We start from the raw sequence: 72,089 nt of genomic DNA on the forward strand, positions 1-72,089 counted from the left end.
AGGAGTTCGACCAGCCTGGCTAGCAAGGTGAAACCCCATTTCTATTAAAACTCCAAAGACTAGCTGAGCTTGGAGGCAGGCACCTGCAGTCCCAGCTACTTGGGAGGCTAATCAGGAGAATTGCTTAAACCCAGGAAGTGGAGGTTGCAGTGAGCAGAGATTGCATCATTGCATTCCAGCCTGGAAGACAGAGCTAGACTCCATCTCAAAAATAAATAAATAAATAAAACATTATCTTTAAAAGGAGAAGTTGAAGACTTTCTTTCTCGAAGACTTTCTTTCATAACCCATAGCTATACTGCACAAAATTTATATATGAAGGATTTATCTGAATTATGAGAAACAATTATTTATCTGAATCCAAAAAAAGTAAGTGAAAATTAAAATAGGCAACAGAAATATAATGAAAACCAATAAATAACAGTAATCAATATTATTAATAAATAGTATTAATAAATATTTCTTTGAAATATTGATATTAATAATTTGCTTTATTTGTCTTATGTGAGAAAACAATTTAAATATTTTTAAGGTGACAACTGAATTGTAGCAACATTTTGAGACCAATCATTCAGATTTTTAAGAAATGAGCTAAATATACAATCATGTCATCTGCAAATGGAGACAATTTGAGTTCTTCCTTTCCTAACTGAATACCCTTTATTATTTTTTATTGCCTAATTGCTCTGGCTAGAAATTCCAATACTATATTGAATAGGAGTGGTGAGAGAGGGCATCCTTGTCTAGTGCTGGATTTCAAAGGGAATGCTTTCAGTTTTTGCCCATTCAGTATGATATTGGCTGTTGATTTGTCATAAATAGCTTTTACTATTTTGATATATGCTCCTTTGATACCTAGTTTATTGAGAGTTTTTAGCATAAAGTGCTGTTGAATTTTGTCAAAGGCCTTCTCTGCATCTGTTGAGACAATCATGTGGTTTTTGTCTTTAGTTCTGTTTATGTGGTGAATTACATTTATAGACTTGCATATATTGAATCAGCCCTGAATCCTTGGGATGAAGCCTACTTGATCATGATGGATAAGCTTTTTGATGTGCTGTTGCAATCTGTTTGCCAGTATTTTATTGAAGATTTTTGCATCAATGTTCATCATGGATATTACCCTGAAATTTTCTTTTATCATCTCAGCCCCAAATCTCCTTAAACTGATAAGCAACTTTAGCAAAGACTCAGGATACAAAATCAATGTGCAGAAATCACAAACATTTCTGTACACCAATAACAGACTAACAGAGAGTCAAATCAAGAGTGAATTCCAATTCACAATTGCTACAAAGAGAATAAAGTACCTAGGAATATAACTAACATAGGATGTAAAGGACCTCTTCAAGGAGAACTACAAACCACTGCTCAAGGGAATAAGAGAGTACACAAACAGACGGAGAAACATTTCGTGCTCATGGTTAGGAAGGATCAGTATCATAAAAATGGCCATACTGCCAAAAGTAATTTATAGATTCAACATTATCCCCATCAAGCTACCAATGACCTTCACGGAACTGGAAAAAACCACCTTAAACTTCATATGGAACCAAAAGAGAGCTCGCATGGCCAAGACAATCCTAAGTAAAAAGAACAAAGCCAGGGGCATCACACTACCTGATTTCAAATTATACTGCAAGGCTACAATAATCAAAACAGCATGGTACTTGTACCAAAACAGAGATATAGACCAATGGAACAGAACAGAGGCCTCGGAGGCAACACCACATATCTACAATCTTCTGATCTTTGATAAGCCTGACAAAAACAAGCAATGGGGAAAGGATTCCCTGTTTAATAAATGTTGTTGGAAAAACTGGCTAGCAGTGTGTAGAAAGCAGAAACTGGACCCCTTTCTGACACTTCACACTAAAATTAACTCCAGATGGATTAAGGACATAAATATAAGACCTAACACCATTAAAACCCTAGAAGAAAACCTAGGCAAAACCATTCAGGACATAGGCATAGGCAAGGACTTCATGACTAAAACACCAAAAGCATTGGCAACAAAAGCCAAAGTAGACAAATAGGACCTAATTAAACTCCAGAGCCTCTGTATAGCAAAAGAAACAATCATTAGAGTGAACTGGCAACCAATAGAACGGGAAAAAGTTTTTGCAATCTACCCATCTGACAAAGGGCTAATATCCAGAATCTGCAAAGAACTAAAACAGATTTACAAGAAAAAAACAAACAAATCCATCCAAAAGTGGGTGAAGGATATGAACAGACACTTTTCAAAAGAAGGCATCTATGAGGCTAACAAACATATGAAAAAATGCTCATCTTCACTGATTATTAAAGAAATGCAAATCAAAACCACATTGAGATCCCACCTCATGCCAGTTAGAATGGCGATCACTAAAAAATCTGGAGACAACTGATGCTGGAGAGGATGTGGAGAAAAAGGAACACTCTTACACTGTTGGTGGGATTGTAAACTAGTTCAACCATTGTGGAAGATAGTGTGGCGATTCCTCAAGGACCTAGAAAAAGAAATTCCTTTTGACCCAGGAGTCCTATTACTGGGTATATACCCAAAGGATTATAAATCATTCTACTAAAAAGACACATGCACATGTATGTTCATAGCAGCACTGTCAGCACTGTTTACAATAGCAAAGATCTGGAACCAACACAAATGTCCATCAATGATAGACTGGACAAGGAAAATGTGGCACATATACACCATAGAATACTATGCAGCCATAAAAAATGATGAGTTCATGTCCTTTGTAGGGACATGGATGAATCTGGAAACCATCATTCTCAGCAGACTGACACAAGAACAGAAAATCAAACACTGCATGCTCTCCCTCATAAGCAGGTGTTAAACAATGAGAACACAGGAGCACAGGGAAGGGAGCATCACACACTGGGTTCTGTTGGTGGGGGCAAGGGAGGGATAGCAGGGAGGTGGGGAGATCAGAGAGGGATAACATGGGGAGAAATGCAGATGTGGGTGACAGGGGGATGGAGGAAACAAACCACATTGCCATGTGTATACCTACACAACAGCCTTGTATGATCTGCACATGTACTGCAGAACCTAAAGTACAATAAAAAAAAAATGAGCTAAATAGTTAACTGTAGATGTAGTGGACCCTAAAAGCCAAAAAACATTTGCTATAGCTTTTCAAACTGGAAATCACAAAGCCACTGAGCCTTTTACTAGATGAAGTGTATTGCATGGTCTGAGAAGTACACACAAATGTTGACAACTACAATGTCACTGGCGATTGTCTGCTGGACAAAAGTCAGTGAAATAAATCACAATGAGCTACTTTCCAATGATATAGTAATCAAAATAAAGATTTACTCAAGACATGAAGAATGAATGAATAGCATATCGGTGGGATTGTATTTTTGCCATACAAATGGACAAATCTACAGCTGATTCTGGTTGGACTAGCCACTTTTTTTATGGAACCTATTTTTAATTAAAAGTGTGGTTTGTCAGATTAGAGTATTTATTAAATATACTGTCAACAAATAAAGTGTATTTTTCTTTTCAAGGAGAACAACTGACAGTAGTTGGCAAAGCTTAAACTTTAAAGCAAAAATTACAATTTTGAAAACAGTAGAAAATCTTCCTCAATGTAACTTTAAATACCACATTGCAACTACTCTTTAATAAACTACCACTTGTTGAGTTCTTATTGTTCTTCAAAATAAAGAGCACTTGAAAAAAAATCAAAATAGTATTGCAAAACAAGACTACAAAGATTACAAAATACGATTGATGCATATAAAGAAAAACACACACTACATAGATATTTAATTGAGAAAACAAGCATTATTGGTAGCCATTTTAGGTAATTTCAACTCGGTTTAATTCCATTTAAATTTCAACTCAATTTAATTATCTTAGAAGAAAAAAATTAATTTTATCAGAAGCCACATGATATGTGACAATGACATTGCTCTGATGGCCAGTAGGATATCTATTTGTGTGTTCTAGAATTTTCTATAGTCATAGAAAAGTTATATCATCAAATATATAAGGCAATTCAATTTTCTCACTGTTTTTTTTGAATATGTTAGTATTTTCATAAAAATGTCTTTCATATTAACATGGCATGGACTTGTTATTTTTTATCATAATAAATTACTTAAATACTTTAATTTTTAGTTTTAATTTTGAATATGACATATACTGGTAGATGGACTCCACATACATCTTTGGGGTCCTCAAAACATCAACAAATTTTAAGTATATAGAGTCCTGTGAGCAAAATCTTTGAGAGCTGCTGATTGTTCTCTGACTGAAGAAGCATTTCAGCCAGAGAACAGCTGGTAAAGGACCTGCAGTAGGAACAGACGTGTCAAATTTCAGGTCCTGGGTAAAGGCCCAAATGGCTAGAATGTAAGGCAGAAGGAGGAAAGAAAATGGCATCAGGAAGGTTAGCTGTGGTCAGATGCTTTAAGGTTTGATAAGCTTAAACGTAGGAAATAAAGAAGGGAGACGGGCACTACCAGGTATTATTTAGAAAATCAAACTTTAACAATGAGTTCACAGATATTTTAAACTTGCTCATACTCAAACTTTATGAATGACTATTAAAACTGTTTTCTTATATACCATTGATGGGAGTGATAAGCAGAGCAGCAGTTTGGAGGAAATTAGGTAATAATTACAAAATTTTAAAATATATGTACAAATTTGTGTTCTCCTGAAAGCTCACTTACTTTTGTGATTTTCCTTAAGCTATCTTGTACACAATTTGCTCAATACAGCATTGCTCATCATGAGAAGAGTTATTTCTCCCAAAATCAAATTTATGACTATGCACTTACTTAAGTGAGGAAGTTATCTGTGTTCTGAACTGCCTGAGTTATCTCATAGGCTGCCATAAAAGAGGAAGGAGAAATGAAATTATATTGTGTATAGAAGACATGTCTGAAACAGCTGAAGCAATAAAGGCTATACAATAACTACTTACAGAAAGTGAAATTGGAGAGTTAGTTAAACCATGTGTTACTTCACATTTAAGCTTATGTATTACTACACTGGTTAATGTTTTAGTATAGTCTACCATTTATATATAGTACTTTTATAATGCACACTTATTAATGTAAAACATATAATAAACCATATCACTGATAATTCCAAAACTATACTTGCCATGTAAGATACCAAGGAAAAATGAAAGCAATTGTAGAATAAGTCTAAAAATACATATACATATGAGCATAAGGACTATGGAAATAAAAGGTAGTTTCATGACTTATAAGAAATGCTAAAATTAAGAACTGTAATTAGATTGTTGTGAGAAGAGGAAAACATTCAAATTCACTCTATTGTATGATTTGAAAGCTTAAACAATTTACTCAAAATATGTTTTCATTAAAATGTAACTTTTGAGATAAGCAGAGTAGACAAAGCAGGTACAACCAATTTAAAGAATAAAATTCCATTTCATGTGACAGTGTTTTACAAATTGTAAGATAAATTAAGTATTCGATATTAAAAACTAACAACTAAATTATGGTACATCCATGTAACAGAATTTCATGTAGCAAATAAGAATGACAGTAGAGAATGATATTTAATGATATAGAAAAACATCCATGACTTACTGTTATATGAAAATGGGTCTGACACTGCAAGCATAATGTTATGACATACGTAAAAACCAAATTGTCTGTGTGTTTGTGTTTATACACACACATTAAGAAGACACACCAAAAGATAGTTATCTGTGGAATGGAATATTAAATTTATTATTTTCCCCTGTAAGTCCAGGGCTGGGTTCAGAACATAGTTGGTGAAATTGTCCTGAGATATTTTATCATCCTTGCTAGTCTTAGGTAACAGGAAATCCAGTTCCCAGGCTGAAGAGGGCAACTTCATCTTTTTTTTTTTTTTTTTTTTTTTTTTTTTAAATTTCACTTTATGTTCCAGGATACATGTGCAGAATATGCAGGTTTGTTGCATAGGTATACATTTGCCATGGTGGTTTGCTGCACCTACTGACCCATCACCTATGTTTTAAGCCCTGCATGCATTAGGTGTTTTTCCTACTGCTCTTTCTCCCCTTGACCCCAACCCCGACAGGTGTGTGTCATTCCCCATGTTCTCACTCATAAGCGTAAGTTGAACAATGAGAACACCATCATTTTAACATGTATTACGATGAAACACATTCAGCCACCAACACTCATTACCACCAGTAATGCGAATCACCCTTGGCCAGGATGAAATGTTTATACCTTACACAAAAGTTCTAAAGTGTGGATGTGGCTACACATCTGTGTCTTAGTGTGTAATGTAAAAGGAAAGAAAGTATTACTTAACATCTGGCTTTTTTAAAAAAACTATTAATTAATTAATATTTCTTTTTTTCTCAACTGTTAATAACATTATCTATAAAATATTTTGAACTGAATGAGTGAACTACATTGTCTCAGCTGCATTCTGTTCACCCTCTTCCCAATGAATGAAGATGTTCATGGTTTTATTCTTATATTTACTTGTTAGGTGACTTTTAACAAATGAATTAGACTTTCTGAGTCTCCATTTATACTCCTGAAAATATTTGTAGGCAATAGTTTTTTTTAAAGCCAAACGTTAGTTAAGTAATAGTTTCTTTCCTTTCACACTACACACTAACACGCACACATGTAGCCACATCCACACTTCTTCAAGATACAAATTTATTCAGTTGCTTTGTTGAAACTGATGTCTATCAATAATTTTCTTAAAATAATATTAGTAAAAATGCTATGAATCATCTTACAATTCCATTAGTTACTTTTGAGAATATTACCTTTTGTTCTTGAACAGTTCTATTACAAAAATAAGGCATTTATTCTAATATTCTTTTTTGAACAAATACAGTATTAGTCATGGAGTTAATTTTTCTCAAGTCTCATTGCTAAAGCGTCATATAGTTATTTTTAAAGACAAAAATAACAATGTGACAACTTATACTAAAATGTCTTGTTCTAAAAGTTCTTATAAACATGAGTAAATGAATATTTTGGAAAAAAACTCATAAATACATCTGATAAAATCACAAAGTAAAATAGACAAGGATTTAAGTACATCTCTCATTTGCTGAAACCATGCATCAGGAACCGATAATGAAAGATATATCAAGCCAGGCCTTTGGGAGATTATAACTTTGAATAACTTTTAACTTAGAAAAAAAATTCCTAGCATGCAATGAGAGAAAGAAAGATTATTGCTTTGTGATATTTTTAGCATATATATTTTTTCTCTGTTCTTTCATGTTTTTTGGCATTAAGCTATAGAATGCTATTCCCAAGTAAGGTTTTGGGTGAATTCCTAAATGAAATCCACAAAATAAGAAACAGGCAAAACTTTGCTGATTGGTTCCAGACCTGAATAAATAAAACGAGTCTCCTTAGCATTAGAAGTAAACTCAAAATGTTGATATTTATCACTTGTATCCAAGTATATATGAAGCACATTTCATACTTTCAAAACTAATAAAAGTTACCCTCATGGCCAAAAAATTTAGTCCAAGTAAATCAATATTGATTTCAAAAGTGATGGGCGAAGGGATTCAATTCCTCTGAGTCTGTTCATTTGCGTTTTCCTGAAATTATTTGTCCGGCTTATGATTTATGAGCTCTTTAGATGAACATTATAGTTGGCTGAGCACATTGCACTTAACTGTTGCCACAGCCACAGACATAAAGAGGCTTGTAAGAGAAATGTTCTCACAGTGAGCTTCCTCAGTTGAAGCAGGACTCAATTCTTGGTTAAAAGCTACGGTGTTTGAGCCGGTTTAAGACGTTATCTCTCTCCCCCATTCCATAGGGAGTGAGCTGGGCTGTCCTTCCTCCCCACGTTCACCTGCACTTCGTTAGAGAGCAGTGTTCACATGCCACACCACAAGATCCCCACAATGACATAACTCCATTCAGAGACTGGCGTGACTGGGCTGGGTCTCCCCACCCCCCTTCAGCTCTTGTATCACTCAGAATCTGGCAGCCAGTTCCGTCCTGACAGAGTTTACAGCATATATTGGTGGATTCTTGTCCATAGTGCATCTGCTTTAAGAATTAACAAAAGCAGTGTCAAGACAGCAAGGTAAGTGCTGTTTTAACTATCGCACCGGGGATGCTAACTGTTTGGGACAGCGTTTTTTTTTTTTTTTTTTTTTTTTTGTAATAGGAACAGGAAAAATTCCAGAGCAATTTTGCCAATTGCTATTCAACAGCAAATGCACAGTTTTGAGCATTTACTTTCACATTTTGTTTAATATGTTTTCCATGATTTATAGACTTGAGATTTTATACAATATATGTTGTTTTCCCTGGCAAGGGAGTTATAAAAAGTTTCAAGGTTAGGATGAGAAAATAGTTAAGTAAACACAGTGAAAAAATATATAGAAATTAAAATGTTTGTTATGTATCCTAATTAGTATACATGTTAGTATTGGACCCTAATATTGGGGCAAAGAATAGTCATTTTAATTGGCATTCAAAATACATTTCAATAAATATATTGTGACAATTTGTTATAATTTACAATAAACATTCCATGTTATAAAACGTGAGTCAAAAGATTTAGACACTCCATGGATTATTTCTGTTTTGTTAATTTAAAATATTTGTTTCTTGGATATATGCCTTAAGGAATGAGTTTTAAAAGAAATTCTAGAAAATGATTTAGTTTTTGAAAACAGCATTTTTTCTATAGCCACAGGTATTTGAAAAAACAGAGGGAAGTGCAGTCTGATTTTGCCTCATAGTGGAGTCATTATATGGTTATAAACTCTCGTTGAATTCAGCATCTTTGTTTTCACTTTGCCAAAAAAAATGGAAGCATTTTTTCATTACTATTTATACTCACATTATAGCTACCATGAATATTTTGGTGTATAGTAAATTGAAAATAGCTTATTAATGAAGCAAGACATATCCTTATAATATTAACATTCTATAACTTATAAATAACTCTGGAAATATGTCATCACATTCTTTTTAGTGCTATGCAGTTGTTATTATGGCCAAGTTCTGTCAACAAAATTAAATGCCCCCCATTACAATCTTAGAGAGTAATTTACTGAGAATCTGGCTGCATGTTACATTATGTCAGCAATCAAAGTATTTCTAACAACTGTTTTATAATGTTCTATCTGATCTGAAATAAGTGCCTTATAATTTCAAATTAAAGCAAATAGAAGACATTTTCAGTTTCTAACCCCAAAGATCCTACTTGATTCAAAAGCTTGTAATCATACTTTCATAGGAAGATACAATATTCTAAGTTATCTGTTAGAATGTAGATATTTCTTCACATTAATGATTTCTCTCCCAGGCCTACCAAGTGTGACTCAGCTACAACTCTTCACTCTATAAAAGTCTAACTCTTGTATCATAATTTCTCCTTATCTAAATTGCTAACCCTGTACTTTCTTAAGACATTGAACAGTACTTTTTTGAATCTCACCTTAGAAACATGTTCCCATGGCAAGATAACTGTTACACATTATTTTAAATTCATATTCTCAAATGAATAATTTCCTAGATAGCTCCTGATGCCAATGTTAAATCCAAACTTTAAATGCATCCCACCTCTCTCCCATCTCCATGGCAAGGGGAGTTATAAAAAGTTTCAAGGTTAGAATGAGAAAATAGTTAAGCAAACACAGTGAAAAAAATATATAGAAATTAAAATGTTTGTTATGTATCTAATTAGTATACATGTTAGTATTGGACCCTAATATTGGGGCAAAGAAAATGGCCTCCTGTGATGCCACTAAAAGTCATATAAGCAAACCATGGCATCTTCACTTTTGGCATGAAGAAGGTAGAGAACTTGTGAGTAATTGAGAGATACTATAAACCCGAACTTAAAACTTGGAAAATACTATCTTTCTATACTTGTTGAGTCTCTTTCCAGATTGAGAAAGTCTTAGAATGTGTGACATTTTCCTGATAAGTAAACATTTGTAATTATTAAATATTACTAACATTTAATTTAATAAATAACTAATTTATGAAATTAGTTTCAGAACTCAGTTTTGCAATGTGCTTTAAAAAGTGTGGAACATTAAGCACAACTTGAATTCGTATGCATGCACACCAGCACCAGGAATTCTGTTCTCCTTCCTCATAACCAGCAACTTTTAAAGGACATTTAACCAGACACTTTTAAAGGAATGTACCTTCCATTTTCCTCCCACATACAAGCAAAACCACAGGTTGCCCATATTCCCTTAAGGATCTTCTCCATGAGTCATTTTAATGATGTCGAATGGTAGGGTGGAGTATACAGTTTACGATTGTCTTCTCATTCTCGTTTTCTGAGAGATGATCTGAAGCAGTAGTCCAATACAGTGGTCAATGAGCACCAGCCAGGAACCTCTTAGAGGAAGGCATTTCACTAAGGAAGGAAGAACTTGGAGATTGACTGGAACAATTATGCCTTGCTCGCCCAGAAGGGGGCGCACGTGTATGCAATCTAACCTGAAACCTGCTCACCCCAGTTTGTAAACGTATACCTTTGTCCTCATACCTAAATAAAAATGCAAAAGACGCCGTCAGGGCGCTAAAATAGCTATAAAATAACAAAATGCACATTTTCTAATGCATTTAGTGTTGGAAATTGTATTTTCTTGAAAGTATGTTATTTTGTATTAATAAATGTTTCATCTTTATTTAGGATTCAAATCATTTGCCAAAAATGAGTCTAAGTTCATTTACTCTCCTCTTGGCATTGATTGGTGGCACCAGTGGCCAGTACTATGATTATGATTTTCCCTTATCAATTTATGGGCAATCATCACCGAACTGTGCCCCAGAATGTAACTGCCCTGAAAGCTACCCAAGTGCCATGTACTGTGATGAGCTGAAATTGAAAAGTGTGCCTATGGTGCCTCCTGGAATCAAGTATCTTTACCTTAGGAATAACCAGATTGACCATATTGATGAAAAGGCCTTTGAGAATGTCACTGATCTGCAGTGGCTCATTCTAGATCACAACCTTCTAGAAAACTCCAAGATAAAAGGGAGAGTTTTCTCTAAATTGAAACAACTGAAGAAGCTGCACATAAACTACAACAACCTGACAGAGTCTGTGGGCCCACTCCCCAAATCTCTGGAGGATCTGCAGCTCACTCATAACAAGATCACAAAGCTGGGCTCTTTTGAAGGACTGGTGAACCTGACCTTCATTCATCTCCAACACAATCGGCTGAAAGAGGATGCTGTTTCAGCTGCTTTTAAAGGTCTTAAATCACTCGAATACCTTGACTTGAGCTTCAATCAGATGACCAAACTGCCTTCTGGTCTCCCTGTCTCTCTTTTAACTCTCTACTTAGACAACAATAAGATCAGCAACATCCCCGATGAGTATTTCAAGCGTTTTAATGCACTGCAGTATCTGCGTTTATCTCACAATGAACTGGCTGATGGTGGAATACCTGGAAATTCTTTCAATGTGTCATCCCTAGTTGAGCTGGATCTGTCCTATAACAAGCTTAAAAACATACCAACTGTCAACGAAAACCTTGAAAACTATTACTTGGAGGTCAATGAACTTGAGAGTAAGTAGAAAGCTGTTCCTGTATTTGATATGTCCTTAAGTGTTTAAATGACTGAGCTGTGCAACACAAATATTGCATCTGGCTTCATTAAACAAATAAAATGTCAGCCGGGCACAATGGCTCACGTCTGTAATCCCAACACTTTGGGAGGCAGAAGCGGGTGGATCATGAGGTCAGAAGTTTGAGACCATCCTGGCCAACATGCTAAAACCCCCTCTCCTCTAAAAATACAAAAATTAGCGGGGTGTGGTGGTGGGCACCTGTAATCCCAACTACTCAGGAGGCTGAGGCATGAGAATTGCTTGAACATAGGAGGTGGAGGTTGCAATGAGCGAAGATCATGCCACTGCACTCCATCCTGGGTGCAGAGTAAGACCCTGTCTCAGAATAATATAATAATAATAATAATAATAATAATAATAATAATAATAATAATGCAAAAATTAAAAAGTCAACAAAATATCCCTCTACTTCAAACAAAGAATAATTCTAGCTCAATCATATACCCAATATCCTTTCCTTCTTTCTTTCCTTTTCTTTCTCTTCCTTTCTTTTTCTTTCTTTCTTTCTTTCTTTCTTTCTTTCTTTCTTTCTTTCTTTCTTTCTTTCTTTTCTCCTTCCTTCCTTCCGTCCTTCCTTCCTTCCTTCCTTCTTTCCTTCCTTCCTTTCTTTTCTTTCTCCTTCCTTCCTTCCATCCCTCTATCCCTCCTTCCTTTCTTCCTTTCTTCTTCTTTCTTTCTTGACAGAGTCTCACTCTGTCATCCAGACTGTAGTGCGGTGGCACAATCTCAGCTCATTGCAACCTCCACCTCCCCAGCTCAAGCAATTCTTCCACCTCCGGCCACCACCACCCGGCCAATTTTTGTATTTTTAGTAGAGATGGGGTTTCACCATGTTAGCCACACTGGTCTTGAACTCCTGACCTCAAATGATCCATCTGCCTTGGCCTCTCAAAGTACTGGGATTAGAGGCATGAGCCACCATGCCCACCCTCATATAGCCTCATGGTCTTCCCTGACATCAACTACTTGGGACTGAACATGTAACTCTGCTGTCATGACCATCATCTGCCTCTGTTATTTCTGTTATGGTGTGTGGCCTTCACAATGCTCTGATGAGGACTGTGAAGAAGATTAAGGAGAAAAGGAATATGATGGGGCCTTCTAACATTTTTTTTTTAAGAGATTGTATTCCAGAGCTTTTTTGTCTTAGGTACAATCCTGCCCTTTAAGTAGTACAGATTCCAGTGGGAAATTGAAATTTACCATTTTCCACCAGGATAATTCTGCCATTAATCTTTGGCAGAGCTTGGCAGAGGAGAAAAACCATGATTCACCAACAAGATTTTTCTAAATGAAACACTGATTCACATATACACATATAAAAACACTAATTTACATATAAACACTGATTCACATATAAAGTAATCATGTCTGCCAAATCATCTATTGAAATGGAACATCTATACCTGATGAAAATTGGTTTTCTGGCCATGCCAAATAAAGCTATTGCTCTCAGAAAATATTTAATATACCATATGTGTATGATATTTGTTAATTCTGCCAGTTTCACATAGCTCCTAGTAGGGTTAAACATTCTCATACAGGAGACTGCGCTTGCCAACTCTGAAGCACTACATGTTCTTTGTTGTTTCTGAAAAGCAGCCAGGGTAGGGTCTGGTGCTGTTTGACTGTCACACAATAAACAGTCAGGCTAACGTAGCTAACCCCCATTGTTGTTTACAGTGGAAAATTCACTGTGTGACAATATGTGATTCCTCATTTTAAATATGTGTGGTTAGGAGGAAGCACAGACCAAACTGCTAAAGGAATTAAAAATGTTTGAGAGATGACGGAATACATTAGATTTGGTGGGTAGAGATTATCTGCAAGAGCAGGGCTACTTCTTTCTCTGAAACAAGAAAGAGGGATACAGATGCAGGCACATTGGGAGGTATATATTGTGTGAGTAAAGGATGGAAGAGCTGGTGTGGAAGATGGGAAAAGAGGTCTGTGGGAGAAAGGCCAGTGGCCTGTCAGTACCCAGCTAGACAGCACCCACAGCGCCCAGCACGTGGTGGTCATTTGGAAAAGTAGCATAGTCGTTTCCTTTCTTTCTTCCTTGTCTTTGACATTTGTTCAGGTGTTTTTGTTGTCTTTTCACTTGTCTCCTCAGTTTAGGTTATTTTGCCAGGTAGTAATCATCCATACCAACATTTCACATTTGCTTAAAATAGAAAAAGTCCTCCTTATTTATTTTATAATATTAGGGAAGTATATAGCCAAAATAAATTATTTTCTATTTCAAACTTGCAACTCTAAGCATTAGCTTAATCAGTGGTCTTCCTAATGTAGAGTAATTTGGAAAAGATAGCAAAATTAAAAGGAAATTAGTCAAGGACATAGTATGGTCTAGTACCATGCGAAGTGCTTTACGCAACTTAATTTAATTTTCATGCAACAACAATTTAATCTTTATATAGATGTGTTGTTTCTAACAGGAAGATAAGATAAGTGTTCCAAGGTTGCCCACTTGGTAAGTGGCAGAGGTAAAATTCCAACATGTGGCTATGTCCATCTTCTTTCCACTTTTCCTCACTTTCTCACATGTTGGTACCACAGAAAAATACCAGGAATTGACTGATGAGTTATTTTAAAAAGTATGTGTGTTTGGGGTTCCACTAAAGCCTTTGTTAACTAGAGTTTTAAAATGAAAACAAGATAAGAACTTGAAAATCAAAACAAGATAAAGGACTTGAAAAGAGATATGGGCAAACATAGTTTTTGTGTACACACAGGTCTGCCAATTCAGTAATACTCTTTGTTTCTATTAAAAAGTAAATCATTGTTTCATTTGTGGCAGCTTTTTGACTATCAACAAAACTAAACAAACAAACAAAAAAACACGTGTTCAGATGGTAGATATGCCATGATTTGTTTTTTGCTTTGGAATTTTGATCATTGTTACGGTGTATGGTTGCTGAAATTATTAGTTTTTTTGCCTTGGAATTTTTATCATTGTCATGGTGTATATTTGCTAGAAAATTCTTTATAGATCATCTAGTTGACCCTTCTTATTTTTAGGTGCAAAAACCAAGAGTACTTATATTGATGAGATTGTTCATACAACAACAGTATCCATTTATGTTTCTTCAGGTTAGACTAAATATTTCAAAAAAGTTATTAGATAATATGACACACTTATTGAATGCCTTTTAAAAAACAACTTCTAGTAACAAGTAAGTTCAGTTATTTGAAAGACTGCACTGAATATCTTGATCTACCATGATTAGTAAATATTGCTGTGCCATTTTAGTAGCCTGAAATATGCCTTTCATGGTTGCAAGTTCATATATATATTACGACTTTTCTAAATGGGAACATGTCCTACTTTATAATATTTTAAACAGAATTTTTTAATTGTTTTGAGCCAGTAGACTAAAAAATGATTAATATTGTCTATTCTTTAATTTTTAGAGTTTGACGTAAAGAGCTTCTGCAAGATCCTGGGACCATTGTCCTACTCCAAGATCAAGCATTTGCGTTTGGATGGCAATCGCATCTCTGAAACCAGTCTGCCACCGGACATGTATGAATGTCTACGTGTAGCAAATGAAATTACTCTTAATTAATATCTGTATCCTGGAACAACAATACTTTATGGTTATGTTTTTCTGTGTGTCAGTTTTCACAGTATCCATATTTTATTACTGTTTATTACTTCTATGAATTTTAAAATCTGAGGGAAATGTTTTGTAAACTTTTTTTTTTTAAAGAGAAGATGAAAGGCAGGCCTATTTCATCATAAGGACACACACTTATACACGAATAGACATCAAACTCAATGCTTTATTTGTAAATTTAGTGGTTTTATTTCTACTGTCAAATGATGTGCAAAGCCTTTGACTGGTTGCCTAGAAATCAGCCAAATTTTATAATTCTGAAACCTTAATGGGCCCCAAAGAATGAACTAAACACATATGTATGTTTACTGTCTTGAACGAAATTATCTTGATACAGTCAAATTTGTCTGGTTGAAACATAGGTGGTAGATTTTGAGCCAAGAATTTTGTGAAATACTAGACAAAATTTATGAAGTCTTATGCACTTAAATAAGTATTTTTAGTATTAAGAATTTACATACTTACCTAGTGAAACTTTTCTAGAATTATTTTTCACTATAAGTCATGTATGTTTCTTTATGATTATTTGCATGTTATGTTTAATTAGCTACTAGCAAAATAAAACATAGCAAATGGCATCACTGTGTTTGAATTTTTGTGAAATTTATATATTTTATATATAAAATATATAAAACAGGCCGGGCGCGGTGGCTCAAGCCTGTAATCCCAGCACTTTGGGAGGCCGAGGTGGGTGGATCACAAGGTCGAGAGATCGAGACCAACCTGGTCAACATGTTGAAACCCCTCTCTATTAAAAATACAAAAAATTAGCTGGCATGGTGGTGCGTGCCTATAATCCCAGCTACTAAGGAGGCTGAGGCAGGAGAATTGCCTGAACCCAGGAGGCGGAGGTTGCGGTGAGCCGAGATCGCGCCATTGCACTCCAGCCTGGGTAACAAGAGCGAAACTCCATCTCAAAAAAAAAAAAAAATAATAATAAATAAAATAAAATAAAATAAAATAAAATATATAAAACAGTAGATTAGAATTCAAAAGGTATATCTAGCCTGCGATATGTTACTGATGTGAACATAGGATTTTCCACTAAATAATTTGTCTTCTTCTAGGATTCACTTACAAAGAGTTTTTATACACATATGTACCAAGTACTTAGATCTTACAACTTACTCAGACATTTGTCATTATTCCCATCCCTGACATGTTTACTGATTAATATACAATGGTATTGTATTAGATAAGAAGCAGCTATATGATCTCAGCACTCACTCATTGGTTGTCAAGAAATAAGTCACAGGATGAAAAATGTTAAATGAATATAAAATTTTCTGAAAGTGATATTTTAAAAATAATTTTGTCTTGAAACACGTATGTCTAGATCATAGGTTTTGAGTTCATGAACCAGTAGTATCAACTTTCAGCTTTCTATATTATGAGTATATAAAATTCTATACGATGAGAAATAGTAGACATATAATTTATAAAAATAACATCTCTTTACCTAGCTAACAATAAAGACTATGTTTGCAGCCAAATGTTGTGCAAAGATCTACTCATCCCATGACAATGTATGTACAGTCAAATATGTGTCTAATACAAAGGAAATGTATCTCTAAGGCACAAAATGTTTTAACACACCACTTTTGGTGACCTCTATCTTACTGTAAAGTATTCTTTAATCAAAGGATCATCATTGAGACTGAGTCGACTGGCAGATGTGTGAAATGGATATTACATTCGGTACAATGTGGATTTTTTATTCTCATGACTTTTCTACATTAAGGTAGATTCCTTGGAGTGTGATAACAGCCTCAGTTTATTTCTTGGTATAAACTTAAAATCTGCTTTTTTTCTCGATACAACTATAATGTGGATGAATTGAAAATGCATTTTTTTCCCTGTCTACAAAAGTCACTATCAATCCCTGGAAACCTATTCTCAAATAGAGAGTAGGTAATCTGCCATGAATTATCTTTTAGAAAGAACTTGATGGACTTACATGAGCTTTGTCTCTATGCTACTTAGGGAAAGCATCTTAGCTGGCAGTCTGTCCGCATCTTTAAAAGCCTTCGATTTTCCTCTATTCAAAGTCCTATGTTATCTTTATGCCTGGAAAGCAAAACTGTGACTTTTAAAACAGTAGTTCCCTTTGTAGTTAATGTTGGTTGACAAAGACCAAGTTAAGCACATAGTGACATTTTGTTATAGAAGCATCTGGGAAAGGAACTGGCTATGTCCTCTTTAGGGACAACTCCTCTTATTAGAGGGAAAACTTCATCTTTTCAGGGCAAAGCTGGAGAAGAGAAGATTCCCACTCATTTCTTCACTCACTGGCAGCCCTAGTGGGGTGCTGAGGGAAGAAAGTCTGGCAAAAATTTTATCTGCTTTCCCCTCATCTCTCCATCCCCACCCTACTCAGGGTAGTGTTTTTCAAAATTGTAAATGTATAGTGAGCACGTTAGGATGTATTTCTACATGCAGGTTACCACACAGTGCCCCAGATATGCAGACCTTATGAATTGCACAACATAGGATTTTTAAAGCACATCCATGGCTAATTCTTATACTAGCGCTCAATGTCGCATGTTTTTCAAAACACCACCATAGTGTGATACTATGATCAAGTTACTGAAATCACAAATAGTTAAAAAGCAGAAAAGTACTCTTCTCTAAGGAGGCAAAATGGAAAGTAGCCTGCTCTTCACAACGTATATATATATATATATATATATATATATATATATATATGAACTATATACATGGATGATACAGGAATTATCATTCCCTAATGAGTACAAAAATGCAGACGAATAATAAACCACTAAATGAGCAAGAGGAATGTGTAGTATATATGTATATAATTTCTTCCATATTCTAACTAATTTAAGCTCTCTAGTCTTCCATTTCTTCATCTGTAAGCCAAGAATGCAGATGCTGGTATCATTAAGACAGCATTAGTCACTTCTGCCATGAAACTTGCTTGAGAGTGGCTTTATAACACTTCTTATCCACATATGTTCCCTTTCCCTTCAGAAGTATCCAACTGGTATTCTGTCAAGAGAAATGGCTAAGAGTTCACTTTGATTAAATGTTTAAGAAGATACCCATGGGGATTGTCAACAGCAGGTTAAATTTAAAGTAAGAAATTCTCTCAACTATCTCACTAACAACAGTGATCTTAATTTTATCTCTTTTTGGCTAAACTTCTCCATGAGAGGATTAAAGCAATAATGCATATAAATTCTTTCTTTCCCAAGGCTGATTCATTAGAGCCTTAACTGTAATCCCTTACTGTGGAGAGAAAATGGAAAAATCAGGAAAGTTCATTTTTGTTCTCAAGACTTCCATTTAAAAATTAGGCTAACCAGTGCCTTTATGGTGGAGGAGAGCTATAATGTTCAAAGGCTTTGAGGTTTGTGAGGAATTCTCATGCCCTAATAAGTACAAAAAATACAGATGAATAATAGACCACTAAATGAGCAAGAGGAATGTTGATTTCTCAGTAAAAAGTTCTCCAACTGGTAATAGCTATGTTTTTAGAAATCCTGAAGAGTTTAAAAGGTTGGTATTTCAAAAGACTATTAATTTTTTTTCCTTGTGATCTTTTAAGTTTGGGTTCCGGATTTTCTATAGCTGTAATTTTATCATAATGATGGCCTTAGACATTTCTTTGGTTGAATTTTGCAACCATTATGCATACTTAACATTTACTGACAATTAAAAGGAAGTTCTCATTTTATTTAAAGGGAACTGCAAAGTAACTTTACTATCAGAACTAAAAATATGTATATAAATGGCAACATTACAATATTTAAAATAGACTTGTAAATACATGAAATAAATAGATATGCATTAAAAATATCCAGCAAATTATGTTTATGTTTTTACTCAAGTATATTCAGTAGATTTTGTTTCCATATAACATATAACAAACTGCACTCCAACACATGAAATAATAGAAATGTAAGCAACATCAGTAAGTGAGGTCACATGCATTCATCCTAATCTCACTTTGATAGCCCTAAAATGTCACTTCTACTACTGGCAGCTTTAAAATTTTGATTGGCATAAAGGGTATCATCTATATTTGTGTGTTGTCTCCTTACAAGTTACCTGATTTTCTATTTTTTAAAAAGTGTATCCTAAAAATATTGAAGAGCTGTAGTAGTAACCTTACCCTGTGGATTGTATTTCAAATAAGCTCCTCTCTAGCCTCACTGCCAAGGCTTTATTTCAAGACTTCCTGAATTTTCACTTAGATTTCTGAAAGTTCTCATGTTTTGCCTAACTTAATCATAAATGCATTATTAGAGCAAGTTCTCTGACACATAAACCTGGTCCTGTATTATTTACCTGTTTAAAACTGTTCAGTGATGCACCATTGCTTTCAGGATGTGATCCAGGCTCCTCAGAGCAGCACAAAAGGCATTCCAGGACACCAAAGGTCCTTTACAATTTGGTCCTTAGTTACCTCTCTAGACTCATCTCTTACCAGATTTTGTCAGCCCTCATCATGCACTACATTAAATTGCTTGAATTGTTGAAACCATACTTACTAATTTTTAGTTGCATTTGCTCTAATGTCTATGAAAACACCTTTCTTCCTGTAATCTCCTTATGTCTCTTTCACTTGGAAACACATAGCTATATTTTAAGGCTCACTTTAAGCTACTCTAACCCTTCACCAGAATACCTCCTCTGAGCTTCCTCCAATAGAATTAATAACCTTTATTATAAAAAGAAAATCTATTAAAAATCATTTATCAAAGTTAAGTTTTTAACAATTCCCTTCATTCGTGGTGCATCCATCTGTACCTTTTCCATTAATTCATTAAACTTTTTTTGTGAATCAAGCTTCTAATCAAGCTTTTTTTAAAAAAATCAAGCATCTAATTCAGAAATGGCTTAAGTGCTGGAGACATAGTAGTGAACAAAACAGACAAATCCTTATCCCAACGAAGTTGACATTTACAGGAGATTCAAACAATCAGCAGATAAACATACAGTCTATGACGTGACAACAGTAGTGATAAGGGCTATGGAGAAATAGATGACCAGAAGAAATATGAAGAAATGGAGGGAGTGGCAATTTCTTTTGGATGATAAGGAAAGATTTTGGGGGAGCAGACCTAATTGTAAAATTCTAACATATATTTGGACATTAATTTAAACGTTATGATACATTAGATAATTCGATGAATATCTTTATGTATTGTTTTAGTTCAAGTAATAATTATAAGGTACCTTCCTACTTTTAGACAGGGAGAAAAACTGGGAAGTAGGATCAGACATGACTTGAAGTACTGTAACTCTCATTTGAGATCAGATCTCTGTTCTCAGAGTGTATATTATAACTCAGTAAGCTCCCATGACATTAAAGGGGGCTTAGATGTGTTTACATGTGTGTTTGTAAATCACCTTGTCTTAGCAGTGACAAAACACAGGGCCTGGCAGTAAGTACTCAGATATGGTCGCTGAGTAGCATTAACACAAGGAAGCTGTGGGTGGAAGGAACAAGTTACAAAGGTCAGTCTTAAGGCAGGCCTCTCCTGGTGAGCTCCAGTACAATTGCTCCTGCTTTACTCCCTTTAATATTACACAAAACTTTGCAATTTACTTTAATTCATGGGCTTATCCACATGCATCCATGAAATGTACTGTTTTCATTTAAGTATACTCGGCAAATAAAAATTGTATTTATTTACAGTGGACATGATGCTTTGATATACGTATCCACTGGGAAATGGTTAAATAAAGCTAATTAACAAACCTATTACTTCACATTCCTATCATTTTCTGTTGTGAGAATATTTAAGATCTGCTTTTATTACCAATGTTCAAGTATACAATACATAATTATTAACTGTAGTTGCCATATACCATAGATCTCCCATGCTTATCTATCCTAACTGAAACTTCGTACCCTTTAACCAACAATTTCCCATCTACCTAGCCCTCACTTTCAGCTCCTGGCAACCACCATTCTACTCTTTCTGCTTCTATAAGTTTAATTTGTTTTAGATTCCACATATAAGTGACATCATGCAGTATGTTTCTTTTTGTGCTTGATTTATTTCACTTAGAAGAATGTTCTCCAGTTTCTTGTAAGTTATTGCAAAAATAGAACTTCCTTCTTTTTATGATTAACTGGTATTCTACTGTATATGCATTTGCTCCTTGACTTAACGATGGTGTTCTCTCCCAGTTAACACATTGTGGGTTGAAAATGCACTGAGAATACCTAACCTATTGAACACCATATCTTAGCCTCACTTATCTTAAATATGCTTAGAGTGCTCACATTAACTACAATTAGACAAAAATCACCTAAAACAAAGGCTATTTTATAATAAAGTATTGAATATCTCATGTAATTTATTGAACACTGTACCGAAAGTGAAAAATGGAATGGTTGAATACTCAAAATACAGTTTCTACTGAATGTGTATCACTTTTGCATCATCATAATGTCAAAAAATTATAAATTGAACTATTCTACTTTGAGGCCCATCTGCATATATACCACATCTGTATCTCTTTATACATCAATGAACACTTACATTGATTCCATATCTTGACTATTGTGAATAATGCTGCAATAACCAGGGAAGTGCAGATAACTCTGTGACATACCGATTTCAATTCCTTTGTGTATATGCCCAGAAGTGATGTTGCTGGATCATACAGTAGCTCTAATTTTAATTTTTTGAGAAACCTCTTATTGTTTTCTGTCATGGCTGTGCTTACATTCCCACCAACAGAATGTAAGGGTTTGCTTTTCTCCACACCTTTGCCAACATTTATCTTTCAACTTTTCAATAACAGCCATTGTAACAGACATGAGGCAATATCTCACTACGATTTTACTTTGCAATTCTCTGATAATTAGTGATTTTAAGGATTTTTAAATGTATCTGCTGGTCATTTACATGTCTTTGTTTCAGAAATGTCTGTTCAAATTCATGACTCATTTTTAATTGGGTTATGTATTTCCTTGCTATCATGATCATCCTTATGAGATGTGCAGTTTGGAAATATTTACTCCCATTACATAGGTTGTCTCTTCACACTGTTGATTGCTTCCTTTGCTATGCTGAAGCATTTTTAATTTGATGTAATTTCTATTGCCTAATTTTTCTTTTATTGCCGATGCTTTTAAGTTCATATCGAAAAAATATTTGCTGAGACCAATGTCAAGGAGCTTTTCCCCTATATGTACTTCTAGTAGATTTGTATTTTCAGGTCTTATGTTTAAATCTTCAATCCATTCTTAGTTGAATTTTGTATTTGGTATGAACTAAGGATGCAATCTCATTCTTCTGTATGTGAATATCCAGTTTTCTCAACACTATTTATTGAACAGAGTCTTCTTTCTCCATTGTGTGTTCATGGCAACTTTGCTGAAAATTCGTTGACCATAAAATCATGAATTTACTTTGGGGCTCTCTATTCAGTTTCCTTGACCTATGTGTATATTTTTATGCCAGTACCATTTTCTTTTGATTGGTATAGATTTGAAGATAAATAGTGTGAGGCTTCCAACATTTTGCTTAATGTTGCTTTGGCTATTTGGGATCTTTTTTAGTTCTATGCAAATTTTAGAAATTATTTTCTATTTCTGTAAAAAATGTTACTGTAATTTTGATATGGATTGTGTTAAACTGTTTTGGGTAGTACTATGGTTTAAGTGCATCCCCCAAATTTCATATGTTGAAAACTTAATCCCCAATCCAAACATGTTGGGAGATGGGACCTAATAAGAGGTAATTAGGTCATGAGTGCTCTGCCCAAATAAATGAATTAATGTCATTATTGGAGGAAATAATTGTTATAGAAGTACATTTGGCTTCTCTTGCACAAGTGCATGTGTTATCCTGCCCCTCCAACATGGGATGACACAGCAAGAAGACCCTCGCCAGATGTGAGCTTCCTGACTTTATACTTCCCAGTCTTCAGGACTGTAAGAAATAAATTGGCGTACTTATTTCAACTTATAAATACATTTTTATAAATTTATTCATTTTTGATAATAAATGATTTATTATAAATAAAATTTATAAATAGATAAAATGTATAAATATATATAAATTTTTATGACTATACAGTTTCAAGTATTTTGTTATAGCAGCACAAACAAGACTAAGACAGGTGGTACAGACATTTCAACAACATTAAATTTTTTCCCTATGAACACAGGATAGCTGTCAATATATTTGTGTCTTAATTTTATTCACAAATGTTTTACAGTTTTCAGTGTATAGATATTTCTCTTCTTTGGTTAAATTAATTGCTAAGTATTTTTGAAGCTATTATAAATAGTGTTGTTTTCTTTATATCTTTTTTGGATCATTCTTTGTTAAAATATGGGAATGCTACTAATTTTTGTGTGTTGATTTTGTATCCTGCAACTTTATTGAATTTGTTTATTTATTCTAACACTTACGTTAGTGGAATGTTTAGGGTTTTCTCTATAAAACACATCATCTGTAAACAGAGACAATTTTAATTTCTTTTTCCCAATTTGGATGCCTTTCATCTCTTTTTCTTGTCTAATTGCTCTGGCTAAGACTTCCAGTACCACACTAAACAGAACTGGTGAGAGTGGGCATTCTTATCTTGTTTGTGATCTTAGAAGAGCTTTCAGCTTTTAACCATTAACTGTGATGTTAGCTGTCGGTATTATATCTTATTCAGGGAGTATTGTCTACCTTCATATCTTGGGATACTGAGGAGAGACATATTAGTCGATTTACTCATGTCTAATCTGTTGTCTCAGCCCATTTTGTGCTGCTCTAACAGAATATCAGAAAATAGGTAAGTATAATAAGCAGTCATTTATTGGCTTACAGTTCTGGAATCTGGGACTTCCAAGATTGAGAGGCTGGCATTTTTCAAGGATCTTTTTTGTTTGTTTGTTTTGCATCATCTCATAGTAGATGGGAAAAGAGAGGAAAAGAGAGAGACAAAAGGAGACCAAACTCATTTTTTAAGGAAACCACTCCTGAAACAATGACATTAATTATTTCAAGAGGGTGATGACCTCGTGACCCACACACTTTCTATTAAGCCCCACTTCTCAACACCTTCACATTGGAGATCAAACTTTCAATGCACAAACTTTGGTAGACACATTCAAACCATAGCCTTCATCAACAAAATTTTCGGCTAGATTTAAAACATATATCACAAATCTGACTGTTTACCACTACTGGTCCAGTCTACTATGACCTCTATTCTCTACCAATGTAGTCGCCTCCTAGTTGGTTTCAGAAATATTCAAGTATGGAATCTTTTTTTTTTTTTTTTTTTTTTGAGACGGAGTTTCACTCTTGTTACCCAGGCTGGAGTGCAATGGCGTGATCTCGGCTCACCACAACCTCCGCCTCCTGGGTTCAGGCAATTCTCCTGTCTCAGCCTCCCGAGTAGCTGGGATTACAGGCACGTGCCACCATGCCCAGCTAATTTTTTGTATTTTTAGTAGAGATGGGGTTTCACCATGTTGACCAGGATGGTCTCGATCTTTTGACCTCGTGATCCACCTGCCTCGGCCTCCCAAAGTGCTGGGATTACAGGCTTGAGCCACCGCGCCCGGCCTCAAGCATGGAATCTTACAGTTTATTTTCAAACAAAAGTTAGGGTGAGGCTTGAAAAATACAAATTAGCTCATGTCCTGTCTCATCTTAAATACCTGAAATGCTTCTTGTCAAACTTAAAATTTGAAGCCCTTATCATAACCTCCAAGGTCATGTTCCCTTATCACACTTCTTGCCCACTCCTCTCTAATCATACTGGCCTCCTTGTTTCTTGAACATTCAAATATATATCCTTGTTACAGGTTCCTATGCATTTGTCCCTGCCTGTTTACCAGCTAGTGATTCAGTTTGTTTCCTTGCTTAATTATGATTTCTTTTCAAAATAGAGAGCTCTTTACTAATGACTTCTCATAAAAAAAGCATCCCATGTTGGTCTCTACTCTTTACCATGTTTTAGTTTTGTTTTTTTGTTTGTTGTAATAGTCATTAGAATCTGACATTGTTTTGTGCACGGTGTGTGTGTGTGTATGCCTGTGTGTATGTTTTATTCATATTGTTACAATCTAAAGAAAATTCCACAAAGGTAAAGCATTTGCTCTTCCTCCCCGCAAGATCAATCCATAGTGCTCAGAAATATGCCTGTACACAGTAGGTTCTCGAAAATTTTTTGTTGGATAATCAATCTTCTATTTGTGTGGCATCTTAAAGTTTATGGAAAACTTTCACCTATATGTGTTCGTTGAATTTTTCACAACCCAGTGTGAATCGTCACAACTTTAAAACTGAAACTGAAGAGATAAAATAATCTGCTAACATGATATAGCTATTGAGATGCAGAAACAAAGCTCACTCTTAACTCTTGGTGTTGTTAGGGTTTTTAAATAAAATCAGTGCTTTTGCTATTAATACTTGGTGATTTAAAATCGGTCAAATATTTTGAATTATGTTTCTTCTCTGCCTAGTTTGTTGCTTTTTTTCATAAAGTGATACTAAATGTTATCAAATGCCTTTTCTGCATCTATTGAGATCATCATGTATTTTTTGTCCTTAATTCTGTGCAAGTGATGAATCATGTTTATTGTATATGTTGAACCTTCCTCGCATCCCTGGAATAAAATCCACTTGATCATGGCATATTTCCTTTTTGATGTGCTGTTGTATTTATTTGGTTTGCTAGTATTTTGGTGACAATTTTTGTGTCTATGTTGGTCAACCGTGTACTACAAATCCATAGGCAACATCTTACTAAACAGGGAAAAGTTGAAAGAAATCCTCCTAAAAATGGCAATGAGACAATGATGTCCACTTTCACAACTTTTATTCAGCATAATACTGGAAGTCCTAGCCAGTGCAATCAAGCAAGGAAAAGAAATAAAAGACAACCAAATTGGAAAAGAGGAAGTCAAATTATCTCTGTTCACTAATGATGTGATTTAAAACAACTTTATAAATTAAGAGCAGATTAAGTACAGTTAGAAAGAAAATTAACGACTTACAAGATATTTAAGTAGAAATGTTATACAGAGCTCTGCTAAAGGAGATAAGGAGACAAAAACAAAAAAAAGGGTTAAGACATACAAAGTTAGGCCAAGTAATTTTCACATAGGTCTAAATGAAGATCTACCAAGAAAAAAATGAAATGATGCAGAAGAGGGAATAGCCAAAGAGACAACAATTTTTCACAATTGGTAAAAATATGAATCTATTAATCTAGGAAAAAATTACTTAAGACACAAATCAGCTACAATGACAGTAAATTTATCTACTAAAAGTAATGCATGCCAGAAGATGATTGTATAACATGTTTAAAGAACTTAGAGTAGATAACTGGTAACATTTATACATGAAAACTATTTTTAAAGATACTGTTTCAAATAAAGATATGTATAGTTTGCCACCTAGAAAGTTCTAATGAATGATATTCAAGGAGGAAAATGATCTCAGAAGTACTGTCTAAGGAGTAAAATGAAAATTGAACAAATGAAATGACAAATATTAGATAAATGAAAATGCATATTTTAAGTATATCATTATGTTTAATGTGTATATATTTTAAGAGGCTGGAACAGAAATATTATATGCAGTAAGTAAATAATCAGGTAAATTAAGAAACATAAATGAACATATTTCAAATCCTTTCATCATTAGAAACAAGGATGAATATATTGTTTTACTTTATTCTTTTCCAAGATAACTTTTTAGGATAAAAATTTAAGAGTAAGACAAGTTAATAGGGTTTATAATTTAAAAATCAATAGAGGTTTTAAAAGTGGAATAAAGACAAATAAACATACATTTGATAATTACAAATTGAAAGCCTGGCTTTGGGGCCAATATGACCAATTAGAAGCTGTCGTGTTCTGCAGCACAGACAGAAGGGAATGAAAAGATGCGAGTAAATTTAGCACCTTCAATTGAAATATCTAGGTTCTTACATTGGGACTGACTAGACAAACAACTCAACTCATGGAAAATGAAGAAAAGCAGGATGCGGTGACGACCCACCCAGAAACAGCAGGGAGCCAAAGGAACCACCACAGCTAGCCAAGGAAAGCAGTGAATGATTGTTCAACCCCACCTGGGAAACCACACTTTTCCCATGAATCTTTGCAACTCACAGATCAGGAGATCCCCTTGAGAGCCCATGCCACCAAGGCCTAGGGTCCAATACACAGAGCTGTGTGGAGTCTTGGCACAGCAGCCACTCAGGCACACACAGAGACCCAGGAGATCTACATACTCTGACCCCAGGATCCCCAGCAACAGGAGATCTGTCCATACATATCCTTAGGAAGGGGGCTGAATCCAGGGAGCCAAGCAGCATCGTTCTTCAGGCCCCACTTCCACAGCACCTCACAAGTTAAGACCCACTGGCTTGGAATTCCAGCCAGCCAACAGCAACAGGCTGGAGTCTGTCTGAGGCAGGACTGAGTTCCTGGGGCTAGGGGTAGCTGCCGTCTCTGTGGTTTGGGCGACTTAGCCATTCCAGCCTGCCAGCTTTGGAGATTCCAAATGGTCCAAAAAAGAAAGAGTCCCCCACAAAGCAGCACAGCCGTTCTACCAACAAAAGGCGAGAGTGCTTTTTTAAGTGGGTCCCCGATCCTGTTCCTCCTTATGGGGTGAGACCTCCACCCAACTCCTATAAGCCATTTGGGCAGGCAACAAGTCAGTACTACCATGGGACAGAGCTTCCAGAGGAAGGGGCAGGTTGCCATCTCTGCTGTTTTATGGCCTTCACTGGTGATACCTCTAGGTATAAAAAAATCAGGCATCTAGGGTGTGGAGTGGACCTCCAGATAACTGCAGCAGCCCTATGGAAGAGTGATCTGGCTATTGAAAGAAAAACAAACAGTGAAACAATAAGAACAACATCAACAAAAGAGGCTCCATAAAAAACAAATGCAAAGGTTAGCAATCTCAAAGATTGAAGGTAGATCAGCCCACAAAGATGAGAACAAATCAACACAAAAATGCTGAAAACTCAAAAAGCCAGAGTGCCTCCTCTCCTCCAAATGACTGTAACACTTCTCCAGCAAGGGCACAGAATTGGGCTGAGGCTGAGATGGCTGAATTAGGCCTTAGAAGGTGGGTATTAATGAACTTCACTGAGCTAAAGGAACATGTTGTAACCCAATGGAAAGAAGCTAAGAATTATAATAGAACAAAACAGGAGCTGATAAGCAGAATAGTCAGTTGAGAGAGGAATATAACCAACCTGATGGAGCTGAAAAACACAGCATGAAAAATTAACAATGCAATCACAGTATTAACAGCAGAATAGATCAAGCAGAGGAAAGAATCTCAGAGTTTGAAGACTATCTTTATGAAATGAGATAGGCAGATAAGAATGGATTAAAAAGAATGAAAAAGAATAAATAAAACCTCCAAGAAATATGGGATCATGTAAAGAGACCCAACTTACAATTGATTGGGGTACATGAAACAGATGGGAAGAATGGAACCAAGTTGGAAAACATACTTCAGGATCTCATTCAAGAGAACTTCCCTAACCTAGCAAGACAGGCCAACATTCAAATTCAGGAAATACAGAGAACTACAGGAAGATACTCTGTAAGCTCAACCCCATGACACATAATAATCAGATTCCCAAAGGTTGAAAAGAAAGAAAAAATGTTAAGGGCAACCAGAAAGAAAGGCTAGGTCACCCACAAAAGGAAGCTTGTCAAACTAACAGTGAACCTCTATGTGGAAACCCTACATGCTAGAAGAGATTGGGGACCAACATTCAATATTCTTAAGGAAAAGAATTCCCCACCCCCACACACCAGAATTTCATATTCAGCCAAACTAAGCTTCATAATCGAAGGAGAAATAAGATCATTTTCAGACAAGCAAATGCTAAGGAATTCATCACTATCAAGCCTGCCTTGTAAGAACCCCTGAAGGAAGCACTAAATATGGAAAGAAAAAACCATTACCAGCCACTACAGAAACACACTGACATACACAGACCAGTGACACTATGAAGCAACCACATAAACAAGTATACAAAATAACCAGCTAGCATCATGACCACAGTAGCATTTTCTTTTTTGAGACAGTTTGCTCTGTTGCCCAGACTAGAGTGCAGTGGCACAAACTCAGCTCACTACAACCTCCCCCTCCCAGCTTCAAGCAATTCTCATACCTTAGCCTCCTGAGTAGCTGGGGTTATAGGTATGTGCCACCATGCCCAGCTAATTTTTGTATTTTTAGTAGAGGCAGGGTTTCGCCATGTTGGTCAGGCTGGTCTCAAACTCCTGACCTCATGATCTATCCATCTTGGCCTCCCAAAGTGCTGGGATTACAGGTGAGACCCAGTGAGCCTAGCCCACAATAGCAAATTTATACATAATATTACTAACCTTAAATGTAAACAGGCTAACTGCTTCAATTAAAAGACATAGAATGCCAAGCTGGATAAACAGCCAAGACCCAATTTAAATTAGAATGCTTTTATTTAAAATATAAAATTGAGAAAAGGTATTCACTAACACTACATCAAGTCAATGGTTTATTGGTGGAATTTGCCAACACAATTTGAAAAGAAAAATACAGTCATGCATTGCTTAGATAGGAATACGTTTTGAGAAATGTTATTAGACAGCTTTGTTGTTTTGTGAACATCATAGAGTGTACTTACATTAACCTAGATGCTATATATTTTCATTTTGCTTAGCAATCTTATTACTTGGTATATACCCAAAGGAATGTAAATCATTCTGTTATAAAGATACATGCACATGTATGTTCATTGAAGCACTGTTCACTGTAGAAAAGTCATGGAATCAACCAAAATTCCCACCAACAATAGACTTGATAAAGAAAATGTGGTACTTATACAACATGGGATACTATGCAGCCATAAAAAGGAATAAGATCATGTCCTTTGCAGGGACATGGATAGAGTTGGAAGCCATTATCCTCAGCAAACTGAAACAGGAACAGAAAAGAAAATACCGCATGTTCTTACTTAGAAGTAGGAGCTGAATGATGAGAACACATGGACACATGGTGGGGAACAACACACACAGGGGCTGTTGGTGGAGAGGGTGGGGAAGGGAGAGTATCAGGAAGAATAGTTAATGGATACTGGGCTTGATACCTAGGCGATGTGGTGATTTGTGTAGCAAATCACTAAGAAACATGTTTACCTATGTGACAAACCTGTACATGTACTCCTGAATTTAAATATGGCACATGTACCTTTGAATTTAAAATAAAAGTTGAAGAAAAAAATTGAAGGCAATAAATAAGGAAAAAAAATGGGACAGTAGAAATCAAAATGTAAGATGGTAGAATAGAGTTTCAGCATATTAACATTCATAATAAAACCAAATTCATCAGCTTTAAAACATAATTTGTCATAATCGTAGGGAGAAATCAAATTTAAAAGAGTGAAAAATTAAGTATTGGGTAAATAATAGCAAAATGTCTGATGTAGCTCTAAGTAGATCAGATAAAATACACTTTAAGACAACATACATTATTAGTAATTAGAAACTTTGTAATGGCACAACAAAAAGTTTAATATACCAGAAAAACATACCATAATTTAAAATACATTTGCAACTAAGATAACATCAAAATATACATAGAAAAATAATGTAATTATAGGAAGAAAAATCTAATAGCATTTTGGTACATTTCTAAGCAGACCTTTAAATTATTAATATTCAAGCAGATAAAAATTAGCAAAGATATAAAATATTAGAGCTACAAAATTTCCAACCTGAATTTAGTGGAAAGATAGTTGATATCTAAAAGTTAGATAATTTGCATTCTTCTCAGATTCAAATAGAGCATTTGTAAGAATTTTATACTAGGCCACAAAACTAAATTTGTCTTAACAAATTTCAAACAATAGATCACCTATATATCCCATTTTCAATCCACAAAATAAACCAGAATATGATAAAAAAATATAAAGAATATTCACATATTTTTGGAAATTCATATAACAATTTAAAAACACTTATGGGTCAAGGAAGAAATCAGAATAGAGACTTTAAAAATATTATACAAATAATAGTAAAAATATTGTATTTCAAAATTAATTTGATTCCATGAAAGTAATAATTCAAGTATGATATATAGCCTTAATTTCTGCTTATTGAATTGGGAATTAATGCAGTATACATTCAATTTAAATTAGAATGATTTTATTTAAAGTCTGAAATAAAGAAAATATATTCACTATCACTACTTCAATTCAACGGTTCGTTGGTGGAGTTTGTCAACACAATTTGAAAAGAAAAATAGAGTCATGCATTACTTAGATAGGAATATGTTTTGAGAAATGTCATTAGACAGCTTCGTTGTTTTGTGAACATCATAGAGTGTACTTACATCAACTTAGATGCTATGTGCTTTTATTTGTATATGTATTTTTTCAAATAATAAGCCAAATGTCTCGGCATCATTACTGAATATCAATCATTTTCCCTATTTTCCTACTGATCTGCAATGCTAACAGCAAGTGCCATTTATTAAGCTTCTATAGACATTCTATTACTCTCATGGGACTGGTGTTATATATGCAGTCTGCTGGTGACCAAAACATCATGATGCATGTCTGTAAATGGACTGCATCAAAAGAATTAAAAGAAAAGAATTATTGTAAATTTTGCCAATTTCATGACCGTCTACATAGAAAACACAAAGGACTCTATAAAAGCATCATTAGAAATAAGAAATGAAAGTGTCATTTACTTACCTACAGAATCTCATATTAAAGTCTTTATATTTTGTGAAGTTGGGTATGGAACTTTGCAAACTGTTATTCCTAGATGCCTTTGCCTGCAGGAGTATGTCAGGGAAGACACTACATGAAAATTGAAAGATGAAAGAAGAAAAGTGATTTTCAGTGTAGTTATTTTGTGAACTTGAAACTAATTCTAAGATGTATGTGGTAAGCAATAGGCTGAGACTATCCAAAACACTCCTGACAAGAAATGATGAAGAACTTGTCCTACTATAAGATTTAATAAGTGTTTTGGTCATTAAGATAAAGTGATACTGTCAAAGAATAAAACAGCTAATCAATTGGATAGAAGAGAAAGTCTATAACCATGTTCACACTTACATTGAAATTTGCATATTATCAGAGACATGTCATTGTACATCATTAGGGAATATAGGAGCTAGTCAACAAAAGTAGCTAGAAAAATCAGTAATCCACAAGAAAAAAAAAAGATGGATTCTAACTTTATCTTACTCACAAAATCTGTTCCCAATAAAGACCAAAATATAAAGAATAGAACTTTAAAATATTTGAAAAACAAACAAACAAACAAACAGGTATGTGACTACATTTCCAATACAGAGTAAGGAATGATTTCTTTCTTTATTATAGTTATAATAAATATAACCTACAGATAATTAAAAACAAGAATCCAAACCAAAAAGAAAAAGACAGTTTTAAAATGAACAGAGAAAGCACACATTAACAAAAAGAATAATGAGATGTTCAGCTCATTAGAAATTAAAGAAATACAAAAGAACACCTAAAAATTATATTATTTTTGCCTACTGAGTTACCAAAAATTAATAAGTCTGGCAATTTAAAGATTGGAGGAGATATAAACAATTACATCTAGTATAAATTGGTACAACTCCCTAAATATTATATGGTAAAGTTTAAAGTTCGTATATCATATAATCCAGTTGTTCCCTTCCTACAATGTTTCTCAAACTTTAATGCGCTTATTAATTGATGAAGGATCTTGCTAAATTGCAAACTCTCAGGTGTGAGCCGAGGTTACGTATTTTTAACAAGCTCCCAGGTGATGCCCATGTGGCCTGTCAACCCACACTTTGAGGTGTGGGTTAAGCAAGATAAACCCAACACAAACTTTGCATTGGGCAAAGGAGATGTGAGATGTGTACAAGACACCCATAACAGCTCCTTAAAAATAGCAAAATACTGCCAATAATCCAGTTTGTCAATAGAACAGTTTACAAATTGTGGCGTCTAATGGAATATTATACTGTAATAAAAATGAACTGTGACCAAACACAATAACATGCATGAATCTTGGTAATAGAACACTGAATGAACAAACAATCCTGAGAATACCATAATATATTTTTTTTATGAAGTTCAACATTAAGGAAATTAAGACATATTTCTTTATGCCTAAGTATAGATATGGCAGTTCAGGACAATATACCATGTTGGCACTTGAGAAAACAGAAGAAGTAGGAAGGTCACCCTTATTCCCTGAAGCAGGTCATAAAATCCAGGAAGAATTTTCTGATCTTCATGTGAAGTAAGCCATCAGACTGTCATTCAAGAGATTCCCTTCCTATACCTGAAGGAAAAGAGCTAAACATATACAGGGGACATGAAGAACCTGAACAAATTGGTCTTGCAAAGTTTTCCCCAGTTTATTACCATTAAGTTCTACACATTTGTCCTCTAATAATAAGTCTCCAGTACTTTCTACTCTTCCTCAAACCTAGCACGCATGCGCGCGCGCGCACACACACACACACACACACACACACACTCACACACACAAAAAATACAGAGGTTTATTTGATCTTCAGGTCTTTATTTCCTTATGAAGGCTCCCTTGTCATGTAAAATTTATATTAAATATATATGTATGCTTTTTTCTCGTTAATATGTCTTTTCTTATAGAGATCCCTTTCATGAACCTAAAATGAGAAGGAAAGACGTTTTCTATTCTTTAAGAGGATACAATTATGAAAACAAAACCAAAACATGATAAACACTAAATTTAGATAATATTTTCGTAATGAGGATAGACAGCAGAGTGATGCCTTGAGGAGGAGGAAATAGGCAGATTTGGGTGTGGACACAAAGACAACCTGTTTCAGGAGGTAACAATGGAGATGGGGAGAAGTAAATGGAAAAACTTGGGATCTGTTTTTGTGGCACGTTCATCAGTTACTTGCAATGTTCTGTTTCCTGGATTGAATGTTGAACCCATGAGTGTTATTACATTTTTTAAAAATAATGAATTTATGCATCATAAATCAAGAGAAAATAATATCTAATACAAATATGTATTTTACTACTTTACACATACATTAACAGACTGAATTCTCACAACATCCTGTGCATTATATATGCTGCTATCATCAATGAAGTTCTGCAGAACAAAGAGGTGAAGTAACTTGTCTAGAGCTGCACAGCTAATACACAGCATTCAATAGTTGCTCAAAACAAAAAGCTAGTGGACACCCTTGAGTCTTCTCTTTCTCTCATACCTCACATCCATTTCATTAGCAATTCCTAATGAATGTGCCACCAAAATAGATCCCAAATTTTTCCATTTATTTATCCCCATCTCCATTGTTACCTCCTGATACAAGTTGGCTTTGTGTCCACACCCAAATGTCATCGTAAATTGTAATCCCCAGGTGTTGAGGTAGAGACCTGGTGGAAAGTAATTGTATTATGGGGATGGTTTCCTCCATGGTTTTTGTGTGTGTGTGTGTGTGTGTGTGTGTGTGTGTGAGATATTGAGTGAGTTCTCCAGAGATCTGATGGTTTTATAAGAGGCTTGTCCCCCTTCACTTCCTTTACATGTGTAAGACATGCCTCCTTCCCCTTTTGTCATGGCCTCCCCAGCTATGCAGAACTGTGAGTCAATTAAACCTCTTCTCTTTATAAATTACCCAGTCTCAAGAATTTCTTTATAACAGCAAGAGAACAGGTTAATACACCTTTCAAATGAAACCTTCAGTTAATTTGGCATAATCTCAACGTGTTCAGTCTTTTTGCTTCCTCTCTTCCTCCATATTATGGGTTGAATTATGTCCTCGATATATTCATATGTTGAAGTCCTGACCCCCAGAACCATTGAATGCTCTTATTTGGAGATCTCTGTAAAGACAGGGTCCAGAGCCTATATTCTCAACCACTTACACATTGTTCTTATCAGTTTCCCAGAGTTAGTTTCGTTCCTTAACAAGATCTTGAGTGAGTTGTTTTATTTCATGGGCCAATATTTAGCAATATTGAAATATTTGAGTTGGGTGCTACCCAAGAAATCTTTCATTTTAAAGTCCCTCATAGACCAACAGAGCTTCTGGCTTGAAATTATCAGAACTTGAGGTCTTTCACTCTTTTAGGTGTCATGTGGATTCCTGCTCTACATAAGTTTGGTCCTAAATGTTGTAAAAAGATGATTGGGAGGACTGAAGAGATCATTTGTTTTGATAATTACATTTGGCTAGTGTTTTTTTTTGTTTTTTTTTTTTTTTTTTTTTTTGTAGTTTTATTCTTCCAGACAAGTACGCAGACAGAAGACCTGGTCCACTCTTATGGAACCTGAGCATTTTGTTGATAGCAACATGAATTCTTTCCTCTTAAAGTAGATTAGACTGAAGCTTTCCAAGATTTTGCAGTTAATTTTCAGATTTATCAACTCATTGGCATAAAAAAATACAAATAAAAATTCCATCTGTCATCCCATTTTTATTTCTTGGCAATTTCCCAGAAAAAAAAATCTGGGATAAAAAATTTATTTCATTTTTTTAGATGGCTTGGAATCCTGAGTATAAACCTCTTAATACTATGTTTATTATTAAACTTCTATTGTTCTAAGAAAACAGTGACCTTTATTTGTCAAAGTTGGAAACCACAGGAACTATGACTTTACAGCTATTGGGATATATGAAGAGGTATTCAGGTGCCTGATTCTTGAAATGTCAAGGTGTTGTCTAAATTCCTTGCCGTGCCTAAAAAGGATATTTTTAATTAAAAAAAAAGAACAGGAAATCAAATGCCATTTACTAAAATTTTGGTCATGGCTTAGATACTATGAATCAGATCATTTGAGTAAGGGACATTGCCCAGGAAATACACATTTTAAATTTTAGCAGGAAAGACTGCCATAGATACAAATAAATAACCACTCTCAGAAACTGACATATCCATTTGAATTATATCTTCCAGATATATATCTTAAAACGCTCTTGCAGGAGAGTTTCCTAGACTACAATCTTGAAAATTACCTACTTCTCCCAATACAAGACCCTTTTCATTGATGTCTCAGCTCTTGCTAAGGCCAGAATTTTATTTTTTCATGGCATATTCCTCTTTTTATTTAGACTTTTAAACTTTTCATTCAGTAATATTTTATACTTATCTATATAGAAGTCTTACATACTTTTCATCAGATGTAGTCTTAGGTATCTAATATTTAGTCTTTTTCTAAAGTTTTTTTTTTTTTTTTAGTCTTTTATTCCTCTGCCCCCTCCCACCTTTCACCACTGCTGCCCCACCCAGTCCCCAAAGTTCATTATATTATTTTTATGTAAGGCCAGATGTTTCAGAACTATTGCTAACCTTCTTTTAGCTACTTCTTGGTTGTACTTTCCCTCCAAAAAACAAAACAAAACACATCAAAAAGCACTTTTACTGTGTTTCACTATTTGCATTATTAAGCTAAAAGGTAATCACATTTAAAATTACCTAACAATAAGCTTAACACATGCCAGAAAGTAGGTTGAGAGCATAGCTTACCTTTATGAAATAGATATATTTTGAAATATACTCAATTTCAAACAAGACAACCATTTTGAGTTTGCCTTTATCTCTAGTCTCTTTATCTTTCTCCAGAAATAAGAGACAAGTAGAATTAGATTTCACTGAGACCTTGAAAAAGCTATTGGAGATACATTTCAGTGCTATTTGTAACCATGATAGATTCTTCTACATTCGGCTCCAGTGAAGACTTTCATTTTTGTACTTCGTTTTCCCATAAACTGTAACTAATTCTTACTTCAGAGATGAAATATCAGGCACCAGTCTACCAGGTTCCAAATAATTCCTTTACTGTAGAAGTTAAATGCTTGCTTTGTTTCCCAAGTAAACCCATTTAGCACCTGCTGAGCTGATAAGAAAATTCCAGTTGCCTGAGTCCAGGTCTCCCTCCAGAGAGGATGAAAATGTTTAGCTTAAGACAGAAAAATCATTTTCCTTCATACCTCTTCCTTCTCAAAGTTAGTGTGAGAACAATGCCTAAAGGTTTGATTGTTTATCTGAAGTGTGAGCTTTGATGGTGATGGCTGCTTGTTCCTTGTCTTCTTCTTATTATTCTCCTTCTTCTCTGTCTCCTTTTCTTTCTTATTCTCCTCATCCTGTTCTCCATCTCCTTTTTCCTCATCTTCATCCTTACCTTCATCTTTATCAAGGACTACATAAGATATGACAATAAACATAAATAATATTGACAAAACAAATAATTCAAATTATATCAAACAACTCAAATGAGTTTTTTTAACCATTAACATTTTTTCTCAAAATCTTACATGATTATCTCCTTATAATCACACAAGTTTTATGAGCTAGATCCCTTCTTCACTTTACAAACCAGAATTTTGAGGCTTAGAAGAGTTAAATCAGTCAAATTTCACATGGATGGTAAGTTTTGTAGCTGAGACTTAAACCCAGCTCAATCTCATCCAAAGGACTATGAACTGTTCCATAGACTTTGGTACACATTTTTTGAAACAAAAGAAAATGAAGTAGGTTTCCTGGATTAGCCATGGCTTTGTAGAATGGCAAGAAGATTAAGTGAGGAATAAAGAGGACGGTATTATAATCACAGTTTTGCCACTATGCTCATGACCGATTACCTCTGTGAACTTTGGTTTCCTCATCCATAAGTTAAAAAGACTGGACTAGATCCTACAGTCTTTTGGGATCTAAGATTACAGGCTCCTTAGTGTATTCAAGGCCACAGAGTTAGATATTGAGGCCATTGCAGAACAGTGCTAGACTCCTGACTTCCTTTTGGCTTGTCATGGAATGTCTCCCATTTTATCATCTCTCTACATAGCTTTCCGACTTGTCTGCTCAAACTCTGCTAAGTTTATCCTTCCTACCCGAACGCTGCTTAGAGATACCAAGAAAGACACCCTAGGCAGAAACCCTCGTCTCCCTTCTCCATTGTTTGAAGAAGAAACACATAACTCGGTGTTGCAGGTATAAATTCGTTTCTCTCCTTCCTTATTTCAGTGGCCTAGTTCATGTTACTTACCCTTTTCCAGTGACCTCATCCCTGCAGAACCTCCTCACCCCAACAAGAGACTTTCTAGGTCTTCCTTGGTTGTAGCTGATTTTCTTAATGACCAGAAATGATCAGTAATATTCTCTCTTCCAAAAATATGAAAACTCCGTAGGAGACACAGAGATGAAGACCATTCTAAAGCAGCAAACTGAGTCTAGCAATTCTCCGGGTAAAAGCCTGCAGACATCTCTTTTGTGATTTCTTCTAAAACTGTGAACATTTTTTGTTCAATTCTTTAATTTTTGTTTCTTACATGTTTACTTTTTAAATTTTTCTTCCTTACTTATGCAAGTGACCTCAGTATCTTCCTAATAAATCCCCCTCATGTTTAAATTGGTCAGAGTTGATTTTGGTAGTATCCCCTAAAAACTTAAATTGATTCAGGATGATTTGCCTTCTTCATATAACTACCAAATATCACCCTAATGGGACTCTTTAACTAATTTTGAAACCCCTTCACACACCCTGTCTCACTGCCCCGCACTTGTCACCATCTAACATAAACGTTTTACTTACTTATGGTGTCTTAATAGGAAATAAGTTCTATGGAGGCAGAAATTTTAGTCTATTATTCTCAATACTATATCTTCAAGGTCTAGAATAGTTCCTGGCACTCCCTTAGGAGTTATTTGTTAGATTTAGACATTTATGGGACTAACGGTACTGGGATATGATTTATATCTCTCAGGATTTCTAATCTCTTAAGGAACTCTTTCTCCTTTCCTGTCCTCTCCTGTCCGCTCATCTTCGTCTTCCCACCTCCTCCTCTCTCCTCCTTTTCCCTCCCTTCTCCTCCTCCTCCTCTTCTCTCCCGCACTTCCCTTCCCTCCTTTTCTCTCTTCATCTCCTGTCTTCTCTGTCTCCTGTGTCTCTTTCTCTTTTTAACAAAAGCTACATTTGCTTATTAGTTTGCCTTCTTATAAGCTGACAATTCCGTGGGATGGCACAGGGTGAAATTTTCCCTGCCAGACCTTTGCCTAAGACTCACCGTTTTCACCTTTATAATAACATAAAATAGAAAATTAAGATTTAGGTGTGGTCTTTGGGAAAACTTAAGGCTCCCTTTAGTGTTATTAGCCTCTGATGCCTGCCTATAACCTAGGAAAATGGTGCCTTCTCTGTAGGTCAGCGTCGTTACTGAGGAAAATTGGGAAAAAGTCTCAAAAAAATGTGTATTTGTATGATCTTGACTTCTGTGCATTTATTCTCCAAATTCCTGGAGTGGAAAAGGCGAGTGGAATGCAGGATGGAATAAAGACAGGATGATCCCTTGGTTGTGGCCATCATTCAATATCATTTTCTCCTTAGATACAGGAAATTGAAAACTTAAAAGGAAAAACAAATGTTCAAAATCTACAATAAACAGAAATAATTTGATAGAGGTCACATTCCTTATTCCATGTGTTTTCTTGTGTTACTGGAAATCATGCAAGGAAGTGTCATCAAAATAAATAAAATAAAAAGAAATTAAATAAAATGTATGCATTAATTAAATATGTACAAATTCTAGAAAATGATGCAAAACTTTCTGTTTGTTTTGGTGGAACCTATGTCATTTTTTTTCATCGTACAGGAACTACAATAGTATCAGTAAGTTGTGATAGTTAAGACAATTTTACCAAGGTATGTATTCTTTTTCTAGTAACTGAAAGACACCTAGAAGAGAGTAAAAATTTAATACCTGCAAGATTTTTAAAAAACCCTTTTTTTGTCTTTTGGAGACAAACTTGGCCTGCTTTTTGTGTTTCGGGGTAGAAAGTAAAGGAAACTTTTTCACTTGACATCTTAAATTATTAGGTAAGTGAAATAAGAGAAGTTGTCTTTTGTAACAAACTCTCAGGGTGTTTGGTGCAAACTGTTTTGTTTTGTTTTGTTTTGTTTTAAATACTCTCTGGCTCCCTTCAGCCCAATAAAGCCATTTCCAGGCCCTAGAGAACCTCTAATAGACTGAATAATTATTAACCAAACACAGGATCGGATGAGGTGTTTATTAGCAGTAATTCTAACTACACTCCTTTAAAGACCCAGTCTGACCATTAATCAGTTTTAGTATTTGCCACTTTCCCAGGCCCTTGTACCAACACTTTAGAGTAGTCCTCCACTCCACTTTTTCCACAAAGTCATTATTGTCTCTCATCACGAAATCAAATGACCTTCTCTTTCCCTGAATTTCTTCTCTTTTAATACTCTCCTTTTCCTTTCTCTTCCCTTCCCTCCCCTTTCCTGTCCTCTTGCCTCTCTCTCTTTCTTCTTTTCTCTTATCTGAACTCCGTGACATTTACCCCTGCTTCATGCCAGCCTTTGTGCCCTATGTTGTTTGTTTACACATCTCTTATTCATCTATTTAGAATATGAGTTTTACAGAAGTGGTGTTCAGCTCCCATTTATTCAAATGATCACCGTGCGGAAGACTTTTGCCAAAAGTGTGCTAGGTCTGGGGGACACAAAGTGATTTTCCACCTGCAATTCAAGTCTGCTAAACGTGCTAAGGCATCTGTTGTGTTAGACCACTTGGGAGAAGAATAATATTTCCTTTCTCTATGCCCAGGGAATAAGCTCATGTTAACAAATAAATGAGCATCATGAACTAATAGTAAGGGCTAATTAATTGCTTTTGTGACAGTGTTTATAAGTTTTCCAAGAGAGAAATGCAACGCCCAGAAATAAGGATCCTGTCAACACCGGAGCTGACAGTTTGTCTACAATCACCCCACCCACCCGTAGGGGCTTTTCTAAAAAAATTAATTGTTACGATAGATTCCATCTGGTGAAAATGGCAAGAAAACGACGCAGGTTTTTTATCACCGTCCTCACATTGGCACAGCAGCCAGTTGGCAGCAGAATAAATTTGGAGTTTATTTTTTCTCTCCCATCTCATAGGCTATGGAAAGTTCTAAATTTTAAAGGACAACAAGGCTATATTTCAGAGGTGACAGAGTGAAACTCTACAGCGTCTCCAAACTACGGCCCGCGGGCCCACGCGGCCCCCTGAGGCCATTTATCCGGCCCCCCACCGCACTTCAGGAAGGGGCACCTCTTTCACTGGTGGTCAGTGAGAGGATCACAGTATGTGGCGGCCCTCCAACGGTCTGAGGAACAGTGAACTGGCCCCCAGTGTAAAAAGTCTGGGGACGCCTGCACGCCCTGCCTTCCACTTCAAGCTCAAGTAACTCCTTACTAACAGATTGCAATATCGCAGAAAGAACAGCTTTGAATACTTCTGCCCTAGGATCTGCTTTCCCAAGAAGCAGTGGGAAAAATAGTTGAGATCAGAAATCATAAGTTTGTAAAAATATATAGAGCAGATTTGCTCAGAGTGTTTGCTTGGCCAATTTGAATCAGCATCACCTTGGAGTCATGATAAAAGTGCAGATTTCTGGGATCCCACTCAAGCCTACTAAGTCAGAACCTTTAAATTAGCCTCAGCAACATGAAATTTTTACAAGCTGTCAGGATGATTCTAAATTTTAAGAATCCCTTAGGTATGGGTAGTGAAAGGATAATAAACTATTCTAGAAGGAACCCTTATTTAAAAAAAATGTTTCTTTTTATTTTGGGGGGAAGGACATTATTAATAGAAGACATTGTTTTTGAAATCTGAGTTTAGATTATTGTTCTTGTCTTCTAAGAATTCAGAAAATGGTAAAGTATATGTTAAAAATTACTTTGGGGCACTATCTTCAACATTAAGAGAGTGAATACGTTAAAGGTAATGCAATTAGTTGGCTATTAAATGTCTTAAAAAGCCAAATAATTCCAAAACATTCTTTCTTGCATAAAGTTTATGGAGTTGAGCAGAAATCCTAGAAATGAATGTAGGGAGTGAGTTTTCAATTTATGAAGCCAACAGGTTAAGGGGGTTTTCAGCAGTTGAAAACAAATTTAATAGTGAAAATATTTATTGTCTTTTAGCTGAAAACAGTGTTTAGAATTCAGTTGCTGGCTTTGGAGAAATTTGTAAAATGTATAGTAGATTACTTGTACAGTTCTTTCTAACTTTCAAATACTTTAAATAAAATCTACAATTCTCCACATGAGGGAAAAAAAATGCTTACTAGCACATACTCCTGGCCAAGTCACTTTAGACTCCAACAGCTTTACTTTACAAGAATTCTTTTCTATAAAATGTGCATGCTTGTTCAATTTCCCTCCCTCCTTTTTTTCCTTCTATAACTTAATAATCTTTGGTCAAATTTTAAGCAGATATAACAATAACTTCAACTATAATAGAAAATATACAAAGGTGAAAATAAAGATTGTGCCATTTTAGATACAGACCTCTGTAAACAAAATGTTTGAGCTTACTACAAAATTCAACTAGATATAAAGAAAGTGTATTGTAGTTTTTGGAAGCAAGAAAGAACATTTTTTAAAAACCCTCTCTAGCAGTCCTTTAGTTAAGATGTTGTGGCTGATTTCAGTGTGCAAAGCATATTTGAAAGAGCTACAGAGTCATTTGATACTGTGCAATCTCATGTGCCTAGGGGATCATGTTTCCCTAGACAGAATTACGGTGTAAACTTGTATAAAATTTTAACTTAATATTGCTTTTTTCCTTCTTCTTCAGTAAAAGAAACCCATTTTTAGTAATAGCAATATCACATACATACAAAGACTGCAATGTTAAGGATTCTAGAAATAAAATCTTCAGAATTAATAGACATAGTTAAAATGATGTGATAAAATTCCAAGGAATCTTTATAGTATATAAATGAAATATTTAAAAAAAATCCAAATGTTTGAATTACCTTTGGGAGAAGTTTTTATTGTGTGACATTTCAAGGTTATAAAATGTAAGATTAATCTCATAGAATATTTATTTCAAGTTCATCTAATATACTAGCACACAGTTTGCTTCACTGCATGTAACTACTTACTCATAGCTTTAAATGCAAACTATGGCACATAGATTTCAGTGAGCTGATTTACAAATTATTTTATTGAGAGATCAAATCAATTGGTCAAAGGATGGAGAAGTAATTTGACACCTAATTGAATCTTTGTGAACTCTATAATAGACTATGTCTTCTATATGACTACCTTTTACAGCACTTACTAAGGTATGTCACAGCTTTTTGTAAATAATTATTGACTTCGGTTGATATTGACTAGAAGTAAAATATTGTCAAATTTGCCTGCTTAAAAACATGTTCCAGTTGTCCACGTAATAAAAAATACCGCCCCCCAAATTTCTTACTATTTAAATACCATAATCCTTCACATTGTTTTTCTTTGCCAAATAATAATTTAAGTTCATCACTTACCGTAAAATCATAAATTACTGACAAGCAAAGTAAGTGAGCAGTGACAATGGCTATTTCAAGGTGGTCATTCTCCTTGAACTTACTGAAGGATCGAACACAGATAGGTGCCCGTATCGAAAATCATTTTTTTCTTGAATCCCTAAATGACACAGTTTTTCCTGATTTTTTTCTTTTATTCATTTGCATACTAATTTGTTTCTTTTTTCACCAGAAAAAAAACTAAATTATACTATGTATAAGATTATAGAAAATAGTTTCACTCTAAAAGCAGTAAATATTAGTAATGAGATGATTTAAATAGACAAAAGGTAGCTCATCACTTTTCCTTTATTCTACTAGCAAATGTCTTTTTAAAAATTGTATACAGAACCAAAGGCATTGGATTCAGTTGTTCACAATATGATTGTAATCACTTTATTTCTGCTTCCCTAATTTAGGAGATACAGGGTGAAGAAAGCTTTGCTGTGTTACCATCAGTGCAGCTTATTTCTCTCGATTCAATAAATGAAATTCACAGTGGTATCTGGAATCTCCATTACTATCCACTGGCACAAATACAGAATAACAAACACATACTTTGTTTAGTTCTATTCAAGAATTACACATAAGAAAAGTGGGTTTGTGTTATACTTTTTAGGCATCTTTAGTTATTGCGTAATTATGACAGCACCAAACATTTTTTAATTATGGTTTCTTAGATGATGTCTTTCTTAATGCCTCAATTAAGAAGGGTATCCCTTTAATACAAAAAGAAACCATGCCTTATCCAAAATTATGAATATGGAAAATATGGATGTGATCTGTAGCTGGCAACATGAATGACTATTCCAATAAGAAACTGAAAAGGAAAATATTAGACAACATTCTAGCTATTTCTCAAAGATACCTCCACAGAAAATGATGGTTCTCAATTAGAAGCCATGGACCAGATGGACACATTGCAAGGCTGAATCATACAAACAAATTCTGGTTGAAAACAAAACCAATGAGATACAAACAATAATATTTACATACATTTAAAATATACTCATACAAAAATAAACATTTTACAGGAACCTGTATAAACAAAAAGATATATTTAAATACACTAAAAGTATTGTGCATGAGGAGAGGCATGAAATAAAAAGGGAATGGTTAAAAAACGCAAAACATCAATAAATCAAGAGAGGAGCTTTGTATGGAAAATTATCACAATCATCTATACCTGAGTTATGGCTAGACAAATGAACATGAAATCCTGATATATTTTGAGGAATATATCTTGAGACAGCTTCTCATTACAACTCCAGTTAGAGGTTTTTCTTTCCCTAGCAACATGCTCTCTTATTCCTTCTGACAGAAGTAATTACAAACGCTAATCTTTGATGATTGCCTATGTTCTAAATGTGTTAAATGTTGAATTATACCTAATCTTAAAAATGACACAATGAGGTAAGTGTCATCATTGTCTTTATTTTACTAATGAAGAAGATTAGGTTAATTATCCAAGGTCACAAGCTAATTACACATCTAATTCTGGATCTCTCCTTTAACCTTTAGACTTCAGCACCCACTGAAATTCTGTGTATAGCTGAAGTCAGTGTGAAAGATTCAATTCTATACTATCTTATCTAGTTGTCTTTTTAAAAAACTTTAACTTTTGTATCCATGAGTGAGGAAACTAGTACAGCAATATTTTTATTTAAAATTACTTTGCCCAAATATATATTAAATTATTGAGAAAATACAGAAAGTCCCTATTCAGAGGTGAAGTCTGTGTTAAAATTTTTAAGAAAGAAGAAAAAGATGTAATTAGCAAAAAGAAAGAAAGAAAACCTAACTATAGAGAAGAAATTAATTAGAATATTCAGCTTCAGAGAGTAGTTGTAATAGGTAGGACGGCAAATTCTTATTGGAATAAAGAATACATACACTAATTTTAATAACATTAAATAATTTTATTTTTCACAACCAATTATCACAATAGAGGAAAAAGTTAGAAATTAGATACTTAAAATTCAAGAGGACAGGTAGCTTAGTTATTTTGTTGGCGTCATGTAAAGGTTGACTAGGGCTACGTGGTATTACCAAATTTAATTCTTCTTTATTACATAGCACCTATGAGAGGCCAGCACAGTGTTAGTCATTGAAAAACAAAAAAGTAAAAAAAAAAAAAAAAAAAAAAAAAAAAAAAAAAAAATTCCCTGGCTTTAAAGAGCTTACAATCTAGGAGATAAATGTGGAAAGAACTGCAAATTGTTTTAGTTGAAACTATTTTAATCTACAGTAGTTTCTGAAAGGATTATGAGCTTATTTCTACAAGTAGGGGGCAGAAAACATTGGAAATCTTCATGGAGAAAGTGGTGCTGTATCAAATATGTGTTTTGTGGACAGATGGGTGGTAAGAGAATTTCTGGCAGAAATTTCTTTGCAGGAAAGGCTTGGGGCTGAGGACATACCAGTAAATTCAGAAAACTACAAAAAGTTTGATAAGGTTGCAGCAAGGGACCTGTAGTTGTGGGTAGGAAGGAGTCCTGGAGGGCAAACAAGAAGATTCCTGTGAACAAAAAAGAAATCTAGTTTATTATTTTTTTAATCAGGTCTTTATTTCTAGGTAGAAGACAGTCACTTCTTTACCTTCAAACTCTTCCTATGTTTGGTGAATTAATCTTGCTTGTAGTCTTACAGGGATTCAGTAGCCCACAAATATTTCTCTTCTCTTTATCCCTGTAAATCCAGGGTGAAATTTGTGGCAGATACTTGTTTCTGGTTTAGAATTCATCCCCAGCGAAGCCTGTGTCAGTGGGAGCTTCTAGTCTCAGTGATGTTTAGTAGAGATGACTGGCTGCCTGTCCAGATTATCTCTCTTTGCCAAGAGCTCTTTGTTGATTGCCTGCTTTCCAAGCACAGTCTTCCAGCCACCTTTCATTTACACAATTCCATGTATCTCCTTCAAAGAAATTCATTTTTTGCTGGAAACAGAGCTACCCTCTGGTGTTTATATCCTAGAAGCCGGTTTAACAAGGATATCATTAGCGGAAAGTGATCATTGACATCTGATATGGTTTGAATCTGTGTCTCCACGAAACCTCAGGTGGAATTGTAATCTCCATTGAAGGTGGGACCTGGTGGGAGGTGATTAAATCATGGGGGAGGATCCCTCATAACTTAGTGTTGTGTTCATGATAGTGATTTCTTGTGAGATCTGGTTAAGTGTGTGCACCTCTTCCCACCACCTCTCTCTCTTGTTCCTTCTTTCGCCATGTGATGTGCAAGATTCTGCTTCACCTTCCGCCTTCAGAACCGTGAACCAATTAAATGTCTTATAAATTAACCCATCCCAGGTATTTCTTTATAGCAATGCATGAATAGCCTAATACATCATTGTTGGCCAAGGCAGGGACCTCAGGATTGGTTATCTGCATAGCTTGGGTAAAAGTTGGTTAAAACCCTTAAATTTTTCAGGAATGAAAGTCTGTAAGACAGTCACTTATAAAACTAGAAAATATTGCTTGTAGTTACCTGAAAGATACAACTCCTAAAGATAAGTCTTTAAGGACCAATGTATCTGTGGTCACAGAAAAAGATTAAGGGCATGAAATAATGGATAGGTGGAGTAGCTGCTTAAAGACCCATGGAACAGCTGGAAAAGAGAGAATAGGAAATTGATATCTATGTTCTGAGCTCAAGTTCAGAAAATTGCAAAAACTTCTACAAGGTTGTAGCAGTGAATCTAGATAAGGGCACCTAGGATGTCCTGAAAGAGCTTATCTAAGGGTTTTATTAATCTAGGGGTTTATAAAATTATTTTAAAACTGTAAAATCTTTATTTCTAGCCATTGTAGGATGAGAGAGCTAAAATCAAAAAGTGCATTTTGAATCGCAATGAATGCACTATTCAACTTGTCTCTTTGTATAAAGTTAGAGCATTTATCTGGAAATAAAGCCTCCCTCCCAAGAAATGGAATAGGGATTATACAATAAGATTCGGATGAATTGGTGTGCCAAGGATCCCCAATTCCCACTGAACCTCCTTTGCTTGCTGAAAAGCCCCACTCATCTGGAGTTGTAAAGCAGTTTCTACTGGTTCAGAGACTATTTCCTCAACTCAGGACATTCATTCACTTTAGGAGAAACATCATTGCTGTCATGTCCCAACCCCTTAATCTTCAATATGAGATGTAGCAACAGGATATCAATTAAAAAGCAAAATGTAGAGATGAAAACATTATTCTAAATGAACTGTAAGAATTTCCTGATCTATACTAGCTACACACTAGGAATGATAGATAGATCTTGAGGATACTCAACCAAGGAGGGAGAGCAATAAAAATAGAGTAGACTAGATTTAGTCATAAGAGCATACTAACAGGTTCTGGTTCTGACATTCACTGAATTTTTAAACCTCAGTCAAATCATGGACCTAGAAATGCCAAAATTAAGGATAGAGCATTTTGTCTTAAATAAGTACCTTGTAATAATATCACAAGTGTTTGCTACTATATATGAATATATATATATATATATATATATATATATATATATATATATATATATATATTTTGAGATGGAGTCTCACTTTGCAGCCCAGGCTGGAGTGCAGTGGTACGATCTCCGCTAATTGCAACCTCTGCCTCCTGGTTCAAACAATTCTCCTACCTCAGCCTCCCAAGTAGCTGGGATTACAGGTGTAAGCCACCACATCTGGCTTACTATATGTATTTTTAAACCTAGTCCCTGAAGAAGAAAATAAAGCTTTGAGGAATAATTAATTCCTGGTGTCATCAGACACTTTATAAGGGTTGTTTGGTGTTAAGATGGGACAAGTGAATAATTTATCTTGTTCTAGCTCGTACCCTCTTCATATTATTTATATTTCCAAAGTAATTGTATGTATAATTAAAATAAGTGATGGATTTTCCCTACTGGCTCTGTAAGCCATAAATGAGGGACGATTGTGATAGAAAAAAAAGTCAAATATTTCAGAGCTCCCCACTCTTATAAAAATATTATATTAACAGCAAGATCATGTCAGTAAAAAAATGGACATATCAGTGCCACCTTCAAAGACTTAAAAATGCAGAATTAATGATTCTCAGCAGATTTCTATGTAAACTAGTGCCTGGAAGTACAGCGGATAAATAGTCTTAGAGGATAAAAATGAATTTTCCTAAGTTTAATTACATGGCATCTACTGTTGCAACTGTTGTACCATATGTGGTCTGAATCATTACAGCTCTTAGTGCCTTGTACCAAGCAAATGATCTGAGTAATGTCTGTTCCTTCTATTCCAATAAACAAAATGACCAGAAGCAGTATGCTTTATTTTAGCAGACAAGAACAGCAATATAATTTTGCTACATTATTTCTGGATTGTGTTAATTCCTTGACTTTGTGCCATATTTTAGCCTGCAGAAATACTGTCTTACAGGACATCATGTGATACAATCAAGAGGGTAAACTGTATTAGCTAGACACTTTGGTAAGACACTTGAAAGTCAGAAACAATGGAGATAAATAAAATCAAAGGCTATAAGTGGCCAACTCATTGGTGTATTATAGTGGTTTGGGGTCTAAGGCAAGTTGATATATCTCTTCACAGTGGATACATTTTGTTGAACCTACATCCATTACCACTAGAAACAGAGAGATTCTCTTTGAATTGTACAGGCCACATATAATCACATGTGAATCCACTACCAAGAAAGTATAAGCTTTGAGTTTGTCTCATAGCAAGAAGTGGTTCTCCAGAGAGATGCAGCCACAGTGATCCCACTGGTTATCACACATCTGATTAAATGATATTTAAAGAATATACGGCAGCTAGATGCAGCCAGTGGTAAGCCTTAATAGGAGGATTCGACCTCCAGTTTTCCAAAACAAAAGTATGCTATCTTTAGTAAGTAATTATTACCCTTTTCAGAAACTGGACCTTAGGAGAGACTGAACAACACGTCGATGTTAACTGCCCATAAACTCAGTATTTTCTGGTCTATCGAGCCTAATCTGCATTGCCCAGCAGTGGTAATTCAGCAAGCACATGACATAAATGGGAATGAGACCAGATAGATTCTAGTCCTATGGCACTGCTGCCTTTCTGATAAATCACACTTAAGACCTCATAGAGGCTTTCTCTGTGAATAAAAAATGTATAAATACCATCAGATGATAGTTGACAGGATATAATATGGAGGAACCAATTGAGAGTAACTGTTTCAAAAATATAGCTCTGATTTTGGATGGTTTGGAAGGGCAGTTTTATAAGATGTAAGGATAATAAGAATGCATCTGGGATTCAATGAAATCTCCTCAATATTATTGGAGATATTATGAATCTGACAGTATTTTTTTCAGCATTCTGATGACATTGTGTCTTGTAAGAGCTCATCTGAAGTGCTTTGGAGATGAGCTTTAAGGTGATTGGCTTCTAAGATGCTAGCCCCCTGTGGAAATATCCCCTGAAGGCCAATGGTGCTACGGCTAACTCAGTAGAAAAGGAGAGAACTTGAGAAGCAGGAAGAAAATGATTCCAGGCACAAGTGATCTGGGTAGCTGGTAACAGAACTCTCCCAAGAATCACAAGACTATATTTATTTCATTGTTTAATTAGCTAATGAAAGCCTTCCTTGTGGAGTCCTGGAGCAACTGGCACAAGACAGTTATAAATATACAAGTTGAATCAAAATATAACTAGCTTAGAAGTGACAGAGTTTATAACTAGTTTAATATTAGTTTCGGAATCAGCATAGCCTCAGGATGGTTTAGACACAAAGACTAAGCTGCAAACAGAAGGCTATTTACTATTTATTCATAATGACGGAAAAATGTCTTATTACCAGTATTAATAAAAAATCATAGTGATAAAGTGTGCACTGAAAGGCAAAGTATTGACATTTCTTTGTCAATTTATACTCAGTATCTGTAGACCCCCACATGCATATATGTGTTTACAATTACACAATATATGTGTGTGTATGTATATATATATAAGCATGTATATACATTGTGTGTGTGTGTGTGTGTTTGTGTGTGTGTGTGTGTGTGTAGAGAGAGAGAGACAGAGAAGAAATGTTTTTTTCTGGAAAAATTAAATAGTCACAAATAAAAAACACATAGTTATTGAGTTGGGGACTGATTCACTCCAATAAAATAGTAAAGTTCATACCTAGTCATTCTTTCTAGAGTAAAGCTGATAGGCGCTATCTGTTCTCACCGACATTTTAATAAGGATTTTCTTTTAAAATATGAATCTATGTTCAGCAAAGCACTAACAGACATATGAAGAAAGACTCTAATATAAAAGCTTTCTAGAGGTTAAGTAAAACCAAGAAAAATGTCAAAGAAAACAAAATTATTGCAAGAAGCAGAAAAACTACATACTGGCACCAAAACTCTTTATTTAAAATCCTAAATGAGATAATATAGATAGTAATTACATGAAACAAAAGAATGCTTTAGTTAAAAAAAAAAAAAAAATCCGGGGCCGGGCGCGGTGGCTCAAGCCTGTAATCCCAGCACTTTGGGAGGCCGAGTCAGGTGGATCACGAGGTCAAGAGATCGAGACAATCCTGGTCAACATGGTGAAACCCCGTCTCTACTAAAAATACAAAAAAATTAGCTGGGCATGGTGGCGCCTACCTGTAATCCCAGCTACTCAGGAGGCTGAGGCAGGAGAATTGCCTGAACCCAGGAGGCGGAGGTTGCGGTGAGCTGAGATTGCACCATTGCACTCCAGCCTGGGTAACAAGAGCGAAACTCCGTCTCAAAAAAAAAAAAAAAAAAAAAAAAAAAAAAATCCGAGAACAAGTTGATGTATACTAAGAGAAAATATATAATGTATGATATAGAAAATTTAAAAAATCAGAAGATAAAATCTGTCAGAAATCATAAACAGTTTTAAGAAGGAAAATAGAAAAGATGAGATAGAATTGGACAATCTAACAAGGTTTATTTTAAGCCTTAGGAAAAGAGAATAGAAAAATAAATTGGTCGACTATATGAACATAAACTTTCAGGTTGGAAGGATTCTTTGAATGCCCCCTCAGTAAAATACAACCTCTCAAAGCACACTATTATAAAATTACAGACAGTGAAGATTAAAAAAAAAAAAAAAAAAACCCTAAGGTTTTTCAGAGAGAGAAAGAGGTCATGTTCTGAAGATGCAGGCCATAATTTTCAATCCCAGCTTCAAAAGTTCCAAGACAATGGTTTCTTCAAATATCATCAATATTTTGAAGAAACATTTTAAATTAAAATTCTATTTAGTTAAAATGCCAGGTGGGAGGGTAGGCTAAATAAACACATTTTAAAATGTGAATTCTCAAAAAAAAAAAAGAAAAAGAAAGAAAGAAAGAAAAGAAAAGGAACAAGACAAAAACGTATCTCAGGTAAACATATCTTCTAAGTGAAGCAATTAGAGGATGTGCTCTGCCAACGTTGTGAAGTTAACCAAGAAACCACAAGATGGAGCAACAAGGGATCCAGCATAGGAGATGGGTGAAGGGAAACCCAGGACCATAACCTTCCCCAACAGACCCAGAACGTGAGTCTTATAATATCCATACATTTACTTTTTAAAAAACACTGTGATTTATTTTTGTGTTAGTTTTAATGTATACCATAGGGAAGCCTACTTAATATTGGAAGAAACCTTATAATGAAGACTGTTGGGGGAAGCAGCAGAGGAGAAAGGATTTACAGAGTGCCTACATAAACTGGTTATGAGTAAAATATAAACTGGGAACAACAAACCATGGCAAGAAGACCTATTATATGAACTATATTAATGCCTTCTGCAAGTAAATGTCTATTATGTGAGATGCAATTGAGTTGTACTTACTTTTATCAAAACACCTCCATGTAGGTTGTAAGGGAGGATTCTTACAGCCCTTCTTAACTATAAGGCAACTGAAATGTCACATAAATCACCTAATAACTGTGATCTATCAAATTAGCTTAGGTGCTTTGCAACAGCAAGGTAATTACATTCAAGTAGGAAGTTATGACATCCCAGGATAAATACTATCCCCTAGGAGAAAAAAAAGAATCTGTTTTTTATTTTTTAATCAACACTTTTAAAATGCTTTAAGTCATTTCAAAATATTGACTCATTTAATCTTCACAACAACTCTATGAGGTAGATATTAGTATCATTTTGCTATTATTATTATTATTATTGTTAATTTAATGATAAGGAGACTAAGGCAAAGAAAACTAGAAATATAGTTGTCTAAGGTCTCACAGCTATTAAATTGCAGAGATGTATTCAAACCCAAGCAGATCTGACTTTAACCACCATGCCATTTGTCTCTGTTAGCTAAGTGGAATCAGTTTTTTTCAAATGATTTTACAATTCTGTTTGAAATTTTTAAAAATATGAATGAAATATTTGTATATGAGCTGGGTGCGGTGGCTCACGCCTGTAATCCCAGCACTTTGGGAGGCTGAGGCGGGTGGATCATGAGGTCGAGAGATCGAGACCATCCTGGTCAACAAGGTGAAACCCCGTCTCTACTAAAAATGCAAAAATTAGCTGGGCCTGGTGGCGCGTGCCTGTAATCCCAGCTACTCAGGAGGCTGAGGCAGGAGAATTGCCTGAACCCAGGAGGCGGAGGTTGCGGTGAGCCGAGATCGCGCCATTGCACTCCAGCCTGGGTAACAAGAGCGAAACTCCATCTAAAAAAAAAAAAAAAAAAAAAAAAAAAAATTTGTATATGTATATGTAATGTATTGTGTATACTTACACAATATAATGTATAGTTACGCATATAATGTATAGTTACACAATACATTACGTAGATAGAGAGAAAGCAAATAAATGTGCTACAATAAAGAAACTATAGTACTTTTGGAATGTTTAATAGAAAACAATGTTTATATTGTATAAAAAAGTATGCACTAGGCCGGGCACAGTGGCTCAAACCAGTAATCCCATCACTTTGGTAGACCGAGGCAGGCAGATTGCCTGAAGTCAGTAGTTCAAGACTAGTCTGACCAACATGGTGACATCTTATCTCTACTAAAAATACAAAAAAATTAGAGGGGCGCGGTGGCATGCACCTGTAATCCCAGCTACTCCGAAGTCTGAGGCAGGGGAATTGCTTGAACCAGGGAGGTGGAGCTTTCAGTGAGCTGAGATCCTACCACTGTACTCCAGCCTAGGCGAGTGAGACTCTGTCTCAAAAAAAAAGTATCCACTAAATGTTTATTTAATAAAAGTTTGTGATATGCATATATTAGGAGTTATTGAAGGGAATCATGGTTGTAGGTGGTATAAGGAATGGGACTCAGCAAGTGTGTTAAATGTTAATTTAATAAAAAAGGTGAAATTAATGAAAAAATATTATAAGCAGGAATATTAAAGCAAATACTAAAAAAAATCTCTACAATAAAATTAAAAATAATGGCCTCTTGTGAGCAAGAGTTACACTGAAGTAGATAGAGTTGGTAACAGTTACCTTCATTATGAGTTTTGTGGTAGTCTTTACTTTTTAAATGTATTATTGCTGTATTTTAAATGTCTTATTTTGACATTTTAAGATCATTCTCAGCAAACAGACACAAGAACAAAAAAGCAAACATCGGATGTTCGCACTCATAAGTGGGTGGTGAACAATGAGTAACACATGGACACAGGGAGGGGAACATCACACACTGGGGTTTGTTGCGGGTGGGGTGGGGCTGGGAGAGGAATAGCAGGGGGTGGGGGGGATAAGAAAGAGATAGCATTAGGAGAAATGTAGATGACGGGGTGATGGATGCAGCAAACCACTATGGCACTCACATCCTCTTCTGAAAGAAATTTCTAGAATCATTTCCTCATATGTGAAAGGAAAGAGTTTGAAGACATGATTTATAAGATCCTTTTGACCTTTAACTTTTTGACTATGAAAGTTGTCTATACTTATCCAGCAAATGTTCACCTTCATTATTTCATTGATCTTAAGGTGACCTCGAGCACTTGTCAGGGCAAGTACATTACGGCGAGACTTAGGCTCCTGACAGTTAAATGGCCTATGTAAGGCCAAGTGACTACTAAGTTGCAAAAGGAAAATTCACACTCACATTTATAAAATATCATATATCTAAGGCTTTCCCTTATGTTCCTACTAACACAATTATGCTGATAAAAAAACTCATGGCTGTAAAAGTGATATATGTGCCTTACATATTTATTTGTTCATTTATTCCTTCAGTAAACATTTGTTAACTTCCTACTATGTCCAAAACCCCATAGCCTTTTAAAATATCAAACTGTTACTAGATAGTGCCAAAGCCACCTTACTAAATTTTAGGATTCCTTCCTACCTCTTTGAAGTATCAGACAAGACTAGACAGAGTCTTTTATTAATTTTTCTATCAGTTCATATGTCAGACATTCTTACTACCTTCTGGAATTTATTCAACTAAAACATTTCCGGAGAAGAGTTAAAGTACCCATCCTCCAGGAATCAATAATCAAAGAAAAGTAGATTAGAATGTTATAGGAAAAATCAACATACAGATAGAGATTACCCTGACAGTAGAAACAATTCCATGTTTTTGTCTGGAAACAATGATATTCAAACTCGGCAAGCATTGTAGATGATCATTTTTATTTGTATCATGTCTCCCAGAGTCCTTAAAATGTGATTGTTATCATATGTGGACAGAATGAGAGAGAAGAGCTCAGAATGATTTCCAGATTGTGGTTTGGGGGACTGAATATGACAAAAGTCTCAAAAGTATAAAATGACGAGCAGTTAGAAGTAAATGGAGACAGATAATTTTATTTTACATATACGCCCTTGAGACATACAACAGGAAATGTCTAGAAAGCAGATATATGCACAGATTGGCAGGAAGGTATTCTTCTAGAGACTCGGTTACAGAGACAGACTCAAGAATTCTCATGATGGTGGAGATGGTTAGAACCATAGAATCATACAGGAAATTTGTACAGAGCAGGAAGAGCATAAAGCAGAGGACAGAATCTCAAAGGGTTTTAAATGCTCAAAATGCTCTTAAATCATGTTAGAAAGAGGAAATAGAGCTTTGGGATATAGACAGAGAGAAGTCACTGGAAAAGGGGAGAAAAAAACTAGGAAAGAGTGATGTCAGAGCAACTAAGAGAAACATTTATCAAAAAGGGTGGGTCAGTATTGTCAAAGGCCAAATATGCTTAACACTAAAAGACTTCAGCAGATTATTAAATATGAAGACCGTTGCTGATTTTTTGTCAGAACAATTTTAGGGAAGCAAAATTAGAAGTCATATTTTGGTTGGCAGATCATGAGTGGAATGGTGAACAGAAAATAGATTGGAGGCAGCCAATATACTACTATAATTTTCCTACAATGAACATGTAGCAACATTTGTGTAAGAAAATTACAAAATGACTAAAATGAGTTTGCCTAAAAAAATGGACACAGGCCGGGCACGGTGGCTCAAGCCTGTAATCCCAGCACTTTGGGAGGCCGAGGCGGGCGGATCACGAGGTCAAGAGATCGAGACCATCCTGGTCAACATGGTGAAACCCCGTCTCTACTAAAAATACAAAAAATTAGCTGGGCATGGTGGCGCGTGCCTGTAATCCCAGCTACTCAGGAGGCTGAGGCAGGAGAATTGCCTGAACCCAGGAGGCGGAGGTTGCGGTGAGCCGAGATCGTGCCATTGCACTCCAGCCTGGGTAACAAGAGCGAAACTCCGTCTCAAAAAAAAAAAAAAAAAAAAAAAAAAAAGACACATAAGAGAATAGCTGGAAGAGGGCTATGCAGATTTGAAGATCGTCTGTTGTTTATATCCTGAGGGTTTAGAAAAAGAAGAGAGAGGGAGAAAAAAAAATGCAACAGAGAGAGGAGACAATTGTTGTGAGAAAGCAAATAATTCTTGGTTGTCTTCTTAAAATGGGATGTGAGTATACCTACATACCTATAGGATTAGTAAAAAATCATGTCAGAGTAGGATCTTAATCTGCAAAAGCCCTTAAATATAAACACATTTTCCAGTTGAGAGTGTAGGGCTAATTCCAAAGTAAGGCTATTATTTCTGTAATCGTTGAAAACAAACTAGACCTAACCCTGTGAGGGGATCCATTACTATTCTGTAGATGACAAAAATGAACTCTAATTGACCTTCCTATGGTTAGTAGAGAGGAATGAGGTGGTTTACTAAAGGTCCTCTGAATGTAATGCTTGCTCCTCCTCACAAGCTCTTTGACAATACTCATGTGAGCTGTTAAATGAGTCATATAGCATTCACTGAAGCTAGAATAAGAGAGATTTGGAAAGACAAAAGCATAACAATCAATCTAACAATCAATCCACAGAATAACGCCTAAAAATGAGATATTTTTTGCTTGTGTCTGTTCTTGAGAAGCATAATATTTTTTTCCCTCAAATATCAGAAGTGGAGGACACAGTAGTTGGACATATGTTAAAGAAAAAAGTAGCAGTGTAACAGAACATCTCATAAGGGACTATATGCAAAATATGTGTTATATAATGAATAAAAAAATCATCCCACCTTATTAGGTACTTGGAATAAATTTTTACGAGAAGTATAATAGGAAATAGAGATACAAAAGTTATTTCTCTGAAACAAAGCGTAATACTGAGGTTAGCACCAAAATCAGGTGTGCTTTTCAGATATCACTTTTACATTTTTCAAATACATGTATCTATTTCTTTTTATCTTAATCAAACTCATTACAGCATCTGTTTGAGATCAGAAACAGATAAAAAATATCCATATAAACAGAAGACATTGGCTTTTATTTATTTGTATTTAATTTTTTAAAAATAATCATCTAGGGGAAAATGCTTAAAAATCTTTTAAAATCTCTTTTTCTCATGCTTGAAATTAAAACTGCCTTTCATTGCCTGTTGGTAAATAAGGTCTAGATACCAGTACATGACAACATGTACTAATGCACTGAACTGTGAATTAGGAATAAAAATTGCCTAGAAATTTTGTCATGGGTTCTTAGGATTAAAGTAAGAAATTCCTTTGCTGGGCTGTGTAGGCACTGAGATTCTGTGGTTGTTGGAGGGGTTAAATTTGGATCTACTAGTGCATATATATTACAGAGGATTCATAAAATCATGACAGTGGAGACTGGGTCAATCCACTACCATGTACAAGCAGTGACCAATAGAAAAGGAAGAAGAAGATCCAAGAAGGCTGAGGTAAGCAGTCTTCTGAAGCCCTGTCAAAGAGGAGACAATAGATCAAAAGTGTTCATGGTGACTGGTTCGAATAGGTTTCACTGTTTCTTACAGCAGGCTTGACAGCTTAAAGTAAAAACAAATTATTTTTGTCAATTTTTTTTTTTTCTCCTAACTGATTTTTAGCAAACTTCAGACTCAGACACAGGACTCAACGGTGCATTCCTGGAAGGCAAGGTAAACTATTTTGCACTTTTAAAAACTTCAAGTTAAGAATGCAAAGTACTTATTTAATAGGTGCAGGGTTCCAACTTCAATAACTAAACCAAAATCCTATTCTGAAAAAGAAAACAAAAATGTAATGTTTCTCTGCTGGAACATGGCCAGAGCAGCGTTCTGCAATCCTAGAAAATTTGACAGCTTGCAGAAGCAGCTCTGCACTTGTTTTCTGCAATTTAATGGCAAAATTGATCAGCGTTCCATAAATGAAGCTGGCTTTATCTTTTCCTAAGGAATCAGTAAAACTTATTTTGTCTTATTATCAGTTCACTAAATGTACATTGGTCAGAATGTTACTGATATATATGTATATATAAATATATGTAACATGAATGCTATAAATAAATGATTAAAATATATGTTATATATATTTCCTGTTAAAACGATTATTTGTAACAATAATCTTTGATGATCAGTGGGAGGGTTTATGTGTTTTAAATGTATCAAATATTAATAAATGCTAATTTAGTTTCTATTATTCACACTGATAATATAAATATAAAAAATTTACCTGTATCCTAAATGTTTTTTGTTTTTTTATTAACCATAATAATGCCATAGTTGAATATAATACTCATGTAATTGTGCTATACATCACAATGTATTCAGTTCTATGTAATAAACTCTCCATATATGCATATATATATATATATATACACACACAGAGAGAGAGAGAGAGAGAGAGAGAGAGAGAGAGAGAGAATTTACAATTCAGTAGCTTGGCTGAACAACTTAATTGTATGCTTAAAATTATAGACATTTTCCTCAACACTCAAAAAATTTACCTGAGAAGTTGAGCTACAGAATAACAGAATAATTACACTTTTCTTCAGCTCCTAGAACCTTCCTTCACCATAAAGTGCTAAAATTTTCTTTGATCTCTTCATTCCTTTGGTTCAAGGGCCAAAAAACCTAGGAAATCTTATCCAGATGTTCTCCTCATTTATGGGTAAAAGTAAAAGCATATGTCTACCTCTCAGGAACAACACAGATTCCCAATTTGAGGTTTTAAAAGATCACTTTTTTGTACTCTCATATTCAACTACTGGTTTCAGTTCAATTCTTTAAATTAAATAGCTTGAAATGGAAAAACATTTAGAACTGCTAAAACTGCTAAAATTTTCTTTCCATTTCTTAGCTTTTATTGTGATTGGGATAAAACCAGAAAGCTACAGGTTGGTGAATTATTTTCAATGTTTGTAAAATACTTTGCACATAGTGCCTACTATTGTATATTAATTAATATCTGTATATAAAATATTGACACATTTTCACTGCTTCCATGAAGAAGCAATGTTTACAGATCATTTTGATGTATGAAATTACCTAAAGGTCATGATTTTCAAATATTTAGCAGTTGTATTCCTTTTTCTATAGGTGCTAACATGGCAGGCACAATCTGTGTCATCATGTGGGTGTTATTCATAACAAACACTGTGTGGACTAGAAGTGTGAGGCAGGTCTATGAGGTACATGATTCAGAAGATTGGACTATTCATGACTTCGAGTGTCCCATGGAATGTTTCTGCCCACCCAGTTTTCCCACTGCTTTGTATTGTGAAAATCGAGGTCTCAAAGAAATTCCAGCTATTCCTTCAAGAATTTGGTATCTTTATCTTCAAAACAACCTGATAGAAACCATTCCTGAAAAGCCATTTGAGAATGCAACCCAGCTAAGATGGATAAATCTAAACAAGAACAAAATAACCAACTATGGAATTGAAAAAGGAGCCCTAAGCCAGCTGAAGAAATTGCTTTTCTTATTTCTGGAAGATAATGAGTTAGAGGAGGTTCCTTCTCCATTACCAAGAAGTTTAGAACAATTACAATTAGCTAGAAATAAGGTGTCCAGAATTCCTCAAGGGACCTTTAGCAATCTGGAGAACCTGACCCTTCTTGACCTACAGAACAATAAATTAGTGGACAATGCCTTTCAAAGAGACACTTTCAAAGGACTCAAGAACCTCATGCAGCTAAACATGGCCAAGAATGCCCTGAAGAATATGCCTCCAAGATTACCAGCCAATACAATGCAATTGTTTTTAGACAACAATTCCATTGAAGGAATACCAGAAAATTACTTTAATGTAATTCCTAAAGTGGCCTTTTTGAGACTAAATCACAACAAATTATCAGATGCGGGTCTCCCATCAAGAGGTTTTGATGTATCATCAATTCTAGATCTTCAACTGTCACACAATCAACTAACAAAGGTTCCCCGAATCAGTGCTCATCTGCAGCACCTTCACCTTGACCATAACAAAATTAAAAGTAAGTAACCTGAAGGATATGTCTTTCACTAAAGGGCTCATGGTCATTAAATATATCTTTATCTTCATTAAGAAGAGTAATTGCATTGCCCCCTCCTCCACTAATGTTCCTTTAGATATTTAGTGTATTTTTGATTTTCAATATTAAATCTTGTCTACTCACAGACAGTCTTAATGAACCAAGAAGTCCAAATCTTCAAACTGAAGACTAAAATGTGGACTTGAGTCATCTACAAAGGGCTATTATCTATTCAGTAAACTAAATGTCTCTATTTTCTTTTACTTGGGGAAATTCCAATATATCTGCTTCATTGGGTAGGCTTATTTAAGAAATCTTACCAGGCACAAACAATCTTATGACTAGTAATAAAGAAAATATTATTTAGGAGGCATTAGGAAGGCATCTCTGTCCTAATCACTATGACAGCTGATGCCTGAAACTCTCCTAACTGGAATATCTAATTAAGCTCCCCTAATAACAGTGGGAGTCTCAAACAAGTGTGTTAAGGCTGGTGAATCCACCCCCAGGATTTCCAATTCAATAGATCTGGAGTGAGACTTGAGAATTTTCATTTCTAACAGTTTCCCAGTTGATGTCCTGGAACTACACCTTAGAACCAGTACTATAGTTTAAGGCTTTATTAATTAAAATTGAAACAAATTTCTCTGGTAGCTGGCAAATCCTTGGGACTTACAGGCAATCAATAGGTAGAATATCCTCTCCTTTCCTGAAAAAAAGCTTTTCATAAAGGAGTGAAAGATGAATGCAAAGTTTTTGGAGGCAAAGGCACCATCAAGAGAAAAAGTGATTATAGAAAGCAGATGTTGGAAACATCGAATACAAATTTGGCTTCTTCACAATTACGCATGAGACCAGGCTGGACTTGGTGTGAAAATGGGTCCAGACACAGAGGTATGATACCTAGCCTGGCACTTACCTATGCATCTTCAACCTCAGAGTAGACCCTTTAAAGATCACTTTGGGGAGATATATCCAGGACAACCTAAGAAAATCCATTCCAAAAGTAAGATTCAGTCAATAGTTTGTCAGAGAATAACAAAGATAATTTGTCAAAAGGTTGTGCTGTCCGGGTATTACTCACGAAAGTTTTTTTAAGCAAAGAATCACATAAACATATCATTTATAAGAACAGACTATTTTTCCACTGGGTACTTCTCATTAATTCAAGATTTCTTTTTGGTGGGGGGAGTCAAATAACAGTGTACTTGAGCCTACAATCCAGGAATTAAATGGCAGCCTGCCACCACAGTGGTTATTTTTCCACGGTGATGAAACATATTGTTTAACCCTGTAGTCAAAAACAAAAGATGCAACAGAAAAAAAATGTTAAGAGATGAATCTGTTTAGCTGAACCAAATAGAACAACAACGATATTGACCTAAATAGATGATTTTTCCTGACAAGTGTTCTGTGCTTCTACAGGTATGTTACAGGTACATTCCTTAAAAAGCCCCACAGAAAATTGTTATGCGAAGTTAACATCAAGTGACTCCACATAGAGCCCTTGCTTATGAAATAGCAAGGCTTTCATTCTGAGCATTTCATTTGTGAATTAGGGTTTTTAGGAGAGAAGTAGCAATATTCAAAACACAGTTGAGAAGTATAAAACTCTAGAGTATAATCTTAGAGTCTTAGGGGTATAGTATAGACCCACATTTTAGAGTTTTACCAAAGCATTTCTCATAGATTTCTAATTCTTCCATTGTTCTTAAATCTTAGTGTGCATCAGAATCACCTGGAGATCTTGTAAACCTAGGCTATTGGGTCCCAATCCCAAAATTTCTGACTTGCTAGGTCAGAGGTCGGGCCTCATAGTTTAGTCTCCAGGTATTAATAGTATTGATATTGCTGGCTCACAATTTGAGAACTACTGTTTAGTACTTGCAAGAACCTTGTGAGATATCATTAGGAATTTCTGAAGAAAGAGAAATGGAAACTCAGTTAGGGAAGGATATTTGTCCAAGGACAAAGGGTAAATGCAATAGCCAGAACCTGAGCCTAAAGTGTTTTTTTCCACTCATACAGTATAATAACAATACTTACCTTCATTTTCATAAGTACAAAAATTTAGAAAATATTCTATCAGTAGAACAGCAACAAAGAGAAATCTAGTGATTTACTTTTTAATGTAGATATTAAATTTTGTCATTTCTATATTTAAGAAAATAAATATAAGATTTTCCCTGGATAGAATTATTGACATAATAACACACTGTGCTAAAACTGTTTAAGTGCTTTGTTCTTCTTGCCACATAATCTACACTAGTTGTTAAAAAAGTGGTTTCCAAGAAACATGCCTCTTCTATGAAAAGCCATCAAAATTTGTAAGACTATGAAGCTGTCTCAAGCAATGTGATGGAAATATTTATTCTTCTGAAAACTTTCAGGGGCTTAAGATTAGGTAAAAATGTTATTTACTCAACTAAATTACTTTCTGGTGTTCTCTGATAAAAACTGTAATTATTTTATGAAAATCTAATTAAATTTAGAATACTTATTGCTTATGTCCATTTATTCAGACATCCATTGATTATGGGACATGAGATTGATAAAGATAAGAGGATTGCACATTGAAAGGCACATATTCTCCTGGCAAGAGACCCAGTGCAGAAATAGAAAGAAGAGGCCAGGTCTCAGCTCTTCCACTTACTTGCTGAAATACCTTATGTACATTTCCTTACTTCTCTGAACCAGAATTCCCAAAAATGACCAGGAGGGGAGAATAATAATATTGCCTGATAAAGCCTGTGAGATGATAAGGTGATACTTGAATGTATATAAAAAAAGAAAACTTGACTTTATAACAGGTAAGCTTCTATGCAAAGGAGTCATTAAATTTATTAAGCTCATTTCACAAAATGACATAGATTCAAAGCAAAGCAAACTTGCTGGAAACATAAAATTATTCAGTACAATATGAGTCTGCAAAAAACAAGAGGTCAAACAGGAGGGTCATTGCCCAAATTAAGTTGGGCTAATCAGGGAAGATCTCTTGCTTGGAATAGTTTTGAAAAGGAATTAAATGCAATATATGGATTCATGATTAAAATCAGTTATTACAGACTTCCCTGAATTTTCCTAGTTTAACTGGCCTTCTTTCCTGGATGTTCCTAAATTTCATCATATTCATTGGTGCCAAGGGCTTTGATCCAAGGCAGGTGCACAATTACTCCCATCCTAACCATGTGAAAAGGCTGCTAGTATGTTTTCTGGCTTGAGTTCTTTGTAATTCAATTCTTGGCAAAAATTTTGTTTCCAATTAAATACACTTAAAGATGAAGATTCAAGATTGTTTTCTGTATTGCTTATGTAAAGTTATGTTAATTGTACTTTTAAAATCATGTTATGCACACTATTTTGCATCTCTTAAGGTAATTTTCAAGCATTTTCTTTTATATTAGACTGATTTTCTACTTACACATACATCCACCCATTTCTACTTATACATACATCCATTTACCCATCCATCCACCCATCCATACATATATCCACTCTTGTACTTGCCCATTGTTTCAGTCCCAGGTCTGAACTGTTGTCTCCACCTCTGATGCCCTCAATGCTACCTTCTTATCCCACAGCAATCTAAATGTGCTTTCTCTTACCTGCAAGTTTAGAAAACAAGTGATATCTTACACACCTTTGTTTCTATCACAGATCTTAACAATATTTCCTTAGGAGTGCTCTATACTAAATAGAAGAGCATGGACTGAGATGACTGTAAGTGTGTTGAACATTTGTTTGGGGTTACTTTTATAAAACAGATAGGTACACTCTCTCACAGATACAAATGTTTAGTATAACCACTATTTTCATGTATTAGGGCAGGAAGCCCTCCATAGGACTGTGGCATTAGTTTCTTGGTCTTCTCACTGCTAGTTTCTCTTGTGTTCCAATTTATTCATTTATGCTCTTTGTCTCTGTAGGTGTGAATGTCTCTGTAATATGTCCCAGCCCATCCACATTGCCAGCAGAAAGAGATTTCTTCAGCTATGGACCTCATCTTCGCTACCTCCGTCTGGATGGAAATGAAATCAAACCACCAATCCCAATGGCTTTAATGACCTGCTTCAGACTTCTTCAGGCTGTCATTATTTAAACACATTCTCACCAAATCTAAAATCAGTTTAATGAGCTAATGTTTCTGACATGAAATGTGGTTACCATTTATAGGATTAGGACACAAGTCGTATACCCCATTGCTCTTGGCACAAATTTTCATTGATGCAGTATGTTTCTTCTATTCAAATATGCTTTTGCCAGTTACATGCTGCACAACCTGCATTAATTTGCATTTATTTTAATTAATAAAACAGACACAGAGTTAAGATAGTTTATCAACTCAAAGATAGATTTTTTTTGGTCTCTTTCATAGCTTATTAACACTAAATAATGCAATTATATGGTTATGCAGTAAAAAGGACATATTTGTATATGTTCAAAATTACTTATGCAGATAGGATAATTTATGACATAAATACAATAATAAAACAGGAGTAGAACAATCTGAAGAAAATGAGAAAATGAGTTATTTCTTGATTGTAATCATAATGACATAAATGTAGATTGTTAAGTAGCTGTTGGAGGTACAAGTTTGATATTTAGCTTGAGAATAGGTATGGAATTAATCAAACACTTCATCGCTAAAGAATTCTTGTTATTTAATATTAAATAATGAAACAGTAATTATTTCTAGTTCATTACCATTTCTTTTAGCTGTTGTTTTTAGATGTAGTCCACTATATTCTTATAAGTTCTGAATTTTATGTTTGTTATAATACATCTCTCATGGAATCTTGTGTTTTAACATTTGAAATCCACTTAAACTGCAAATTGTTAAGCCTTTATATTTGACTGTGTTTTTTTTGGATTTTCTAAATAAAAATATTGAATGCTTTATAACAAAACAGAGTATTTCAAAGACATCATTAACAAGCTTCATTTAAGAACATATTTTAATCAAAAAGTGTTATAATATTTTTTTTTATTTTTCTGGCATAAATATATTCAAATATGTTAATCCTACCTTCATTTTTCTTTTTTTCGAGAAAACACAAAAAGTTTGTATTCTAATCACTTGACATAATATTCTGACTTTTGTGAATTAAAAAACAAACAAACAGAATTTCATTAAGTAACAAAGTACCATGTTCTTTATATTAGCCTTCTGACTTCACAAGCATATGCTATAAGCAATCTATATTCCATAAAGATCAACACATGCTTTTATATACATTTTCATAACAGTATTCTTAAAAATCATATAAAATATGGCATATTTTCACAGAAAAATGATTACATATGTTTGTAAAACACTAGCTTTAAAATGTCCAATAGTTTACTTCAAAGCCTCTCAGAAACTTAATATGCTATTTTGTAATGTGAATTCCCAAGAAAACAACATAATATACAACTATGTTTTTACACCAAACTTATTTGAGGGTGAAGAAGAGCCAGTCCTTACTATGGCCTTATACTAAACTTATAATTTTTACACCAAAACGTATTTGAGGGTGAAGAAGGAGGACCTATCAACAAACTTTGAGCACAGTTTTTAAAATCCTGGCTGAAAGTAATAAATCAATTGACATTAACAAAAAGAAAAATGTTTTAAATGACCTCAAGGCACACAAATAAAATTACAAAAATTATGTCATAAAAACAGAAGTAATCAGATGTGATGAGACTGAGAAAAAAATATGTGAAGGGGAACATAATCACTTCAAATATTTGAAAACATGCCATTTGAAAAGGGCACAAAACATATGCCAGGAAGCTTCAAAATGAAGAGTAGAGCATATGGGTAAAATGTATAAGAAATCATATCTTGGATCTAGCTAAGAAAGAATTTTCCAATAGTTGTTCCAAGTCACCCAGAAATGGAAGTAACTTTTCTTGAGGTAGAGTTACCCATCTCTGGAATTCTTCAAACAGTGAATAAGTGATGACTCAAGAGGAAGAGTGTAAAATGGAGTCCTAATGTGGAAGCAACATTGGTGTGAAATGTTTCTCTGAGAACTTTTCAACTCTAAGAAGTTTCTTCCTTCCTTCCTTCACATTTAAGTATTTACTGAGTACCATACACAGGACTATACTACATACAGATGATATAATATTGCTTATTGTTTATTCTACAGTGGGTGAGACACAAATTAACTAAATAATCACAAAAATAGGTACAATTTTAAATGTGATAAATACTATTAACAGAGAGCTGCATGCTGCAAAGAAACTAACAATAGAGATCTGATAGGTTTCCCTAAATAAATAATGATTAAGGAAACATATAAAAGATTAAAAGTATTTAGCAGCACAAGGTAGAAGGGAAGACTATTCCACAAGATTAGAATCCTTAGGAACAATTTGATAGTCACCGAAGAGTTTTAAATGACAAGGGATTATTTTCATTGTAGAGTAGCATCATGCAGTGGTAAAGAACACTAACACTGAAGCTAAAGTTGCTGAGTTCAAATCCTAGCTTTGCCACTTACTAGCATCATTGCTCTGGGCAGAACCTTCAAATTATTTATGCCTCAGTGTTCCCTTATCTGTAAAATGGAGACAGGCAAAGGCATCTATCATACGGTGAAGATTAAATGAGTTGGAATATGTAAAGTGGCTTGAACAGCACCTGACACGTGGTAAATACCAGGTAAGTGTTATTTATTATTATTATTGTGTGCATGTGTATATGTTTCTCCTTGGAGCTGTGAGTAAAACAGTTTGGAGAGAACCAAAACTGGATGTTCAGAGATAAGTTACAATTTCAGTCTTAGAGTACAAGTTAGGAAAAAAAAGAAAGTTTGGAGTATAAGGTTGTGGTGGAATTGGAGAGAAGTGAACAAATGTGAGTATTAGGAGGTAAAATTGTCAAGACTTGGTGGCAGATTGTATGAAGGGGAGTGAGAGGAACAAGGGTATTAAGGTTTCTGGCTTGCATGACAGAATAGATGGCAGTATATTTTCTAATAGAGGCACATTTAGAAAAAATTATGAGTTGGTTTTTACATATAGTTCACACTTGTTCAAACTATGATTCATCCAGAAAAAAATGTCATATAAGTTCTTGAATGAGGTCTGGATGAATATATAAACATGTAAGTACAATTTTATAGATTTTTTAAATCTATCTGATAATCTAGCAGAATTTTGCACTTAAATATTCATACTCCCATGAGGTAAGACTGGTCAGGGACAGGGAACAGATTAGGAGAATACAGACATCATTCCGAGTATTGGCAAATGAAGCTATGAGGAATGGAATCACCTCATTCATACATATGTATAAAGCTACTATAGGTTCCCTGAAAGTTTCAAATGATATGCTGTTCTCCTTCTCGATGTTATATGCAATGTGACTATTATCTTTAAAACTGAGGAGTAATAACTAGGAGATAAGTTCAAGCCATTTTGTATATTATGGCTCTTAATACATGTTTAATCCATCATTTAAAGGACTTACTTAAAATACAAAACAAAAGAAAATAATATTATCTATAATGTTTCCATGTAAATATCATGACTTTAATTCATAAGCAAGAAAAAAATGCACAGATCAAAGAAAAGAAAATATAAAAGGATAGACTAAGAAATTTATTTGCAAATGATGTTTAAAAAAATTAAGATTGATTTTTTGTGGTAAAAGCCTTGTGACAGAATTCTTTTATTTAACTTCCCCAAATACCCTTAAAAAAAAAAAAAACCTAGATAGGACAAATGGTATGGTGGAAGAAAAATTCCAGATGAGATCTTTGATAAGACTGGTGTGAAAGAATTCAGTAAATCATCAAAATAATTGAGTGTAAAAGTGTGTGTGTGTGTATGTGTGTAAGAGGCATGAAGAAATAAGTGTTTTTCCTACTCACACACACTAAACACAACACTGTCCCTCTGGTCACCAAAATATGAGGGAATTTCTCTCCACCAAAAGCTAATTCTCTATCAAACAGAAGCTGGGTATTCCATAATTCAATTCCATTCTGGAACTACCTATCTGGAGACAGTGTCAGGTCTCACAGGTTAAGGGTTTAGTCCCACAAAAAGGTCCCAGGCCCCAAATTCAGATGTCAAAGGCAAATAGTAGATTGTCACCTACGCTTCCAACCAACCACATATAAATTGGAATTTCCACAAACCCCTCAAAGGGTTTGATTAATTTGCTAGGGTAACTTACAGATTAAGGGGAAACATTTTATTTACATTTATAGGTTTATTATAAAACTATTACAAAGGATACAGATGAATAGCCAGGTGGAAGAGACTCATAGGGTAAGTATATGAGAAGAAGCACAGAGCCTCATGGCACCTCCAGGTGCTCAGCAAACTGGAAGCTCTGGGACCCCGTGTTTAAGGGCTTTTATGGAGGCCTCATTATGTTGACAAAATTGATTGCATCACTGGCCATTAGCAGTCAATTCAATCTTAAGCCTCTTTTTCCTCCCTGGAGGTCATGGCAGGGGAACGTTTAAACTCTTGCAGGCTAGTCATTTCCTGGGTAACTAGCCTCCATCCAGAGGCTCTCCAGGAGTTGCCCCATTAGAACAAAAGATGCTTCCATTACCCAGGATATTGCAAAGAATTAGGAACTCTGTATCAGGTGTTCCCATCATTCAGAAAATTACAGAGGTTTTAAGAGCTGTGCCAATAACTGGGATCAAAAACTAAATATTAGAACAAAAGATTCTCCTATTGTCACCATCTCCAAGAGTTTTAGAAGTTCTGTATCTGGAAACGAGGAGAGAAGACATTAATCTCTCTCTTTCTCTCTTTATATACATGTATATATAATATATATGTATATATGTATACACACACACACACACACACACACACACACACACACACATATATATATATATGAGATGAATTGGAATATGTGAAGTGCCTTGAGCAGCACCTGACACATGGTAAGTACTGTTATTTATTATTACTGTATGCTTGTGTATGTATACATATATATGTGTATATATATACAAACACACAAACATATACACATACATGCACCTAATATTTCTTAATATAGGTATTTGATAGACTGATGGGTAAAGATAATTTACAATTTAAAGTGCTCTAAGAATGGTGCATTGCCTAGGAGGCAAGTTTCAAATCCATCCTGTGCTACTACTAACTCTTTGATCTTTGGTAAATGTCTTAACATTTCTAAGCATTGGATCCTCATCTGTAAAGTAAGGAATAATATCATCAACCTTACACAATTGCTGTGAGAATTAAGAGAGAACACATGTGAAATATGTTATTATCTGATATATAGAAAATACCCAATAAATGGTAGGTTGGAAATTTATTATTAGGAGGGACTCTGATGCACACAATTGAATATATTTTCTCTACCAGATCAGATCATTTTATGAATAAAAAAACTGATAAAAATAAATGCTGAACTTATTCACGTCAAAGATTTCAAATTTTGGTGCAATGGATTGGTAAACAGCAAGTGAAGTTGAGGGTGACAGAATGGGGCTAGTGAACTATGAAGTTGAAGTTAGATAGTGAAAAAATAATGAGATCAGGTGGGGACAGGCAATTGGTAGAAAAATGCTGAAGGCTCTGTAGGATAAAGTACAGGTATGAGAGGAGTTTTGTCATTTATGACCCAGAAGAAAAAGAGTAACCTGAGCCTGGAAGCCTACAGTTTAAGGTATCGCAAGAGGCTCATTGTTGTGAGATGAAAAGATTCTGGGCATGGTCATGGGACGGAATTGCCAAAATTAAGAGGAAGCAAGTCACCAAGTCAGAAGATCAAGGAACTTGGATTTGCTAAGAATCTATGATGCAATTGATCATGATTTACTTTAGGACCCAAGAAGGAAGAGAACACAAAATGAGGAAAATGTTGAAGTATTGAGCATAAATAGTTTGAATATCTTGTTCAGTGTCACACAGCAGCTGAGGGGCAGATACAGGATTCATATCTAAGCAGTCTAGCTTCAGAGGTCCTGCTTTTGACCACTATGTTATATTAATTCTAATGATAAAATATGTCATTATAATTGAAAAAAGTTAAAGGATTATTATAATACATATAAATACATAGCAACTAATTATCAAAACACTTGTTTAAAATTATTTGTCCTATTGAATGATAGTTTGCACAACATCTACAGCACTGCATGTAATGAGGGTGATTTATGACTTAGCAAAACAGTGAAATGTCATATTTACTAAAAACTCTAAAAAATGTGTTATTTATGTATCTGTAACAGATCTCAGAACTTTTGCCAAGAATATTACTATAGTGGGAAAAGAAAGCAAATAGTATATGAGCATTTTATAGAAACAAACTGAAGCAAATACAACATGATTTGGCAAATCGTAGAATTATTATCTTTAAATTTGTATTTATTTTTTTACCTCTCAAAAATATTACTTTCTTTGTGACATTCAGCTGAGCAAACAAAATTCAAGTGTAGTAAAAGATTCTTTGTCCTGAGTTCTTAACGGTTTCTTAAGACAAGTTAAAGTTGTCTTGGAAAAATATCAGAACTGTAAAATGACTAGCAGGATTGTGTTTTGCAAAAGCCATCTAAAAAGCTACCCATTGTGTATGTTATGGTGCCAGGATTTGTTTCCAATAGGGCAACAGTTTTGCCATATATTCAATTCTCTGGCCTGTCACTTGCATTAAAAATGACAACAAAACTGTTGGGTAATGGGAGTATAAACCAAGCACAGGATTCAGGTTCAAAGATAGAGACACTGCTTCCAGAGAAATGGAAACAGACATGGAACGAACAAGATTTCTATACAAGATAAACTACTACTGCATACTAAGATGATGTACACAATTTTTACACAGGAGGAAAGAGACAAAATGTTTTGAGTTACTTAGTACACCAATGTATCAAAAAGCAAGGATGATGAGGTATATTAGGAAGAGCATAGAGACTGACGACTCAGATACAAATGAATTTGAATTTTCTATCTGTTAAAGAAAACTGAGCAACTTACTTAAACTCTTGAAACATTGGTTCTTTAATTACAGTAGGCAAAGAATATGCTTTGCCTGAGAGTCATCTTAGGATAATAGTGTAGTTAAGATGTCCAAATATACTAGGTGCTCATAAATAAAATTATTATCATTAGTATTATTGGTATTATTATTATTTTAATTTCTTAAACAAAGATGTACCAAAGAGATTTTAGATGGCAACATACTTGGAACAAAATGAATTAGAGTTAAAGAGTAAAAATGTTAATATTAGAATCCAGGTGCTTGGTATATAGGTATTCATTGTGAAATTCTTTCAAGGTTGTTGTTTCAAAAGTTGTTGTTGTTTTTCTTTTTCTATTTTTTTTTTTTTTTTTTTGAAACAGAGTCTCACTCTATCACCCAGGCTGGAGTACAGTGGTGCAATCATGGCTCACTGCAGCCTCCACCTCCCAGCTTCAATAGATTCTCCTGCCTCAGCCTCCTGAATAGCTGGAACTACAGGCAGGTGCCACCACGTGTGGCTCATTTTTTGTATTTTTAGTAGAGTTGGGGTTTCACCATGTTGGCCAGGACAGTCTGGATCTCTTGACCTTGTGATCTGCCTACCTCGGCCTCCCAATGTTCTGGAATTGTAGTGAGCCATCGCGACTGGTGTGAAAGGTTTTGTAATAAAAGTTTGGCAAAAAATATATAGAGGCATAAAAAAACTTGATAACATATTAGTTATTTTCCCTTATAATATACTAGTGGTTTGTACAGGTTTCAAAATACTGATCATGATACTGTGTTTACTTAAAATCTTTTAAACGCAAATTTATTTATTTTGATGAAGCTATCCAGTGTTTACTCATACCATTTTTCTTTTTCAGGACACATGGCAGAATTAACCTTTCTCATCTCCTTGAAAGAAAACAAAGAAACCATAAGAA

The 72,089-nt window shown here is 34.8% G+C and overlaps 2 protein-coding genes across 2 annotated transcripts; both read left to right on the forward strand.

Moving 5' to 3' along the window:
- The first annotated feature begins 7,884 nt into the window (after positions 1–7,884).
- LUM (lumican) lies at positions 7,885–15,305 on the forward strand. The gene is made up of 3 exons (XM_010338484.3): positions 7,885–8,068; positions 10,649–11,531; positions 15,008–15,305. The coding sequence occupies exons 2-3, from the start codon at positions 10,670–10,672 to the stop codon at positions 15,160–15,162; spliced, it is 1,017 nt and encodes a 338-aa protein (XP_010336786.1). The 5' UTR covers positions 7,885–8,068; positions 10,649–10,669; the 3' UTR covers positions 15,163–15,305.
- A 42,293-nt stretch (positions 15,306–57,598) lies between these two features.
- On the forward strand, positions 57,599–65,169 carry KERA (keratocan). Its single transcript, XM_003927874.3, has 3 exons — positions 57,599–57,878; positions 59,298–60,191; positions 64,136–65,169. Exons 2-3 carry the CDS (start codon positions 59,306–59,308, stop codon positions 64,306–64,308), a joined length of 1,059 nt encoding a protein of 352 aa, XP_003927923.1. The 5' UTR covers positions 57,599–57,878; positions 59,298–59,305; the 3' UTR covers positions 64,309–65,169.
- Positions 65,170–72,089: the final 6,920 nt, after the last annotated feature.

Source organism: Saimiri boliviensis, chromosome 7 (genome assembly GCF_048565385.1).
Source record: "Saimiri boliviensis isolate mSaiBol1 chromosome 7, mSaiBol1.pri, whole genome shotgun sequence".
NCBI lineage: Eukaryota > Metazoa > Chordata > Mammalia > Primates > Cebidae > Saimiri > Saimiri boliviensis.

What these genes read in the sequence shown, in the direction of transcription:
- KERA (XM_003927874.3), top strand. Translation starts at nt 59,306, where the DNA reads ATGGCAGGCACAATCTGTGTCATCATGTGGGTGTTATTCATAACAAAC. An exon ending in TGACCATAACAAAATTAAAA is followed by an intron (nt 60,192 to 64,135) that starts GTAAGTAACCTG and finishes TTGTCTCTGTAG; the next exon opens with GTGTGAATGTCTCTGTAATA.
- LUM (XM_010338484.3), top strand. Translation starts at nt 10,670, where the DNA reads ATGAGTCTAAGTTCATTTACTCTCCTCTTGGCATTGATTGGTGGCACC. An exon ending in GGAGGTCAATGAACTTGAGA is followed by an intron (nt 11,532 to 15,007) that starts GTAAGTAGAAAG and finishes TTTAATTTTTAG; the next exon opens with AGTTTGACGTAAAGAGCTTC.